Below are 62,616 nucleotides of genomic sequence, written 5' to 3' on the forward strand. Positions count from 1 at the left end.
AATTTCGAAGTGGGATTGCGCATATTGTGCATAATTTTACTAGTTCTCGCAGATTTTGTACTCACACCTAAAGTGCACACACATAAAGCCTCCTCTCAGTATTAGATTCTTGTTCGCTGCTTATTGCACTTAAACAGTCAAATACACACAAAATAATGTCAATATGCCGGTCCTGGCGAGTATTCATGTAAACACAGTCAGTTGTGTTTTAAGTGAACGTAAACAGTTGAGAAAGAAAACGCATGTGTAACATTACAATGGATCCGTGCGTCAGGTCTTAAAGTGACAGTAGCCTAATAAACCTGCTTCCAAATACGCCTTGAATGCAATGTAAGTTGCTTTAGAGAAAGTCTACCAAATGCCTAAATGTAAAAAAAAATTAAATAATAATACAATAAAATAGATTCATGGGCAATGAAATATCACTTAGTAATTGTCTACCATTGTAGGCCAAAACTGTTGTCAATTTACTGAACAAAGATCTGGCAATAAAATCTCACTCTGGGATTCTATCATTAAAGCAAGACACAGGGAAAGCAGCCCAAGGAAATAAATCTGCACTTAGTAATCAAATGGAGTGTGAGATCACATGAACTGAGGATGTAAGCATCCATTACGACTGTTAAGGGTTCCTGTGCCGTCTCTGCTCCGTTCACTCATATTCCCATGGGCCATTTTCTCCTGGTGTGTTACTTCAGAGGTCTTCTGCACGGTTTTATTTAGAGCAGCTATAATTAAACAGCGCATTTTTGTTCAACGCATGCAAACACAAGGCACTTAAACAAGAAAACATCACTGCCGAAATTGGGCTATCAACGATAGGTTATGATGCATCGTTTCTGCTTCTAAATCATATCTTCTAGATGTGCCTGATATAAAATTATATAAATAAATACAACTGCACTTCTATAACGTCATGTTATTTCATTACATGTTTGATGAAACATCATTACCGATAAAATATTATTTAAATAATATTATTCTTATAAAGTACATACGACTTCAGTAAAGAGTTTTGATGTCTCCATTTGGTATATTAAAAGTCAAAGGTTACAGCATGACAGAAAGACCTCTAAACATATACACATGCACATAATACTTTAAATTACAGTGTCATATTTTACATGTTACTGTAAAAAAATGCCAAGACCAATAACAATATGCAAACAGTTCCACAAAATTACACTGAGCATAGTTTTCTCAGTAATTTCTGTGTACATTGTAATTATCACTGTAATTTAAAGTGTGACCCAATTGACACAAACTAACAAATAAATAATACAAACAAACAAGGCTGGTTTCTAATGTGGTTCTAAATATTTCAGGCTCTTTGGATGCTTCCTCGGGGTCACTGAGAGCAGGTGAAGACGAAGTGACTCCATTAAAAAATCAAGCGAATCCAAAATAAAGGCACGAGCTCAGAAACTTCAGAAACTCTTAATATATACAGTACATTTACCAGCAGTTTTATTCCCTCTTAGTAGGGGCATCAGTTTGTGAGTTTGTAACTTCTGATCTGAAACCACAAACGCCAAAGGGATGCTTTCAGAAACGCCCTTACCTCCAGCGATTGTAGGATAGATCCGATCCAGGGTCTCACTCTCACCTATTTCTCTATTATGTTGCAATTTGAGCAAATAACCGCGTCTACCGGTAGGCAGTTGATTTGATTTTGCGTTTGCTTATTTTAACCTAAAAATGAAGTCCATCATCACCATCTCGGTCCGTTCGAAAGCTTGCCTCCGGTGTGAAATTATTCTCGCATCACCAGCATCAGCATCGCTCCCTTATGCATCTTTTACAGTGTATTTGAAGCGCCCCTACACGCCGAGGCCACGCCCCCTCGCTGCTTTCCATTACGCTGCCATTAACCAATGGGAACGTCAAGCCAGGTCGCTCCACCAATGACACACAGGGGGCGGGGCATCGGTGTATCCCATAGCAATGATGTAATGGTCGAGTTTTCGCTGTCCCTCCAGGTTGAGCTCCTGCGGCAGCGTCAGGCATGAAGGATGAAGGATGAAGAATAACCTCTGCCATCAGCGCTGAGCTCATACACTCTCGGGTTTCTGTTTAACACAAAAAGCATGATGTCAGAGATAACTCGTAAACCTTTATCCTCTCGGGACCAAGCAAACAAAAGATTTTGGCATTCGTAACAGTGTTCAATAAGAAACGTAAGGCATTTATTTTTAAGATTTATGACATCTTTGTGGAAAAATATTAATACTTTCTTTGTTTAGAAAGATAATATATATATATATATTTAGTAACCATTTTTCTTTGGGTTTTTTTTTTATAACTATAGCCTAATTGTTATTTTATAGGCTGTTATTTTTCTTTATTATTATTATTTTATTTTTTTTTAATTTTTTTCTATTCATAGTAATTTATTTATTTGGACATTTTGATTTATATTGTGCTGTTTTTTATTTAGTTTTTCTTTTCCTCATGAATTTAACCTTTATTATATATTTTGTTTATTTTATTGTGACAATCTGAAACCAAAAACAAAACAAAAAGTTTTTGACATTTTTCATGTTATGATATGTGGATATAGATTTTTTTTATACTGTTCTCTATTTTTTATCCTTTGTAGTAACATTTATTTTATTGCTTTATAATATCTTGTTATGTTTTGTTTTTTATAACTCAGAAAATAATCAGCCAATCTTTATGATAACTGTGTTCATACAGTTTCTGCCTGCAAGTTTCAAACATTGCATGTGTTTTGACTGTGACAGTTTCAGCTCTCAGTTTTATTTAGTCATAATTAAAAGTGTAGCCTTCATATGATGAAACGCTCCTCTCTAGATCTTCAGCAGCATCAAAATATGCTGTTTTTGTCACTAAGATTGTATGTATGGCAACTTTATAAGATTGTAAAATAAAAGAACCATCAACCTTTGCTCTAATGAACATTTTGAATTATGAGGACGTACTCTGAGCATTTTATTTAACTCTGGATGTTCTTCCAGCTGTTTTGGGCTCATGAAAGCAGCTTGTAATACACAACAAAAACCAAGGGTGACTAATAGCGTCACCCATGGGGCTTTGCCAGGGGAAGATAATGTTTACAGCCTCATTACATAACAATAAAAAGTCATCTTTCCTCTCTTCCTATGGAACGATTGCTTGTAAAGCATGTGATGTCATTGTTGAGTCATTATGGTTGGTCGTATCATGTTCTTACTGAAGAGGGAATTTGTCTAGTAATCGAGAAACTGTTTCAAAACAGAACGTCAAAAGAAAATCCTTTATGAACTTTCAAGCATACAAACTATGTTTTATTTCTTTCTGAAATGTAAATGCGTTCTGGATGGACCCACAGGTCAATATGTGCTCTACACCAGAACTGGTTTGAGAACAGATTAAAAAGATGTTGAACGATAATGAAACATTGGGTATTTGATTTGTATGCTTGTTATCTTGCTGAGCTGATTGGCTCCATTTTTGTATCTCTTCTCATCCACTAATGGAAAAAAATGTCGGTGACCTTCCCGCGATCATTACGGCCTTCGTTTTCTTTCTATTTTTAATCGGCATGCGTTTCACAGATCACACATAGTGTCATAGATTGTCAGTCTCTGAAAAGAAATTTCACAACACCATATGCTTCTGAAACCTTTAAATTTACATTTATGTTCTCTGCAGATGCTCTCTTACCAAAGTGACATTTGTGTTTGTACTGCCAGCTTAATAGGGAGCCAAGGATAAAAATCGAGCCCTCAGAAAAAACCTCAAAGTGCTAGGCATCAGAACACTTATTTATTCGCAGGTTTGCTGTATTTCAGCATCACAAACTTTGATGTGCAAAAGATATAAAAATACACTCTTGAAACCTCTACATCAAAGGAATGTTCCAGGTTCAATTCACGGCATGTAAGATCTATCGACAGTATATGACAAGCTGTCAATTGCCAGAGAAAATAAATCATAGTTTGAAAAATCATAGGAAAAAATAGACAATGATGATATGAAACTTGCAGCTCATATTTTTGTTAAAGCACTTTTTTCATGATAAATTCATTTTTACATGATCTCATACATTAAAGCAAAACAGACCCATATAGCAAAAAGATTTAATAAAAAAAAAATATATAATATTATATAATTATATATATATATATATATATATTTTTTTTATATATATACTTTGGCCAGAAAAATAAATAAATATATATATATATATACAAAATAAAGACCAGTTTGATTAAATAATAATAATGAAAATACATTTATGTAAATGCATAAAAATATTAAAAGAAATTATTATGCTATTATATGTATATAATATAATATATATACATCTAAAATACAAAGTTAAGTTATAATATATCATTTTTAAAAGATTTGGACCAGTTTGATAATGTAATAATAATGACAGATTGCCCTTGTCCTATATGTTTTGTTATACAGAGCAGTATTATTTAAAGTATTAAAACAAGTATTAAATAAAAACTATGCAGCCCATTTTAACTGTCATTAATGTCCTCTCAAAGAGAAACCTGTGGCTGTTTTACAGCTTTGCCACGCTCAATGAAAAACAATCACATCCTTTGAAATCTGGGATTAAGAGGGATTAAGCAGGCAAATATTAATTCCCACAGGGCCGGTCCGTGGGAGAGGCTTGTGACTTCAGATGCCCGCTGATACACACACAGCCAAGTGAGTTTCCTTTAAATACCATGATCAGAGAAAAGTCTGTCCTACATGTGCTCTTTCATGAGGCTCGAGCTGCATTTCAACCAAGTAACCTTTCAATGCTATTACTTTTCTTTATTGAACAATGCAGTGCTGTATGACTGTTTTGTGTTGTGTGTTCTTTTGGTGATGTAGTTGTGTAGTTGGAGCAGATGTAGGGCTGGAGTGCTGAATCATGAAGTGCTGTGTAAAAGGATGAGCCATGCATCTGACTCAGTGAAGGCCAATGGGGACCAGCGTGAACTCGAGAAGAAACGTAGGTGTCTGTTCTGTAATGATAGAACAAATCTGAATGTTCAAACATCTATTATTAGACTCTTTCTGTGATGTTTGTATAATTTTTTTAAGGAAAAAACAGACGTGTTACATCAAATTATGTGGATTCACAGCACAGTTTTGCACAGGCAAACATCACTCACACTTGCCCTATATGCCCTTGCAACTATACTCAGAACACTATAGCAACTGCATAGCAATGCCCTGGTAACCCCCGACAACACCCTAGCGTTGTGCCATACAGTTTTGCATTGCCAATCACCACTCAAATTTGTCTTTAATGCCCTAACAACCAGAAGAACACCATAACAACTGCATAGCAATGCATTAGACACCAATTATAACACCTTAGCAACTGCATAGCAATGCCCTGGTAACCACTGACAAACACCACAGAAATGTGCCAGTGAGTTTTGCACAGACAAACACCAGTCATATTTGTCCTTTGTGCTCTAGTAAACAGTCAGAACACTATAGTAACTGCATAGCAACATCCTGGCAACCACCCACGACACTATAGCATTGTACTGGTGAGTTTTACACCGACAAACACCACTCACATTTGTCCTTTGTGTTCTAGTATACAGTTAGAACACCATGGCAACTGCATAGCAACACACTAGAAACCACTCAAAAGACCTTGGATACTGCATAGCATCACCCTGGCAACCATCCATGACACACTATAGCATTGTGCTGCACAGACAAACATCACTCATATTTGTCCTTTGTGCTCTAGTAAACAGCCAGAACACTATGGCAACTGCATAGCAAAGCACTAGACACCACTTATAACACCTTAACAACTGCATAGCAACACCTTGGCAACCACCCATGACACACTAGCATTGTGATGGTGAGTTTTGCACAAACAAACATCACTCATATTTGTCCTTTGTGCTCTAGTAAACAGTCAGAACACTATGGCAACTGCATTGGAAAGCTCTAGACACCACTCAGAGCACCTTAGAAACTGCATAGCAACACCCTGTAACCACTGACAAACACCACAGAAATGTGCCAGTGAGATGTGCACAGACAAACACCAGTCAAATTTGTCCTTTATGCTCTAGCAACCACTAGAACCACTTAGAAACCCCCTTGGCTACTGCATAGCAATGCCCTGACAACCACCCACAACACACTATAGCATTGTGCCAGTGAGTGCTGCACGGAAAAACACCACTCACATTTTGTCTTTTATTCCCTAGAAACTAGTCAAAATGTCAGAGCAACTGCATAGCAATGCACTAGAAACCTTGACTAACATTATAAGTGAAATAAAAGTGTAAAAATTAAATCTATCGTATGCTCACAAAGCAAATAACCGCAATATTAAAGTTAACAACCCAATAAAAACCTCTGCACAATCAAACACATTACGTTTGTGTATATTGATATGATATGTCCACCGTCTCGTCTCATTCGTGCGGTAGATTGAGTGCAGTTATTTATGCGAAGATGTTTGCTGCGTTTATGAGACGTTGCTGCAGTCATGGCTTCTAATGACTGTCATAGCGCCGCAGACCGCCTGTTCTCCTCGTTAGGGCTCGACATTGACAAAATAGGTCATTGTAATTCAGTATATGCTAAAGGACACAGGAGCACTGGAGCGAGGAGAAGGGAACCCATGAGAGAGAGAAACCAGGATCACTGCAGGACGCTGGTTCACAGTGGGTTTGAAAGGAATCTGAACTCTGGCTTTGCACAATCACATGCAAGCTTCTATTCTGTGTTATTATGAATTTTTTAACAAGGTTTTCTCTCTTTTTTCTTAAAGCAGCCTCATTTTCTTCTCCACTCATTTTTGTTATACAGAGGAAAAGGTCATTGTATAAGTAGCACAGAAAAATATCACTGCAGAACTATTTTACCTCTTATGAAACCAATATTCAGACACTAATTAACCGTGCTGTCTCAGGCTTTTCAGAGACCTGCTCAAAATGACAGATTAATTATTACAGAATGAACCATTTCAAGAGATTTCAAATTGATATGGTGATTGGGTCATTTTCAAGAATTGGTGCCATTTGCGTCCCCATGACTTACTACTGATATGATTACTGGATTTAGAAATTTCCCACTTACAAAAATCAGTCCAATTATATGACAGATTTGATGCTATTTAACCTAGTGTTTAGTGCAAAATAAAATATTAGTTCGTTTTTATATCAGCAAATTTTCAGGTCCCCATTTATCACAATTACATTTAACAGATTAAATACTCATTTTAATAAGTCATATTTTTTACTTTATTGAAAATGTTCATGCATTTTCTCCCTCAGTTTCTGACCAACAAGCTGTGGCAGTCCCTTTTTTAATAATCTTTTTGACATAATGTTTAAAGTCATCATGAAATCAAAATGGACAATTCATTTTTTTAATGGAATTATCATCATGGAATGCATCATTTATTTAAAAAAGAATTGCTTAAGGGATAGTTCATCATTTATTCACCCTCAAGTTGTTCTAAACCTGTATGAACTTCTTTGTTCTGTTGAACATAAAGGAAGATATTTTGAAGAATATTGGTAACCAAACAGTTGCTGGTCTCCATTGACTTCCATAGTATGAAAAAAAAAAAAAAAAATGCTATGAAAGTCACAACCTGTCACTCACATGAGACTGACCAATGGCAAACCACAACAATTCAATGAACCAATCAATTCCTGATGCACAACATCAGGTTGTGTCCTACAAGCAACAAGGAAGAAAAGACTATCGGAACTTCCATTTCATGCATTTCACTTTAAATTAATGTGATTTAATTGATTAAATCAAAAATTGATTTTGACCACATGGTGTGGTCATATAACATATAAGCAAATGAATTCTAAAAATACTGTAATAAAGTTAAAATAGCAATTTAGGATTTGGCTTAAATCAACAAAATATCAGTAACTACTATAAAGCTATTCTTTGACTGAAAGTCATCTGGAGTTTTTAGGAAACCTGTTTGAAAACAGTCTCAATTTCGTTTAGTAGCCTACAACTAGGAGATATAACGCACAGCATCGTAAGGTGCGCTGCGTTCACGACTTCACGCCAAATCGTAATTACCTTAATTACAAAAAAAAAAAAAAAAAAATTCACATCCTCGTAAAACTCATAATTATGTAAACTCTGAACTTTCGGAGAACTTCAACTTGTACCACGTGACCGCTGCAGATTCATTCCAAGAATGTCACATGTTGTCATCTCGGTGTGAATGCAGCATCATTTCAGTACCACTATTGAAGATAAAGATGTCTACAATGGTACATCTCCTGTACTTTGGGCCTGAAGTGAGAAAATATGCTCTATTCAAAGTTAATTTTCAATGATAATAATTTCAACAGTAACCTTTTCAAATGAAATGCCCAAAAAAACAATTGTAATACACAAAAGGCTTCTAAGAACAACCCAATTAGGCCTTCATATCTACACGGATAGTGAGCTGTCAGTTCTTAAAAACTAAACATCAGCAGTTAATAAACCAAACAGAGGAGTCACGTATTCAGTCCCCTGATATGCGTTTAGACACATATTTTCATCTTCCACCCTGGAGCGTGCTCATTTAATCCACAGGATTATTGTTGCTGGAGTTGTGGATCCATGCTGAACAGACATAAACCGAGAGCACTTACAGGTGGTGGCTGGGGTAAACAGACTGTTAATTGGGAGTTAATGAGCCTTACTGACGATCTTCATCTGTGGGACCTTGGGTGAGGTGCAATTAAAGCAAACCTGCAGCGTGAAGCTATGAAGTCCATTCAGCGCAATAAAAAGCAGCGACCCGATGCTCAGGTCTCTTATGAGCATCTGCAGCTGGGCCCGAGGCACCAGGGCAATAAAACAAGGCCTTATGCTCTCAAATATCATTTATTCTACAGTCTCTGCTTTGTTATTTGAAATTTACAAAGAAGAATCATTTGATTTTGGTCCTGCACTTTTATTTGACTGTATTCATTGTTATTCCGTGTAGTGATACCCTAGTGTATAGCCTAGCCTATACTTCACATTCTAGCAAATGCAGTAGGTTTTGATGTAAAGAGAAGTAAGCTAGCCTGCTATCCTGAACACACAGCCATAGTTCATGAACTAAAAGTTCTACCTGACAAACTTTCTAAACCGTGCTTTATCTTCATGAGGTTATTCCAGGTTCGTATATGCTGCATCTCTTCATATCAACAGTTCTTCCCAGTTTCTCTGTAGCTTACGGCGCCGACATCGTCAACACGTTGAAATAAGCCTGACGCTTTCATCATTCTTTCTGTTTGCATTTCAGCACATATGAAAGTGAGTTTTTGGAGGAGTATTGTGGGGTTTGGTTAATCAGCGTTGTGTGCGGGTCCTCCTGCGCCTGAGTCTTATAGCCTGACTTTAATTAATATCTGTTCTCTGCTTCCTGAGGGCTGCTGTCCCGGAGGAGGCATGACATACAAAACAGAGTCCCTCAGGGATTTTTCTTTGGATTTTTTTTGTGTGTTAATTTTCACAGTCTCACACCAGGAAGAGGCGTGTAGTATATCATCCAATTTTTGAGGCTGAGGGAAAAAAAGAGGGATTATTTATGGATATCTTGCTCTCTTTGCTCGATCAAGTGGTTTTTTTAGGCAGTTTGTGTCTTGATAATGCTTTTTTTTTTTTTTTTTTAATCAAGCAAATGACAGTTTAAATGACCAATAATATTAAATTGTTGTTATACATAATTTAGTAATCTTTTTTTGCTATTACTCTACTTGAGGCGTGTGTGTGTGTGTGTGTATACACCTTACAATCAGTTATAGCCTATACATTTGTGAATAACTGTCTATACACATTTAAGACATTATAATTAAAAAAATGTATTCTCTTTAAAAGGTAACCACAAGTCAGTATTAAAATGTGACTATATATTCACATTCACACACACACACACACACCCACAACGATAGATACATTGATTGATAGACAGACAGATAGAACAAAAGACAGATAGATAGAATGATAGAACGATCAATAGACAGACAGATAGATAGATATATAGATAGTGACAAAATAAATATTTAACAAGGTAAAGAACAAAATAGCCTTTTATTCATTTTCATATTAGTTCCGAGTCTTTTTTTGTCTTTAGAAAACAAGATTAATATCTATCACATAAACAAACAAAGTAGAATGTGCAGATGAAAAATAGTTTTGTCTCTTTCCAGTACATATAATATAGTATTTAGACAATTCAGAAAAATAAAAGCCTCTCCGTCCCTTTATGAAATAAACTCCCAGAGAGAGATTCTCATCTGGGAAAGGGAGCTCAGGCCGCAGAGATCTGCTTCCCAACAGTCCAAGAGTCCTTCAGGACCACGTGTTCCTTCTTCACAAGTAGCATACTTTTTTTCTTTTCTCTTTTTTTTTACACAAATATATGCGGAGCGCAAGATTCCCCAACACATTATTGAATATAGAATACATGAACAGTTCCCACGTAACATTTCAAAGAGGAAACAACAAGTGAAAAGACTTATTACAGCATCTGGCAACCGCAGATGTTCAAATTCAGTAACTCGAAAAGCAAAATGAGGCAAATGTCTTAACAGTTTTGAGCCACAATCGTTTCAACTCCATCTCCAGTTTGGTGCTTGGATTTGTGACTTCATAAGCAGGTATAACAAGCATTAAACAGGTTTTCTCAATGAGAAATATTGAAATGATTGACTGTCTTACAATGGAAAATTGTACATGGTACGAAATCTGTGCTGGTATTAGGAAATAATTTAAAGACTCCTTCACAAAGGAGAAAAACCGTCCCAGCCACCATCTCTACGGTCCAATCAATTATTCAATAAATGGCTTTATGTAATGTCATTTGCATAAAGGTTTCAGTGACTAGAACATTTACACATGCTGGTTACCAACAATCATTTACATAATTTTTTTTTGCACAATTAAAACTTGCACAAATACAATTTCTGCACAATTTTGGTTCTAATGAGGAAATAGGATAGGGGAAAACACTTTTTAAATTAATATTCAATTGGAGCTTTTCTTGTTACAAGCACAATAAACCTTACTCCGCATTAAAATATTCTGGGATGACTTTAGAAAAAAAGAAGCTATTAATACCAGTAAATAGTTCGTCACTGGACGAGCACATACCCAGAAATCCCACTTTAAGGCCCATTTAATGTGGTATCAAGATCTTAAGATCCAAACAGTCTTTGTAGGTTCAGAGACATGCAGCATTAGATTCATTATCTCAAAGGGGGGCAGCGATTTCATCAACATGACAAAGGCTCGTTAATATTACAATATTAAACTGAACTAACACAATGATTTTTAAATCATTTATTTCTACATTTGTATAACAGAAATAGTTTTAGATATGGCTCGCTATTTCTGTCTTTTAAGCTTGCTAGTTTGTAAACAACCCATCTGGGGATAAATGAAGTCATCATCACTATGTAATAGTTTGATTCGGGGAAGTGTGCTGTCACTGTATTGATCGGTGCTGATCTACGGTAAAGGTAACAACAGCATCATAGCAGGGGAAAGAAGAGGAGTCTAGCTCAAAGACACTAGCTGTTAAAACGCATTCGCAGTGCATTACAGAGCATAGCTGCACAGACATTCAGAGGCACAAACAATCCCAGAAATCCAGACAAGCTCGAGAAGACGGCTGGAAGCTGTATGCAGACTCACCACACTGCATTAAAGGTCACGAATGGGGAAAGTACTACTCGCAAATCACTAAATTCGTCATCACAGTGAGTTATTTGATATTGCAGGCTTATTATTTTGCCCAATGCATGGCGTAAAATAACCACGAGTAACTCACCAATGAAAGTCAATTAGTTTTGTGTGAATCTGATCACATTTAAGCTGTGCTTAACACGCGAGGCGGCGACTCCCGAAATGCCTCCTCGAACTGAACATTCAATGTGTCGACTTCAATGTGGCGCCCGTGACATCATCTGTACGCATCATAGCCCGCCGAAAGCTGTGGTGAACAATTACTGATCTTCAAGGCCTTTCTCAAAAGCTTTATATTAACAAACAGTCATTCACTGAGATTAGAACAGTTCGCATTGGTTCCGCACGTAACAAAATCAGTCATGAGTTGCACAAAATGCAAGAGAGAACAATCTGAGGACTGAGAGGTGACACGTGTAGGCAATTGCAGCATGCTACGAGAAAATCCTCCCGAATTGATTACAATTACGCAGATATAAAACAACAAAAGCACCAAATTAAAGAGCTGAAAAACACTGACCACCCAAATGTTGTTTTTTAATTGAAAAGAAGTATGTTATGCGTGAGTTTAGAAACTCAGGTCAAATTAAACGACAGAAAAGGCTGCATGGCGTGGAGGCAGTTACTGTCCATAAACACTGACTACAGCTTTCTGTAGAACGCTATATATAACCCCCATGATTTCCCCACAGGAAACTCGAGCTTCATACACAAACTACAGGCGCTAGAAAATATGCAAATAATCGTTGGCTTTGTGTGTCAGTAGGAAAGAGTCGCAATGTATTTGCGTGCCTGCTTTGACGCGTCGAGCTCTTGACAGCTTTGAGGTAACAACCGTGAGTGTGATTTTAACACATCAGACGAACATAGCATTAGAGGCAGGCCGCACAAAACTAATAACCATATCAAAAGCAGCTGCATAAATTACTTTGACTATTTACAACGCTTATTGAGTTTCACACTTATAGCTGGCCAGTCGATGTATCGGTTATATACAGTGTCAGAACAAGAGAGCGTTTTGGTTGTGTGAAGGTTCTTATAGCCCTTTGATGTGGCAGAGTAAAAATAGAAACTCAGTGTGAGAAACAGACTGAGAAAATGTGAAACGAAAGAGAAAAAAGGATAGAGATGCAAAGATGGATTGTATATAAACAGCTGGTCTTTGGTCTCCTCTGGCATTTTCCTTAAAAAAAGCAAAAAAACTAAAAAGAAAAAAAGAAGCATGAAACTGCAACGCTTCGCCATGACACTTCTGAAACCTTTGCCTGCTTTGCCAGAGAAAGGGCTCCTTGAAAAGAAATCTTAAAAAACCAACAACAAAAATAGGAAAGTGAAAACAAAAAAAATTGATTCTGTCAAATCTTGGAATGGGTGCAACTTATATTTACAAGAAGGACATTTTGAAATAAAGGAATGATTTCATTGAAGAAAAAGATTGACACATTCCAGATCTTGATATCATTCTGAATCTCTTTTGTGTCCTTTCCTCCCTGGTTCCACCTCTTCAAATCCCGGGAATGGCCGTGACATTCCTCTGGCATTTTCAATGCCTCTTTAGCAAAATGGACTCCTTTGTCCATGGAAAAACACAAAATGTTTAAAACAACAGTGTGTCATATCCTTTTAAAAACTGATTTGTGTCTTTGTAATGGCAAAGAAAAATAATCTTGCACTTTAATCTGTCAGATTTCAAATGCATGCTTTCTATTTTCACAAAAAGAAAGAAGTTTTTAAGAAAGCAATGCTCCGTCTGTAAATGGCATTTCATGCCTCGATTCAATCAGAGGTTACCTCGTCTGGTCCATAACTCGTAATGTTACGGTGAGAAATCAAAAAATAAAGTGAGATCTCAGAGTTCCAAATTCACAATCTGAGCATTCCGGAATGCACATCACATGATGCACCGAGAAACATCAAAAATAAATAAATAACCGTTTGATGATCATATAAAAGGCAAAGGGAAAAACAAAAGAGCAAATAGTCTATGAAATACCACCATGAAGCCCAGAAGCAGGCTGCTCTGTCAACCAATCGTGAAGGACAGCTGAGAGCGCACTCCTCTTGTCGAGTCGTCACTGGAGCAGAGGCTCCGCCCAACTCGAAGCAGAACTTGTTATGGAGTGTCTCATCTTTCATTGGTCGTCCTCAGCGTCTTATTGGCTGGGGAGTGAGCCAATCACCACGGCAAGAGACAAATGAATTAAATCGCAAGTCAAGGTTTCTGTGGTCCAGGGGAGAGAACGACAGGTGTGGATAGGCCGTCCACGCTCAGTGCCGGGATCTGGATCTGATTGCTTCCGTTGGAGGGGAACTGCAAGAATAACAGCACGGTATTAATTAGGATTTAAGCTTGACTCTATTAAAAGACACTTTTTAATGTACTGCATTCATGGCTTGCTATCAATCATTTTTACTCATTTTCAGTATAAATGAATGCACGCATTTACAGTAATACATTTACATTGGAACATCTAATCACTAATTAAACTGGACAATATTAAAGAGACTATAATAAAAATGCAAAACTAGTTGATGTAGGGTTAGGTTTAATGGCCCTGTTCCTGTAAAACCTTCAAAACTCTGCACTGCTGCTATTGTCCAGCAGAGGATGCTCACATGTTTTTCTGAGGAAGAGTCCAATAAAACCAAAGCCTTCATAAAATTAAGCACACTAGATTTGACATCCACTAAAGGAATAAGCGAAAGACAACATGGTGAAATCACTACAATGCAGAGCCTTATTTAAGGTTATGTCATTTCTTTTTAAATGGGAGCAAAATTATAAAAGACAGTAATAGTAATTAGTAATAATTATATTTATTGTTATTATTAGTTATTGATAATGGTAGTAATAATAATCAATTAATTTAATGAACTAATTAAAAAAAGGGGGCAACAGAAATGTGATAAGACACCAAACTCAGTAACAATGACATTTATTATAATTAAATAGCCTAATAATAACAATAAAACTGTAATCGACAATTAAGAGTGATGAACTGTTATTATTATCATTAGTAGTAATAATAAGTTAATTAGCCTAATTGTAGGTTACTGTTTTATTGTATTTTATTGTAAACAATAATATAAACAACACATAATTCAAATAATGTGTGATCATAAGTGTGGGAATCGCTGGCTAACTTACAACAGCTTGAAACTTTTCTCATCTATTCAGAATTTACAGAACCATTTATCATCCAAAAAATCCTCCATGTAATGCAGTGGTTCTCAGAGTTTTTTGGTGACGCCCCCCTTTAGACTTTTATAAAATCGGGGGCCCAACCGCACTTCTGACTACCAAATAATTTCACTAAAAAGTATGAAAATTAAGATTTTCTTTTGTGGAAAAAACTACAATGAAAAACACCTGCAATTGTTTCAATTTGTGTCGCTGTTGAAACATTAAAAAATATAACAATAAGAGAGATTATTAGACCAGAACTAAATAAAAAATTCCAGTGATGTGGTGTTGCATGAACAATACATAATCGGCCACCTCACAAGCTCAGCTTCTCGTATGTCTTCCAGCCAGAAAACGGCAGGGGAGCGGAGAGTTCACAAAAAACAACTAGTGATGCCGTCCGCTGAAGCGGTTGCCACGGCTGTTTTTTTTCCATCTTTTTCTTCCCCCACCCCCACACACACACTTTGAGAACCACTGATGTAGTGACATTAATTTCCTTGTATTTCAGCATAAAAAATGATCACAAGAATATTTGAAAAGTTCAGATGCAAAAGCCTCTAAGCGCCATCTGAAATTTTCTTCTAGAATGCTCATTTTTATCCAGCTCGTATATTTAAGTTCAGTAATTTCACTTAAACGGCAATGAAAATTACCTATTAATTGTCATTTAAGTGAAATTACCGAACTGAACTCTTCATTTTCATCTTTTGGTTCTCTGCATTTCTCCTCTGCTCCAGCTCGTTTCCTAATCCAGCTTTCTAATGAACCTGCCATTGGATGCTATGAATATTGACAGTGCGTATGTATCTCTATTGCAAGTAGCTTTGGATAAAAGTGTCAGCTAAATGTGTAAATAAGATATCGGGTCCCATGACAATTAGAAAATTTTAGAAAATATGTCATATGTTGTGATGCATTTGATGGTTATGATGAATGGAGTGGGCAGAGAGTAAATTCTCAGCCATGCGATGAGCCGAGGGAGTGTGAGGAGACAGATGGTGTGCTGCTGCCATGCTGTGGACAGAAACTGTGTGGACAGGAAGTCTCACCTGGAAGGAGAGCTTGGCAGGGCTGCGTGGAGCGATAGGACTGAGCGTGCTCCAGAAGTGAATGGTTGATGGCAGCGGACTCGGTGTCAACAGCACTGGAGTCTAAGTGAGAGAGAGATTTGAAGAGGTTGTGTGTGTGTGTGAGTGTATGAACCATTTTCCAAGGTCATTGTGCTGTATCTCTTTTGTTCATGGTTATCTGGTAACACAAGCATTCGTATCTCTCTGGCTTTGTTAAAAATCACATAGAGACTGTGTGAGTAAGAGCTTGGTACATGTGAAGCATCCATTCATACCACGCAAATGCTATTGTTGCCTTAAAAAAAACAAAACAAGATATTGCTGATAATTATAAAAAGTATCACAAAAGCAAAGATCTAGCTCTTAAAACACAATTCCATTGAAAGACTAATATAATGCTAAAGCTCTGTGATCACTCATTTAAAAGTCATCTCTTTGTGCCTTGTATGTGGTAAAAGAGGGCATTTTGTTGAAATCAGGACTGTCAACTGCTTAAAATAACTATTTTTTATATTTTCTGAGGTGGGTTTCATCTTAACAATGCTATTGCAAGCAGCACTAATTAAATTCCATCAAATAGTGCAAATGAATTTAAATTTGTTAACTCAATTAAATGCATTAAAAAATGTACATTTACATGTAAGCACGTTTTTAAACAACCATAATAATGAACTGGATGGCTCACCAGGGAATGGGAGGTGATGACTGTGGGTGTTAAGGTGTTTGTGGCACTGCCAGAGGCCAGCAGGCTGTTCACCGCTGCATTGACCTTATCCAGTGAGAGTCCAATAGGCAGCAGTGTAGACGAGGATGGCAGCTCCAGCACACGTGGCTTCTTTGATTTAGGAGGCTGGACTTCCTGCATGCTCTCTGAGAGGGAGGCTGATGAAGTATTGGTGTCCTCTGAAACAGTTTTGAATGAAGGGCTGAAATTGGCAATTGATTTTTAAACACTGCGGTCTTTGTTGACCTATAACTATGTTGGATAACTGTAAAGCATTCCTTGAAGTTGTTCATTGTTTTTATAAAAATGCGGAATCAGCAATATGATAAAAGATATATACATCTGATAAAGAACTAATCACAATAAATTCTTCCACCAATATACCCTACTAAGAGTTTTTTTTTTAAAGGAAAAGGATGCATTGAATTGATCAAAAGTGACAGTAAAAAATGTATTATGATAAAAAAGATTTCAAACTTTAAAATCATTTTGAAAACATTTATCATGGTAACTGTTTTTAACATTGATAATAATAAGAAATCTTTCTTAAGCATCTAATTTGCATATTTAAATGATTTCTGAACGATCATGTGACACTGAGGACAGGCGTAATGATGCTGAAAATTCAGCTTCGTCATCACAGGAATAAATTACATTTTTAAATATATTAAATTAGAAAACAGTTATTTTAAATTGTCATAATATTTTACAATATTTCCGTTTTTTTTATCTATTTTTGATCAAATAAGTTAGACTTGGTGAGCACAAGAGACTTCTTTCAAAAACAGCAATTAATTAGCTTAACACTAGGCTGTTTGCAGTTGCCATGCTACTTGAAGTATTAATATAGAGTTTATTTGATGTCAATTTTATAACTGAGACTAAAACACTAAGGGATGAGCAACCAGTTACAAAAATAAATATATTCACTTTGAATTTGTAAATGTAGTATCCCTAAAAACTAGATCAGACAGCTGCTTTGAATATCACCAGCTATTCTGAGCTCAAAGTCTTTTTAACGAACCAGAATTAACCAGAACATTTAATCAACCAGAACTTTTGACTAACCAGGTAACTCAGGATTCTCTTCCACTTCCCCTTCTCCAACCGGCTGGGCCACTGGCTCCACGCAGGGTGACGGGGCATCCACAGGGATTGGGGCATCTGTATCTCCAGGGACAGGCACTGTGGACACCGACTGAGTATGGCAAATAAATAAAATAAATAAATTACTCTTGCATTTCATTCCAACCAAACACACAGAATAATTCCTAAATGACTGTGACATGTCTGTTCACCTCAACATCTGTTTTTTCATCCAGATTGACAATATCCAGTAAGTCTTCCTCATGCGAAAGATTAGACTCTTTGGGCAGCCCGACAGAAGAAGGCTTTATGACCACAAACACAGGCTGAGAGGGGTTGACAACACATTCGCCATGAGCCAGAGGAATTAGCGAGGTCAGAGAGCTTGGATCGGACAAGTAGATCTGTGGTGGGTCACCCAAACTCTGGCTCTTCTGTGCTTGAGCATTCTGTGGGATGGATGGATGGATAGATGAATTTAAAACAGTGTTTTTATGCACAGATGTCTTAATAATAACAGTATTTATCATGGGTGTTGGATTGCATGCTGATTAGCTGACATTTAGGCATTTTCCACGAATCATAATGCATAATCTTTTATAAATCTGCCTAACAATAAGTGCTTCAATGAGCAATGGATAAAAACTAGTTTGTAACACTTTTACATCCAAACTGTGACATTTTCAACTGCCACAAACTAGTTTTTTGTGTGGGACTTGATTTTATTAATTGGGAAAAGGGCTTGCATGAATGCAATGCAATTTCTGACACTATCAGAACTTCGTCAGAGGCTGAGATTCACTGTAAACATGTCACACAAGGCAATCAAAGACTGACGATTTTGCCCAAAACAAGCCATTCTTACTGTGGTTGCAGTGGCTGAGCCAGAGGGTGTCTGGGGGCTGAGAGCGGGTGTAGCACATGGCGAGGAGTGGGTCACTATCACCTGCAGACTGCTGCTCTCCACAGTCGACTGGGCCTGAACAGTTCCCTGCTGCCCTTCTGTCTGACACATTCGTATCTGCAACATACACATACATAATCATTGTGAATCAAGTGCCTCACAAGGTTTTACAACCCGTTGAGGACTCGTTTAACTAATAACTTGTGGCATTAGAACAGAGACAAAAACATGAAATCCAGAATAAAACTGACCTCATGCACTGTGTTGTCCAGAGGGGCAGGTTTTGGGCTGCCGTCAATCAAGACGTTCTCTGTTTTGATGAATTTCGAAGTGCTTTTGCAGGGTGACTGCAAGGACTGGATGGTGAAAGTAGAGTAGAGACCAGACTTCATGTAATCGTTGCGGGAGCTGCGTTGCACCGAGCTGGGGGAGGAGCGCTGAACCTGCAGGCTCTTGGAGAGACACGGGCTGGTGCTGTTAGCAGCACCTAGAGGTTTGGTCTGAATGGAAAGCTCCAATTTCTCTCCCGCAGTGGCCCTCTGTGAATCCTCAGGCCCTCTCAGACCATCAGCAGAGTTGGGGTCTGGATAGGTCACAAACTTGTAGACGAACTTCTGGCCGCTAACTTTCTTAATAATATTCTGTGGGAGTATGAAAGCAATAATAATATTAATATCTTATATTAATCCTTCCTCTTATCTTTAGTGTGTTCTAGTGTCTTTTTTTATTGTGGTCATACAATACAAAATTCCAGAAATGTATCATTTATTCATGGGAAAATAATAGTGAAAGATTGAAATATTGTCCAGGCTGATTAAATGGTTGAAATTCATGAATTTTGAGTAAATAATGTCAATTTAATGTTTAATTCCATTTATTTAATCTCATTTGCAATCATTAAATTAATATATCAAATATACAGGCTATTATACTGTCCAAAAGGGGGTCAGTAAGGTTTTTGAAAGGAGTCTCTTATGCTCATTATTTCAGCATATAATTGATCGAAAATACAGTACATACTATATATAAACAGTACTATTGTGAAATATTATTACAATTTAAAATATCTCTTTTATTTGATTATATTTTAAAATGCAATTTCTTCCTGTGATGCCAAGCTGAATTTCCAGCATCATTACTCCAGCCTTCACTGTCACATGATCCTTCAGAAATCATTCTAATATGCTGATTTACTGCTCAAGAGACATTGAGCCCTGTGAATCAGGCATTTTTGTCAAAGTTGAAAGCAGTTGTGCAGTTTAAAGCATTTATTCAGGATTCTCTGTTAAACAGAAATTTGAAAACAGTATCTATTTGAAAAAGAAATCTTTTGTAACATTTAAAATGCCTTTTATTCCACAGGGATGCTTTAAAGTGATCATAAGTTACAAACTTTTGACCACTTTAATGCATCCTTGTTGAATAAAAGTATTAATTTCTTATAAACAAAAAAAATATGTTTTTATTAGATATAAACTAAAATTATTATTAGGTCTAGGGCTGGGTGGTATGACGATATATCTCGTGGCGACGATATAAAGAGATTTATTGAACGGTCAGATGCACATAGTTATGTCAAAACGTTGTAGTATTGTAGCATGTGTGTAGTATTCACTTAAACACAGTTGGTTGTCTTAAGTGAACTTAAACATTTGGGCGAAAACCGGATATGAGTCAGGACTGTTTATTAGATCTGTGCATTAGGTCAGCTTAATAAACCTGCTACCGTGTCATTAATGTATAATGTTAATCAAACAACAAAAGACAAAGAGAAAAGCACTCACTACTCTTGACTGAATGAACTTTTGTATCTCTAGTAATAAGAATCAATTTATATTTAATTTATACAGTAAAGACTATGCAGTGTTTTATTTTTTACATTTATTCCATTTCTGTAGCATTTCTTACTACATCTTAAATAAATCTGCTTTACATAAAAACGGTTTATTTATTGTATTTGTCCTATTGTCTTTAATTTGCTTTTTTCTTATTTTTAATAACAAAGATGTCTATGGTCATACCACCCCGAATAGAGCCAAATGAAACGGACCAAATGCCTGATGCATACCTTGTCATAGTAGTAACGAAGTGCCCTGCTTAGTTTATCATAGTTCATGTTGGTTTTGTTCTTGCGAAGCCCCCAGAGTCTGGCCACCTCCTCAGCATCCAGCAGTTTGAACTCCCCGTCCCCAGATGTCCAGGAGATCAGGTGCTTCTGACTCTGATCCTCCAGCAGGTGTAGCAGGAACTGCCACAATGTAATGGACGGATCCATCGCTATAGGGCACAGAAAACACACTATGTTAGCCAGGCAGTATTAAAGTTTAAAGTTTAGGGGTGCTAAGTAGTACCATGTTAAGATTTGAAAAGGGACTACTACAAAGAACAATGCAATTAGTTCTAACTAAATGTAAAAAAACGTTTTACTGAAAGATATGCTGATATCTCACAATCAAGTCATATGTGCTGTAAAAACAAAGGCACTGGTTTTACTAGCTATGTTGTGAAAAATACTGCATCTAAAATAACTAGATTTCATTTCATGGTAAATATGTTCTGGAACTGCAGCCATGTTAGAGAAAAAAAACAGCCTTTTGGGATTTAACTAAGTACAGTAAATTAAATCCTCTTTCTTTAGGCATTTTTTATGGTTGGATTGAGTAGATGAGTGTAAATGGAGAGTGAACATTTTATCTGCAGTGACATCGAGGGAAAACAGGCATGAATTAATGGCGCTACAGTCAGCAGAGGACGTGTATCACAAGTTCAGGAAGAACATGTTGAGAATGCAAATGAACCCGATTACCATTCCCCCCCTTCATTTACGTAACTCATAAGCAACACCTTAGAAACGATCACCATGGTAAAAGCATTTAAGCAACAGTTTCTAAGGAATATAAAAGACCCCGCCACCTTTTAAGCACACTGAACCAAATAAATCGCAGGGAATTGCTGATGACAATGAAGGGAACTGTTTCCATTTGAACTCAGCACACAAAATCTCATTAACTAACACATTAATTAATTAAAATGTCATTAAAATGAGCTGTAAGTGATTGAGTGAGTGCATTTATTTACAGTAAAATGTCTTTAATAAATGGTGTCATTCTAGGCTTGTGCAACCGTACACCAAGGCAAACAGGGTTTTACAAAGCTGTACTTCAGGATTTAAATGTCATATTGTCCTGTTAGCCTATTATCTACACTTACTAATCAAATCTACATCTCATTGCAATACTGCTGAAGTTACTCATTTCCATACAGGCTGACAAAAAAGTGGAAAATAAAAAATACGTTTTTTGAAGACATTTCTATAACACTTTTTTGTTCCTGCTAGAAATATACAATAATTATGCATTGAGAACATGTAGATTGGCTTGAAAGTCTAATTAATTTGACCAATAACGGTGAAAAAGAATAGCACTCAATGTTATTCATCCATAATATTACATGAAAGATTTGTCTAAATACATATCACTTTTGTTTTAAGCAATAAATATGAATAGATCAATTAAAAATGTGTTAAATGTAGAATTACGCCAAGTACTAAACAAATACAATAAAAAAGTGCTTGTGTAACTATACTGTAAAATGAACACAAAAAAGGTGCTTTTTTTATATAGATGAACAATTTGTTCCATACCAGTTATTTGTCAAGATTATTTATCTAAATAGTATTAGTCAATATTGTATATTTTAGATTTAGATTTATTTAGCTGCTATATAATTTTAACATGAAAAGACAGCATTAAATTTAAACAAATATTTAAAAGCCTTTAAGAATCCCACCTATTTTATCAGAATTTATCATCTCCACATGTTTCATCAAATATTCAGCTCAAAATTAATAGTTACCAATATTTTATTCTGTACTTTATAATATTGTGATGTCTAAATTCACTTAATCATCACAACATTGACTTGACATTGACAAGAATGACTGGTTTTAGTTTTTAAGTTTAGACTTATAATAAAAAGTGCAAATAGTATAGATTAAAAAACAGTACAGACTTAACATATCAGACAGAATTTTAATCTAGTTACTTCCCTAAATAAACAGCCATTGAAAAAACAAATCCAGTTGTTTAAAGTGTCCCTATTCAAATTTGCATAACGCCAGTCTATGGTCTTCATTGGCTGCCCGTGAACGTCTACTTTGACACTCAAACACTGTAGTTGTAGCTGAGACTGGAAGAGTTTGGTTTGTGTTGTCGTCACGTCGAGAAGACGCTGTTTTTCAGCACTGCAAATCCACTTGCACGCACCTCCAAAAGACGAGGACTGGGTTAAAACCAACATTACTGTTCCTATCAATGTGTATCAAGGGCTGAGGAAGCCTCTGGAGATGAAATTCAGATATGGGAATATTTCATTTCCGACACTCGCTGTAAGTGGTAAACCAATCACAACAGACTGAGTCATCTGACCAATCAGAGCAGAGTAGGCTCTCGGTAAGGAGGGGTTTAGAGAGACTGAATCTTCAAACAAAACGTTTTCAGACTCTTTAATAAATGAGGTGATGCTGCAATTCATATTATGAGGAAATTAAAGTGTTTTTTGCAGGAGACCTCCAAAACAAAATAATGAACCTTTAAAATAGCATAAAAGGGGCACTTTAAAAGAATGAGAACCATCATGAGAAACACCTCTGTAATGCAGCAATATAATAAATAATGGTATAAAAATTATAAAGCACTAACAGCAGAATCTACTGAACTGTTTAGGCCAGTAAAACAAACAGCTTCGGATCTTCCCAAAAGCACAATTACACATTGAAGCTTTCATGAAAAACCTATACTGCTATGTTGATTTAACCACACATCTACACCTTCATTACTAACATCCAAATCTAATAGCAAAATTAACTATAGGGTCACTGTATTTAAGATAAAAATGTCACAGTGGTGCCAAAACCAAAGAATCAGATGCACGTTTGTCTTATTTACACTTTGATTATTCCCTAATTTTCCTTGCAGTGTTACATTCTAGCTGAAGAGCTCCAGCATGACTAATCAAGGGACTAACACTGCACAGCTTGCCTTAGTCTAATGCCTCTTAAATCAGCCTGTACATCTGAGAAAAGCAAATAAAAACCGGCACTGAACAACACAGATCCGTTTCCCCCGCCTTACTGCCTTAAGACTGTTCGGGGACCTCAATGCTTAATAGTCAATTATCTTGAGCTCTCAGGCTGCATGATGACTTTATAGCCAATGAATGAATTGCCATCAGAAAGGAGGAGATAGCCATACAGGACTGTGATGTGTGCAGAATTAATCCAGTGCTAAAAAGCAAACAAATCCCCAATAAAAATGTACTCTTGTCTTAAGTAGGGCGTCAATGCAGTTCCTGGAAGGTTCAATGTGCCCACCCTGTCTCCTTGGGTTAACATGCTGTCTGCTGGTTAATATCAAGATGGCACTGGTTTTATTTACAAAAACAAACACAGTAGAGACAAGCTGGCAATGTGCATTGCACAATCATGTTCAATGCACGTTTGGAAAGCAGCAAGTTCTTATGCATTTGCATCAAAGTTGTCAGAGTAATTAAAAAGGCCTTGTTGTACAAAAGGAATCGAATAATAGAGCTATAAGGTAATACGTTTATTTTATATATAGCACCTTTACTAATACAACAGGGCACGAGCTTGTTTGACAGCTCTGACACCCAATAATCAAAATATTTCATATACAACAACAATTGAAACAAATGCAATTCTGTTAAAATATATCCTAAATCTCTTGCTGGTTAGTACAAAAATAAACACGTCAGCCAAACATTGATATACTGCATTTGATTCAGAAAGAGCGACATGTGGAGACACTAGTGTCAGACATTTGGATTTCAAAACGTAGTGCTACTCAAACACAGTTGAAGTGCACCAGGCTTCCAACAGGTTTTGTTAACCCACCCCGACCAAAGTAAGGAGTAAATGGCACTAATGTATATATGGTCCCTTTAATACTTTTTGGACAATCACGTTGATTTGAACACAACGTTCTGGCTCACACCAGGATTAAGCACCATCCAACTCATGGACAAATTAACCGTGAATAAAACAGAGCTTGTTGTGAATATATGTCTTTATTTGACTAACAACAAGCACTTTATTAAACTCGAATGCAATTACTCCTCCATGTCCAACCTCCTTGAAGTGGAATAAAACTTACCGCTGATCAGCGGGTTGGACTCCATCTCTCCCAAATAAATGTCTCTATGGGCGGTTTTATTCTTTGGAGATTAAATCACGTCCATTACTGTGCTTGCTGGGTGTCAGAAGTCGGCGATTTAATTGCGTTTGGTTGTTATGTAACACATGCACCTCTCCCTCCATGTTAGTTGACATTAGCAGCTAAGTCGCTAGCTCTCGTTAGCTCACGCTGCCTGCGCGTGCACCGTTCCTGTCAGACGAACTGAAGACTTCTTCAAACGTCAAAATACTCCAGTAAAATCGACTAGGGCCGCGGTTTAAAAGGAGGAATGTCACGCCCTGCCTTTAAAGTAATAAAGAAACAGTAATAAGGGGTTCATTCCAGTGCGGTGGACGGTCAGGGAGGGCAAATAAAACGAGACTCCTGATCAGGTAGCCGTTGCTCCGTCCACTTCGGCGCGAAGCGCGCGATCTTCCCTCACTCAGCGGTGTCCAGGCAACGGACGGAAAGTCCTCGCGATCTAGCCAACCGCAAGCGCGGCTGCACCGTTGGTCCAAAGAGCTCAAAATAACGGGGTAGTAAAAGACAGAGCGCTCCCTTCCGAAGTTTTTTTTTTTGTAACAACAACAACAACCTCCGCTCTGCTTTCTCCCTCTTTGCTTCCTGTTTCCACGAACGCCTCGGCTACTTGTTTCTTTTTTTTTCCACCTCTCTTTAGTCCGCGAGTCCCCTGTGCGGCCGTGACGTCACTGCACAGGCATGACGTTAGTCAGCTGTAGAGCAGAGCAAAATGAGTGAAAGGACAAACTTTTATGTGTTGCTTTCTTCTTGGGAAGAGAGACTTTTTATTCAGCACCAAGGTCGAATGAAAATCTTTGCACAAAGAAAATGCGTAAATTCTCTCTCTCACACCCGTTTTTACATAAAAAAAACATCACTTAGTGTGATTTAAAAGCTGTTTTCCTCGTCATGAACAAAAATGGCCCCACAGTGTCAAAATTTTCACATTTTACTACCTACACACACACACACACACACAGGTTGCTGCTGCAGGATTGCCGGAAATGTTGCATGCCGGGGTTTTCCAGGGGGGCCGCAAGAGAGTGCTAGGGGGTCCGTGGAGAAGTTTAGAGAAAAAACATTTCATAAATACATTAACTATACATAAATAAATGTGATCAAAAATAAATAAATAATTAAAATAAAAAATAATGTACATTTGATTTGAATAAATAAATAATACATCTAACTGTACAGTACTATAGTAAGTTGAAAATAAATTAATAATGTAACAATGTAAACAAAATATTTTACAGATTTATGATAATTTTTCACAGTAGAAATTGGGTCTTTAAACAGGATAATTTATAGTTGCCAATTTAATTTTAGGATTGGGGTCCCTCACACAAATTTGATCACATTTGGGGGTCTGTGACATCTAAAAGATTGAAAACCCCTGACACAATGTATGGCCAAATCAATGCATACTGCATATGTAATAGAATAATATAGGAAGCATAAATGATCTTCAGACACTGATTCATTGGAAATCGTATGCACAATAAAGGTCTCTGTAAATCCTGAATAATATATAATCTGTAATTCCACAGACAGTGCTGATACTGTCACATTATAATGATTGTCATTGTGCCCAAATGCGGCAGTGAGTCTTTGTACAAAGAAAAATAATCTATTTCAGGAAGCAAGTCTTACAGTGCTGCCACAATTCAACATCCAGTTTCCATGGCAACTGTTACTAGTGTGACAGGGTAGCCATCATACGGATGCTGCAGAAACTTAACATTAACCACTGTCTTCGTCAATCAGAACAGCTAAAATAAAAGTTTAATTAATAATCAATTAATTTCAACGTAATTTTTGAATCCCAAATGCAGCACAGAACTGATTATATAGAGTTTATCCTCTTATTATTTGTAGATACAACCAACAAATAAATACTACTTGTATTTTAGATTCAATATTTTAGATTGATTTTGAGCTTAAGTTTTAATGTTATATATGCATATGGAATACCTGATACCAAATGATGAACCAAATGAACCAAAAATTTGAACAGATCATGACATTCTTCATTTCCAGTAAAACAATTTTAATAATAAATTGCTTGTCATACCTAAACAAGGTAAGCCTAATTTTTCTACATAAAATCTATTCATATAGATCATCTCATCTTATATGAAGGAATTTATGTGTTTTAGTGTATTGTATGTACAAACAGCGATATAAATCTAAAATGATCACGCCACAGAAAGTTGTACTGAAAATGTTACAATTTATTCAGCAAAATTTTCAAAACAACAGTATAACCTGTTAAAAGGCAACGCTCCTCTGAACTGATTGCCATAATGTTCACATTGTTTGAAACAAACATTACAGTCATATGTGCAAAAATAATACACTGTGTGTGCTGTGATTGATGAATGTACTACAACACCTCCCTCCTTCTGGTCTCTGGAAGATCCTTCAGACCTTGCAATTCCCTCAATCCCTGTGAGAACAGATTATTTTTTACTCATCACAATAAACTGGAAAAGGGACAAAAAAAAAATAATAAAGCAGAATCATTTGTACCTCCAGAACCATGCGGATGTTCGCCTTTATTTTTGCTGCATCTTTGGTAAGAACCTCGGTATACCTAAAGAATTAAAATAATGATAAACATCTTTGGGCATACATGCAAATTTCAAAATGATCAAAAGGTAAAACCAAAAGTCTTACTCGGTTAGCTGATTCGTCTTCTTTTCTATGAACTTCAAAGCCTCTGCATGGGTGAATTCGACAAAGAATCCATAACCAACTGCCACATATATTTTTGATGCATCAGGTCTAGAACAAATGAATCGTTTATGAGTTTGCTCTTTCAAAATGTTAGACAGAGGTATTGAGGCACAGTGAGCCGACATCAGACTTGCAATACTTACACATGAGCCTGCACATAGAAATGGCAGCCAAGGTCAACATCAGTTTTGAGTTCTTTGCTGTCACTTTCCTAAAGATGAATAAAATATAGCAAAACAACATGTTATAAACACATAATACAGAATGAGAGCAAGAAAACACTCATATATATGTGTGTATATATATATATATATATATATATGAAGACTTCAGATGCAAAAGCCTCTAAGTGCCATCTGAAATTTTCTTCTAGAATGATCATTTTTATCAAGCTCGTATATTTAAGTTCAATAATTTCACTTAAATGGCAATGCAAATTACCTATAAATTGTCATTTAAGTGAAATTACTGAACTTAAATATACAAGCTTTATAAAAATTATCATTCTAAAAGAAAATTTCAGATGGCACTTAGAGGCATCTGAATATATATATACAGTGAGGAAAATAAGTATTTGAACACCCTGCTATTTTGCAAGTTCTCCCACTTAGAAATCATGGAGGGGTCTGAAATTGTCATCGTAGGTGCATGTCCACTGTGAGAGACATAATCTAAAAAAATAAAATCCAGAAATCACTATGTATGATTTTTTAACTATTTATTTGTATGATACAGCTGCAAATAAGTATTTGAACACCTGAGAAAATCAATGTTAATATTTGGTACAGTAGCCTTTGTTTGCAATTACAGAGGTCAAACGTTTGCTGTAATTTTTCACCAGGTTTGCACACACTGCAGGAGGGATTTTGGCCCACTCCTCCACACAGATCTTCTCTAGATCAGTCAGGTTTCTGGGCTGTCGCTGAGAAACACAGAGTTTGAGCTCCCTCCAAAGATTCTCTATTGGGTTTAGGTCTGGAGACTGGCTAGGCCACGCCAGAACCTTGATATGCTTCTTACAGAGAAGTGTGCTTCGGGTCATTGTCATGTTGGAAGACCCAGCCTCGACCCATCTTCAATGCTCTAACTGAGGGAAGGAGGTTGTTCCCCAAAATCTCGCAATACATGGCCCCGGTCATCCTCCCCTTAATACAGTGCAGTCGCCCTGTCCCATGTGCAGAAAAACACCCCCAAAGCATGATGCTACCACCCCCATGCTTCACAGTAGGGATGGTGTTCTTGGGATGGTACTCATCATTCTTCTTCCTCCAAACACATTTAGTGGAATTATGACCAAAAAGTTCTATTTTGGTCTCATCTGACCACATGACTTTCTCCCATGACTCCTCTGGATCATCCAAATGGTCACTGGCAAACTTAAGATGGGCCTTGACATGTGCTGGTTTAAGCAGGGGAACCTTCCGTGCCATGCATGATTTCAAACCATGACGTCTTAGTGTATTACCAACAGTAACCTTGGAAACGGTGGTCCCAGCTCTTTTCAGGTCATTGACCAGCTCCTCCCGTGTAGTTCTGGGCTGATTTCTCACCTTTCTTAGGATCATTGAGACCCCACGAGGTGAGATCTTGCATGGAGCCCCAGTCCGAGGGAGATTGACAGTCATGTTTAGCTTCTTCCATTTTCTAATGATTGCTCCAACAGTGGACCTTTTTTCACCAAGCTGCTTGGCAATTTCCCCGTAGCCCTTTCCAGCCTTGTGGAGGTGTACAATTTTGTCTCTAGTGTCTTTGGACAGCTCTTTGGTCTTGGCCATGTTAGTAGTTGGATTCTTACTGATTGTATGGGGTGGACAGGTGTCTTTATGCAGCTAACAACCTCAAACAGGTGCATCTAATTTAGGATAATAAATGGAGTGGAGGTGGACATTTTAAAGGCAGACTAACAGGTCTTTGAGGGTCAGAATTCTAGCTGATAGACAGGTGTTCAAATACTTATTTGCAGCTGTATCATACAAATAAATAGTTAAAAAATCATATATTGTGATTTCTGGATTTTTTTTTTAGATTATGTCTCTCACAGTGGACATGCACCTACGATGACAATTTCAGACCCCTCCATGATTTCCAAGTGGGAGAACTTGCAAAATAGCAGGGTGTTCAAATACTTATTTTCCTCACTGTATATATATATATATATATATGGAAACGCATAAGTGCAGGACTTTAGAACAAGCTCAAAATATGGTTTAGTGGATTTAAAACTACCTGAATGCTTTGTATTGTATTCTTCAGCTGAAGGTATTGTGCTATTTTCTCATATACAGCATCTCTTTGCTCCAACACTTTCCTGTCAGAATCGAAATAGCAGTAGATAAGCTTTTAATATGTAGAATAAGATATACATATATTAAGATATACATATAATAATACTACAATAGGTTATAATAATATACATTATTGTGCACTATGAGAATTTATTTGGTACTCAGTGGTACCACAAAGAATACCATGGTATTACCATGCTACATGTAAAAATATGGTATTGCGATTGAACTCATGGGATTACCATGGTACAAACATGGTAATACTATGGCAGCCTTTGTACGTGCAATACGCAAATGTATTTCACCAAAGACATAATCAAGTGATGGTACTTACTGTAAGTCTTGTCTCAACACTTCACTGATAAATGTCTCATACTGCAATACTTTTTCATCAATATCTGGCGTCCCAGAAGTCATGATGTAACAAGAAAGATGGTTGCAGATAGACTTGAACAATAATCAACGTTTATATAATTAATCTACATCAAACATCGGGGCTGACGCAGCGATTAAAATCGTATAGATGACAGATTATTTTGTTTAAGTGTGAAAATACTCGTCTGTGCAAAGCTAACCCGTCCTTCTGTCTGTCACGTGGCTCTCCACTTGTTTACAAGACACACACGGAAACGTACTCGAAACCGGAAATGGCGTTAGCTAACTTTTTCTTTTTCTTCTTTAAAATATATAAACAATTTTTAATATGTAAGGCATATTTTACCTATCGGTTAGTGATATAAAATAACTGAATAATAGCACATAAATGCATATGTAAACACGTCATAGTTCAAAGTAGTGATGGGACAACGGTCCGATTCATTTCTGCGAATCGGTTCTTGGAAATAGTTCGTCTCAAGGAACGGGTTAAAAACGTTTTGATCTCATGATGTGATCTCTGACATTCTCGCGTGGCATATTACATACTCAAAACGTCAGTAAAGCTATATATATAAATATGTATGCATGTACACACATTACTATTTATTAAAACCAGCTCTATTATCATAGTAAAACTGTCAAGTTCAAAAGAGACTCGTTTCAATAAGGACCCGAGAAGCGAGAAGCGCACGGACCCACTCTGCACGGACCGATTCATTCCAATTCGTGAATCGTCAACATGTTCAAGATCCGACTCAATAGAACTCGTTCACGAATCGCACATCGCTACTAGTTCAAAGGTCAAACAGCAGCTGCGCAGAAGGCGCATGTAAATGCAGCAATGTGCCGTTTCTTTCGTATAAAAGTGTAATAGTTTTAACATAGTTTGAATTTTCACCGTGCTTTAATCTCAAGCATCATAATAAACTTAAAAGTGTCAGTGTTTTGAGTTCAGACAGTTGTAAAGGATAGTTTTGGAGTAGTCAGTACAGGAATGGCAGGTCCAGAGCTGCTGCTTGACTCCAGTATTCGCCTGTGGGTTGTTTTGCCCATAGTCTTCATCACTTTCTTCGTCGGAGTTCTGCGGCATTACGTCACTCAACTGATTCATAATGAGAAGAAAGTGGATCTGCAGCAGGTGTCTGATAGGTGAGATCACTGATGCAGTTATTCAGCCATAAACATGTTATCAAACTCACAACATTTACATAGAAAATAGATAGTAAAAACATTAACAATGTAATCTGTAAATATGTAAATTAGAATTTACTTAACGCTAAAAAAAAATATTTATCTCTGCAGTTAAAATAAATAAAAGCTGTGTATTCTGCATTATCAGGGAATAAACATGTATAATTAATTATGCAAAATACAGCTGAATTGAAAAGGAGACATTTCCTAAATTCAGAACTTTTCCCAAACCTGAACATCAGAACTTTTTAATTCATCCCCATTACGAAGTATGGAAATGGAAATGCAATGAATCAATTTAATTTCCTGCAAGCACATTGAATCTGAATCCTAGAGAAGTTATTTTTAAGAGTTTAATAACTTAAGTGCTGCAGGAAACATTTTGAGGGAAGTGTTTTATAATCTCATTGGCACTGTTGCAGTTTTCACACAACACATATGCATTTATCTAATAATAATCAAAATTCAAACTTTTCAAACTACTTAAAACCTTTAAAACTAATTAAAAATTCCAACTGCTTCAAACTTCATGATTTTTAAACCACTTCAAACTTTCTGGTTAGGCTTTCTCAAGACAACATAAAATTTGTCTCAACTAACATTTGAATCTAGTCTAATCTTATAACCAGAGGTGTTTAAGACTTTAATTCATTTGTTGTTTTAATCCACAGCCAGGTGTTGCTACGCAGCCGCATTTTGAGAGAAAATGGAAAATATATTCCCAAACAGGTATTAATTACTTTAATTATGAATAAGATTTCCCAGGATATTTGCATGGAGTCAACTTTTAAAACTTTCCCCTGGTTTCACAGACAAGGCTTAAAGGATTACCGGTAGTTCACCTTATTTACTCACCCTTGTGTCGTTCCAAATCGTGAGACTTGCGATCAACTTGAAGTTGAAGTTCAACTACAAATGAAGTTATTTTTAATGAAATCTGGGAGCTTTCTGTCCTTTAATGAAAGCTATGCAACTACCACTTTGATGCGTCAAAAAGTTCATAAAAAGATTGTGATACTAATCCATATGAATTGAGCGGTTTAGTCCAAATTTTCTGAAGAGACTCGATCACTTTATATGATTAACAGATTGAATTTAAGCTTTTATTTGTATATAAACATTGATCAGCGAACATAAACAGAAGCTCAACCGAACCTGCTTGACACTACATGAATGAACCTCATTGGTTCTTGCAGAAGCTCAAACGTGCTGCGTAACACGAGAATGAACCTCACTGGTTCTCACGCATCAAGCGAACATGCTTGAGCTTCTGTTTTTTTCTGTTAATCTAAGCCCTGTCTGTTAAACCAGGCCTTTATTTGTTTGATTTAATGTGTCACTGATAAACTATGCTGTCCCGTTGCAGTCATTCGCCATGCGAAAACACTATTTCAATGACCCTGAGACTGGATTCTTCAAGACGGTCAAAAGAAAAGTGATCCCCAAAAACCCCATGACCGGTAAGATGTTACTCTAACATCCTAGAGCTAGAAGAAATGACCTTCTATGCTTCATCACTATGTCTGAAAACCTGTCCCTTTTTCACTCCCAGACCCCAGCATGTTGATGGACATGATGAAAGGGAATCTGACCAATGTGCTGCCAATGATTCTGATAGGAGGATGGATCAACTGGGCCTTTTCTGGTTTTGTCACAAGTATGAGCTTTTGTTACTTGCTAGAATTAAAATGCTAAACTAGAAGAGAAGAATCGAATTATCATGTGCAAATGTGGTCTTATTCCTAAAACAATCATTTTGTAAATGTGATCGAATTCAGGGCTGTAGGAAGGATCTGAAATGTTAAGGGAGGTATTCTAAACCTTAACAGCCGGCTCATGAATTTTAATTGGGTGATGTAACGTTTGCCCAGTACATTCATAACTCATTTTCTGAAAGCCAGACGTTGGTAAGTGGGCGCTAACCATAGTAGGATTACTTCATACGTGCCTATTCAGTCCACTGCTGATGCAAGCGGTTGGCGGAGGCTTGTGTTTGTTCTTAAAGTGGTTACAGTTTGCTTTTTCTCAATGTTACCAAGCAAAACGGTTAAACTCTTAAAGTCCCACTGTAGTCAATAATTTTATACCTTAACTCATCTTTGATCACCAAAATGACACATTTCAAAGTTTTTTCCTTGAAAAAAATGTATTCGTGCCTTAAAATAGCTTGAATGTAACTCTACACCTTTGCCCCATTTGGTATAAGTCGCTTTATGAATATGTAAATGATCCCCGCCTCCACTCACTCACACCAGCTCAGAGATCCACTCGTTGACGTGATTGGTTACAAAGTTTTTGAGACTTTGGTTCTCTGCGGTTTTAAGGAGAAAATACTCAGGAATGGTGTTGACTTATGAATTTACACATAGTTTGTATTAAAGCATATTAAAAACACCACATAGACATATAAACAACACAGGGGGACTTTAAAATATAACCATTTTCTAAAAGGCAGAAGGGGACGACTTTAAAAAGGTCAAAAAGTTATAGAGAACGCTATTTTATCAAGAAACATTTTTTGTTGCTTAATATTTGTGTGTAAACTGTGACCATTCAAAGATTTTGGGGTAAGTAAAATTTGTTAAATTTAATCATTAAATTGATCAAAAGTGACAGTAAAGTCACTTACAATGTTACACAAGATTTCTATTTCACATAAAAGCTGTTCTTTTGAACTTTACATTCATCAAAGAACCCTGAAACAAATGTATCACTGTTTACTCAGAAATATTAAGCAGCACAACTGTTTTCAACATTGGTAATAATAAAATAGCATATTAGAATGATTTCTGATGGATCATGTGACACTGAAAATTCAGCTTTGCATCACAAGAATGCATTTTACAATATATTCAAATAGAAAAGTGAAAAATAGAAATAGAAAAATTGTAATATTATTTCTCATTATTGCTGTGTTTACGGTATTCTATGATCAAATAAATGCAGCCTCGATGTTGTTTTAATGTTGTGCCGCTTATTTCCTTTCAGCTAAAGTTCCGTTTCCTCTGACTCTGAGATTCAAGCCCATGTTACAGAGAGGAATTGAGCTGCTCTCTCTGGACGCCTCATGGTACAGTATTGATGTGATGTTTTTTTAATTTGTTGACAGAAGCTGAAAACTATGCATAAAATCTGAATATGTCGTTCTTAGGGTCAGTTCAGCTTCATGGTATTTTCTCAATGTGTTTGGGCTCAGAAGCATGTACACCCTCATCCTTGGACAAGACAATGGTTGGTTGTTTTTGTTTAAAATATTTAGACCTTTTTATGACATCAACTTTATTGTATTATATTAAATGTTAATATATATTATATATATATATATATATATATACATACACTTCCCAGCCAAAATAAGTCACTGTTTGGATTTAAATAGGCAAATGCTTAAGAGTGTGTAGCTTTTCATTTCTTAAACATCCATGAAGGAAGACACATCATGGCCATATTCCAGGATGATAATGTCAAGATCAAGCTCAAATTGTGAAATAATGTTGTTCCAACCCCGTAAGACTTTCGTTCATCTTCAGAACATGAATTTAGATATTTTTGATGAAATCTGAGAGCTGTCTCACTCCTTCATAGGCTTCTATGTAATCGATATTTGCCATCCCAGGAAAGTTAGTAAAGACATCGTTAAAATAGTCCAAGTGACTACAGTGTCTCAACCTTAAGTTTATCAAGCGACGAGAATACTTTTTGTGCGCAAAAAACAACAAAAATAACAACTTTATTCAACTATTCAATTTCTTCTGTGTGGGCCTCTGACGTGAGTTCACGTAATGTAACTAACTTTTCTGGGATGGCAGATATCGATTACATAGAAGCCTATGAAGGAGTGAGACAGCTCTCATATTTCATCAAAAATATCTTAATTTGTGTTCCGAAGATGAACGAAAGTCTTATGGAGTTGGAACAACATGAGGGAGAGGAATTACTGACAGAATTTTCATTTTTGAGTGAACTATCCCTTTAAGCATTTGCCTATTTAAATCCAGCTACTTTGGCCGGGCAATGTCTGTGTGTGTGTATATGTATATGTCTATATATATGTAATTATTTACATTTTAATCTTAGCTATGGCATTTGATATAAGCTTTAGATCTTAGATATTTAAACTAAAAGTTGTTAATTTTTAGCTGCAGATCAGTCAAGAATTATGCAGGATCAAATGACGGGGGCTGCGATGGCGATGCCCCCTGATCCTAACAAAGCATTTAAGGTGAGTAGAACAAAATTTGCGTCAAGTAAACCTGTTATTTTTATGTGATGTACATCTTTGCTTTTGTTATTTTATCAATATGAATTCTTTTTCCATGACAAACATGCACAAACAAAAACTTTCTAAAAAAAAAAAAAAGAAGCCAGCAGCAGTTATTTGTGGTTTGCACAAATTTAGTTAAAGTAAATTTTCTTGGGAAATCACGCCTACGCTCCCAGTGGACGGATTGATGTATGCAACAGCAGCCTCAATGTGGAAATGTGCTCACTTTAATTTCATAACCTTATCATCTTAAGATAATTGTGAAACCTTAAACTTTGCTGTTTTGAAGCTCGCATAATTACAGAACTACTGAAACCTATTTCTTGAGGAACGCAGATTGTATTAGGTGCAATAAGTCGAGGCAGTTCCATTACACGATATATATATCATACACAATAAGATCTTTTGGTCTTCATTTACTCACCCTCATGCTGATGTAAACCTGCATGGCTTTCTTTTCCATGTGGAAAACAAAAGGAGACGTGACGTTTAGCAGGATGTGCACGTGTAAAGCTCTGCAATGCTCTGAATGTCTTCTCCTTTATGGATGTTTCAGAGCGAGTGGGAAGCCCTGGAGATTGTGGAGCACAAATGGGCCCTGGAGAACGTTGAAGAGGAACTCATGTGTCAGGATCTGAACTTCAGAGGACTCTTTAGTTAAGATCTACAGTAAGAACAACCATGTTCTGACGTCTGCCTGATTGCAAACCACCTTTTGATATGAAACAGTGCTGTGCATTTTGAAACCAGCTGTTATTTCTTAATATTCAATTGTTGGTACTTGTTGACTGCAGTGATCCTGATAGTGTTGAGTTTCTTTTGGTCACCCATGTGAACGTCCTGCAAAGAATCTACAATATGTTTGGAATTAAGTTTTTTGTGAACTGTGAGCACTACACATAAACATTTAATTTGATACAGTCACAGTAAAGATCTAAATGATAGAAATTAAGCCAAAGAATTTAATACAGAATTTCTCATGTTTTATGTCTTAATAGTTTGTGTGTGAAATGGTGCCTTGGAAAAAAAAGAATAAAAAAAAAATATATATATATTTTTTTTTTTTCAGTTAAAACGTCAGTTTGGTTTTCATCTTTCATTAAATGGTTGCTATCCAGTTTTTCTCCTTTGTGGTTGGTGATCATCACACAGTTCCTTATTGACAAGCCATTGTTTCAGACACAGAGATATTATAACAGCAAGTTGAATGTAAAAACAGATTCTATTTTGGTCTCTGTGCTAGAGAGGAATGTAATAATTTAATAAACATTATATGGAGCCCTAAGGTGAGGAGGAAATCAATTAGTGCTTGTCTCTGATTGAATCATTCGAGAGGAAATTGAGCCGGAGGATGGTTTGTCTAATACTGGTGAATCATATTTAACACTTGCATGACTCCACGTTTCAAACAAACTTGTTTGAAATGATCATATTCTCATGTTGTAATTGGAGAAAACACTACATATACTCAAAATTCAAATAAGCTTTTATTTGATCACTTTTTTAATTTCTATACAGAAAATGCCTCCACAATGCAAAATCATAAATATGAAAATTTGGTGACTATATGGCGAAGTCTACTGTGAAACGGGCTTCAGAATATTGTGAAAATTTGTGTTGCATTGACAGACTAATTCTGAAATCAAACCAATTGAATCGCTCAAACAATTCAATTGTTCATACACAGCTGACCATCTCATTAATTTCACAAAAACATGAAACGACTGCAGGTCAAACAGTAGCTCTAATAAATATTTGGATTTAATATTTGAAACGCTTGAATAAAAAAATTAGGCTGTATGTGACTTTTTGAAGTTGCCTTTTCCAGAACTAGCTAATTATTTTATATTTAAATACTAGAATTAAGCCATTTAATTACTATAAAATAGTAAAGCTGAAACTATCTTTAAATAGATTGTTGCATTCAGTAAACTTTGTACAAAATGGAAGACTATAGGTGAGAAATAAATGTGCTAAATCTTTGAGGAATTATTTTGAAAATTGTCCATTTGTAAAGCAGACTACAAGAAAAATTCTCACCATTATTTGTCACAAGTTTTTAAATCTCACAAACCAAGTCAGTAACATGTCCAGGTCATTTTCAATTTACTGCAATACATTTTTTTAATTAAATATGCATAAATTAAAAGTAGTAAACAAATACTACCATAATGTATAAATGAAAAATGTATTATATAAAAATATAATTTCATATTTTTGCCTGGTTTTGATTACTTTTGTTCTGTACAGGTTTTGTGAGATTCCCGTATGATGATATATGAGATATTCGAACATCCTGAAGGTATTAAGTGCTCCTGTCACATACAGTGATATATTTATAGAGATCAGAAAAGTGAACTGTGTACATTATAATCTGAGGAATGCAATAAAGCAGTCACTTAATAGGAAGTGCAAATGAACAAGCATTTTCTATAAGATCGTTACGCGGTGGGCCAAATTGATTACAACGCTGCTGTGAAGTGTTCATATGCAGTCAGTACAAAACAAATGAACGCATTTCCCATTGCCAAAGGATCTATGCGTCCTTTCATTCAGAGCTAAAACAACGTAAATGGAAGCCAAATGTGTCCAATCTAACCTTGACTTTATAGTAATTTATTCATATCAAAAGCTGTGTATACAATTATATATTCAATCTATAATTATTAACAAAATAAAATGAAAGCGCCCCATCCCCAGCATCTGATCCAAATGATCAAAGATAATACAACATTTATTACAATACAAAAATACTGTACATAGGTGCCTTAAAAATCATCATGTAAAGAGCTCTATCCAGAAAGCACTTTGCTGAAATATTCTCATCGCTCCAAAGAGTTTATAAATTCAACACGGTTATTCAAAAATAATGTAATGTTTAAATCTTGCTGCGCATTTTCCTTTCATTTAAGATAAAAAAAAAAAGAAGCAAATTCTCGCTGGAAAACAGGCCTCCGTTTGTGTCCCGCAACAGAGGGGCTTTTCCCAGACCGTACGACAGACGGAAAAAAAGCATCACGTGAATGAAAATAAAAATGGAAGATTTTTTGAATTATAACCATCTCTATTTCTCACTCCACATCAGCATCTGGCAATTACGAAAATAAATAATCACGAGTGAGTGGACAGACTTTACTAGAAGATCTCAGAAATCATAGTGAAAAAGGATTTTTGATCACGATGTCCCTGATATGATAAACCATCCCTGCTAATAGCGCCCTCGCTGAAAGCCTGATGGAATAAACAGGAGGCCTGATTCGTGATGCTAAACGGTGCAGCTTTCCCCAAGGTTGGGCGTTTAGACATCACCATTGTGGACAGCAGCTTAGCTAGCTCAGAAAAGCAAGCTTAGGAAAAAATAAAGAACACAGTCGGTGACGATGAACAGCGCAAACCTCATTCTCCGAATTCTAATCATTGCTGAAGCGATGCAGACAAATTGGTATGCGATCTATGCATCCGCCACCACCAGCTTAACCCGTTTCCTTGAGTTCGTCATTAAGAAAAACACAAAAATCTGCATTCCCACCCCATGATGCTTGTGCACCAGCCTGAGAGAGTAGCCCCAGCCTCGCCAACTTCCTGTCGGAGTCAGAGCAGAGGCCGAGGTTCAAGTTTCTGTAGATTAAAGATTAAAGTTGGAAGTGATAAGAGTGAGAAAGAATGAAGGGGAGTAGGAAAACGGCAGAAATCAGTCCGTCTCCATGCTGACACAGGAAGAGGCTCCGTCCACGGCATCATGGGTCTGGGACGTGATGTGGTTCTCTGGGACGGGTGGAGGGACGGTGGGCTGGCGGATCTTGTCTTGGCGCTGGTAGAACAGGAGGTAGGCGGCACTGGTCTACAAGAGCAGATGGAGATCGAACGTTTCAGAGGCTGCATTTATTTGATCGAAAACGGCAATACAGTGAAATATTATGACAATTTAAAATACGTTTTCAATTTTAATGTTATTAAAAATGTAACTAAAACAGATTTTTCAGCATCATTACTCCAGTCTTCAGTGTCAATTTATCCTTCAAAAAATCATGCTGATTTGCTGCTCAAGAAACATGTATTGTCAGTGTTGAAAACAGTTTTGCTGATTAACAGGGTTCAGGGTTCTTTGATGAATGGAAAGTTCAAAAGAACAGCATTTATTTGAAACAGAAATCTTTTGTGACATTATAAATGTTTTTACTGTCATTTTTATTTATTAATTGAATGCATCTTTGCTGAATAACAGCATTAAAGTCCCCATGAAATCAAAATGGACAATTCTTATTTTAGGGAATACTGCAGTATTTATTATAAATGATTTATCTGTGCACATCTTTTTTTTTTTTTTTTATTCCTCATCATTTTTAATCAAAATAACTTTTGTAAAATAACCCCTTCCTTTTGCAGCGACATCTCTTCGCTGAGGCGGGACAACGTGTCACTCACATGACATCACAGCAATCATCCAATTAATTCCAAAATCAAGTCCCGGCCTACATTTTTGCTTGTTTGAGAAGCCGTTTCACTCGGATTATTCATCACATTAGGAAAGAAAAGACTATCACAAGTTTCGTGCCAGCTTTAATTACCTTTCTGCTTATACAATTTGGTTGGTTTGTTTTGTTTAGATTTACTTTCGTAAATCAACTTAACCCTGTGAAAGCATATAGTAAACTTACAAATTGTATTTTTAATTATATTCATTTAGGTCAACTCCCAAGATGTGGCTGGACGACATGTGATCTCAATCTGGAGGTCACCATGAGTTTATTATGTAGAATAAACCAGCTCTAGTCCACTGATATGACCATTTCAAAAGATTTTTTTTATTTTTTATAACAGATCTGTCTTTTTGGACCCGTGCGGCCAAGAGGCAGAGAAAGTTATTGTGTTTTGAGGAAAAACAAACATTTAATTTTGTCTAGGAGAGAATGCACTGATGAATCATGCACAGCAAGGCTGAGAAAATGTATTAAAAAGTAAAAAGGGTCTGTTTTGATTTCATGTTGACCACTCAATCCACAGAGAAGCATCAATCTCACCACAATCTGTTCCTCCCTTGCAAAGGTCACCTTGCTGTCGTCAAAGTAATACCACTGGCCGTTGTCCTTGTTCTGGGCATAACTAGTATCTAGATGGGATAAAAAGGGAAATATTTTTGTAATGTTATTATCACTAAACAAAAAAGCTAGGAATGCACCTATACCACTTTTTTCAGTGTGAGTCAGATACTGATACTTTCATTTTTGGCACTCGCCGATAAACAAACAAAAATAACGACTTTATTCAACATTCTCTCCTCTTCCATGTCATTCTCCGCCAGCTCATTATTGACCGACGCTGTTCAAGTGAGCACCACGACACATGCGTGTGATGCTGACGCAGGAGCTGGCCAATAATGAGCCGGCGTTCTGACGTAGAATCTGGAAGGAATGCACTGTTTATATTACGTGAATAGCATAGGAGAATGACATGGAAGAGAAGAGATTGTTGAATAAAGTCTGTTTTTTTGCACACAAAAAGTATTCTCGTCGCTTCATAACATTACATGTGAACCACTGTAGTTACATGGACAATTTTAACAATGTCTTTACTACCTTTCTGGGCCTTGAAAGTTGTAATGACGTTGCCGTCTATGGTTGGTTCAGAAACCTCTCGGATTTCATCAAAAATATCTTAATTTGTGTTCCGAAGATGAACTAAGGTCTTGAACTAAGGAGCTAACGACATGAGGGTAAGTAATGACAGAATTTAAATTTTTGGGTGAACTATCTCTTTAACTTGTTGAGCAAATAGATGTTTCCTTCAGTTATTTTCTTAACTGCTTAATTATGCCAGTTAAAATGTATAGTAAGAGCATTGTTCTGGTTTTTGGTATCGGTGCATCCCTAAAAATTGCATTCCATTTTTGGCATGACATTTTTATTTGCTGTTTAATAAAAGCTGAGAAGACTGATGCTTACAGTGTCCATCTCGGAGTCCGCCGTAGTGGTTCGACACAGAGATCAGGTCATATCTACAGGGAGGTTCAGTACTGTTCATGGTCTTCTTTAGGAGGAAACCTGAGAAGTCCAAATCCCTGCAGACAGAGAATGAGACATATGAACCAAATGGAAACAAATGCAATAGTCTAAGAATCAACCATTGAAAATAACATGAATATTAACAGGATGTGAAGGAACATTTATTACTCATTATGCATTTATTTCCACTATAACTATGAGTTATCGGCACCATTAAAACAACCAGAACTATACAAATAAACACTTCCGGTCAAAATTTTGGGGTCAGTAAGATTTTATTTTCCTTTTTTTTAAAGAAATTAATACTTTTAATCAGCAAGAATGCATTAAATTGATCGAAAGTAACAGTAAAGACATTTATAATGTCTCAAAAACTATATACATTTAAAATAAATGCTGTTCTTTTGAACTTTCTAATCTAAGAATCCTAAAAAAAATTGTATCACAGGTTCAACAAAAATATTAAGCAGCACAACTGTTTTTAACATTGATAATAAGAAATGTTTCTTGAGCAGCAAATCAGCATATTAGAACGATTTCTGAAGGATCGAGTGACTGAAGACTGGAGTAATGGCCCCACATTTTTGAATGGTAGTGTATGTATTTCTTAATCTGACAAAAAAGTACTTCATCTTACCGCAAGGGGAACTCCACAATAGTATCCAGTTTCTCTCGAGAGTACTTTGTGTAGGAGAAACGCTTTAAATGGATGATCAGAACCTCTGGCAAAGACCACAGATCCAATTTCTTAGTAGCAAGCTGATGCCTTTTACATGTCGGACAATACCTACAGACCACATAAACAAACACAAACTTACATGTGCGGAGGATTCAGTCCTGTTCTTTAAATACATCACTAGAAATTATAAATCGAATGATTCTGGCTCTAAATTCTGCAACAAACACCACAAGATGTTCCCCTTCCTTCATAAAGTTTGTAGTTCAGTCAGATATGTCAATAGCAAAGAAAGTAAAGTGTGTTGCATGTGCTTGATTGCTGATCGCTTGCTCAGCACACGCGACAGCTGGATTAAAACTAAATAGTATATGTATCTTAAGTAAAAACATGAACTGTTACATGATTTATGTATAACATGGTTCCCTATTTTATTACAGGAAACCCGTGATTACAGTGCCATTGCACAACTATGAAATGTGTACCAATGTGTACCAGTGTATGCAATGTAAGTCGTTTTAAAGGATAGACTGGAATTAAAGCCTAGAATCTGTGATAGGTCTAAGAAGAAAATTACCAGGGGTTTTCCTCTTCCAGTGTCTCTACCGTGGTAAAGAGCTCTATACATTCCTGTAGCTGCACTGTTGTTTGCAGGTGAGGGACGTCCATGCTCTGATGCTTTATGTATTTCTGCATTAACACATAAACAACATGTGTTTGCAATAGAAATGATGCAGTTTGCATAACTTCAACCACCAAGACGGAAACAAAAGATCATTAAAAACAATGGATTTTGATTTATATTTAATCAAAGAATCAATTTCATACTGCATTTAAGCAAATTAAGCATATCAAAAAGCTGTAAGACCAGTGGTTCTTGGCTGGTGAGTAAAGGTTTGATTGAAAAACCATGATAAATGCAAATAAGAAAATGTTCAATAATTTTTTAGAATTGCAAAATAACAAGGCTATTACCTAGGGGGTAAGAGACAAATTTTTATTTTATTACGTTATTACTTGTGCCTTGATGCCATTTTGGGTTGCTGCAAAACCAGTTGAAAACCACTTGACAAAGACATTGAGAAAAACTAGGTAATTCATATAACATTATGAGGTTTTCATATTTATAGCAGTGACACAATACAGATCACACATCACTGCATTAGGAGCTATACTTTAAAATGAGCATGAAACTAAACCTCGAATCGAATTGACTGTATTGAGCTTCGTATGAGAGGTTACATTCATTTCCTAGTGCAACAACAGACACAAAGCATTTCTTAAGGATCAAAGACCTCATTAGCAATCTTACCTCGGCTTCATTCTCATTGTAATACTTCTTCTTTATATCAGGGTCCCAGTCAATGGCAATGTATGGCTGAGCTAAACAGAAACAGTGAGTCACGCCATTTGGAGAAGGAACATTTACACTTTTGTATTCTCTGATTTAAAAGACACCATGATAGCCGCTCTTCAACTTTGAAAAGGTGTGAACTGAGCAGCCGGATAAATAAGACATATAATCTCACTTTGTTATGACCCTCGCTTGTGCGCACATGACCCTGAAGTTGTACAAAGGCATCAGAAGTAGAGAGGTCTGTAATAAATTGAGTTTCTCATTAGTGTACTCACAGCTGAAAGAGAAGCTGCTGCCCGCCTCTGCCATCCCTCGCTCCGTGGTGCCATTAGAGTTCACCGCCTGAATGGTGAAGAGGGCTTTTTTCCGTCTCTCGGTGTAGTGCCGTCTGCCCGGAACCCTCTTATTTGCCTGCGCGCAAGTTGCTGCCCCTTCCCCGTCTTCCTCCTCCTCCTCCTCTTCATCCTCTTCCTCCTTTCCCGCAGGTTCTACGCCAGCACTTTGGTCCCCATCATTGGCATCTTGGGAGTTGGTGTCAGTGCTGCCACACGCTGATTGGCCCTCTTCTGTACTGCTGGCCCGGTCCGGTTCACTGCTCGACTCTTCCTCCTCAGCTCGCTCCTCCCCCTCGCTGCTCGGGCTGGCTTCTAACGGGCCGTTGTTCTGCCCATCTGCCTGATTGCTCTCTTGAGTCTGTTCCTCTTTCTTGGCTGGCCCCGCCTCCTCCGAGTCTTCCTCGCCCTCATCTGTTCAGAAATTAATCATTATAAGTACCATACTGTTAACAAGTTTGGGGAAAGTACAATTTCTTTATGATTTGAAAGATGTCTCAGTAACATTTTACTTAAAGCCTTTATATATAATTCATTATAAAAGTAATTCTAATGCATTAATTATGCCTTGTAATGCACTTTATAATCCATATCATGAATAATTGTAACCACAGTTATAATACATTATAAATACTTCTCTATTCGTTGTTACACCTTTAGAAAGTATAATGCATTAAAACACGACAAACAACCAATTATTAGAAGTAACAAGGAATCTGCAAATATTATAATGCATTTTAACGTTGGTTACGTTTATTTATAAAAAGATATAATGCAACCATCTTTATTATGCATTATACATGAAGGCTTTAAGTAAAGTTACCAAAGTCTCTTATGCTCACCAAGGCTGCATTAACAGTAATATTATGTAATATTATTACAATTTAAAATAACCATTTTCTATTTGAATATATTTTCAAATTTAATTTATTCCTGTGATGGTAAAGCTGAATTTTCAGCATCATAAACTTCAGAAATCATTCTAATATGCTGATTTGCTGCTCAAGAAACATGTCTTATTATTATTATCGATGTTGAAAACAGTTGTGCTGCTTAATATTTTTGTGGATTTTGAGGAATATAAATTCCAAGAACAGCATTTATTTGAAATAGAAATCATTTGTAACATTATAAATGTCTTTACTGTCAATTTTGATCAATTTAATGCATCATTGCTGAATAAATTAATTCTTAATATTGTTACTTTCTTTAAAAATTAAATTACTGTCCCCAAAAATGTTTAACATTAAGAATATGCAGTCATACCATCACTAACTCCGTTGGTCTGTGCCGTGTACAACTCTTCATCCTCATCTTCTTCCTCTAATTCTGAGGGATCTAGGGGATGGACATAACGCCTGCGTAGGAATATAATCATGACACATATGAATGGCAACCCAACTCTGGCTAAAAAAAACTAAAACAGATCAAGACAACTTTACTTTAACTCAAAAAACAGTGATATCGAATAACACCATACGATCACAGAAGTAACAGGAAGTAGTTATTTATCAGATGCAAAGGAACTTAGATAATATGATGCATATACAGATGCAGATACAGTTTTGCAGTAAAAAAAACTAAAACATCATATAAGTACAGCACATTGAAAACTAAATGATCTCGAAAGTCTAAACTAGCTTGTGACAAACCCTGTAAGACCGGTTAGACTTACGCCAGTCTTTTCAGGAGGAGCTGGTAGAGATCTTCCCGAGTGCACTGGGCGCGTGGCACAGACATCAGCAGCGGGTGGCCGAACAGGGAGGTGCTGTAGCTGTTGCTGCCTGAGCCGTAATCTCTGTAATGTGAGCGTTCACGCATGTAGATGGCCAGAATCACCTCCTCATCAGCCTGATCCATACAGCCATTGTTCAGCTGATACCTGCAGCAACACACCAGAAAAAACACAGTCAGACACACACACACACACACCTACCTTTTCCCCTATAACAAGTTTATATACAGTTACAGTATACAATATTACCTGTAAATGAATTCTTAAACAATATTGCTATAAGTTAATTAATTACATCTGTGTGTGTTGGTGTGTTTGTATTATTAAGGCTGTTTACTCAGTCCTCTCTTACACAAATATATCGTCCCGGTCCAGTATACAGCTTAAGGACTCCTCAGCTTGGTAAATCCTATAGAAGCGATGATTGAACACGTCAGCCACAGCCATCTGTGCGAAACAGATCAATTATTAGTTTAGAACAAATAACAGGGTCATATGATTAACCAAATCTAATAATTGAATTGTCAGAACAATTCGACAATGTTTCAATAGTTCAAAGAACTTGTTTGAACCTGGCTGGGTGGGACGTCTGTTGCCTGAGAGAGGGCCGTGCACAAGTCAATCACCCGGCCAGCTTTAGGGACAATCAGACGATACTGCAGAGGCAAGTCACACACATTCATCAGTCATCAGGGTGAACAAAACTCAATGTAAAGCATCCTTACTATTTTGCCCTTCGCAAAACTGGTTCTGATGACAACATCACACACCACCAGCTGTCTTCCTGTTTACAGATGTGCAGCGCTACATCATTCACATCTGCTAAACTCATAGCATGGGCTCACTCATAATGAGCATGTCTGTCGTGGTGCACATGTGCTGCATTTCCTGCTAGAAATGACTGAGCATTACGGTATTTTGCTGGGGTTTTTTTGTGTATATAACATAATACACACCTGTGTCGGTTTGGCCATGGGATCCAGTGAGACATAGAACACCTCCATGACCCTCTCCTTACTGACTGGTAAGGGCACACTTAAGTAGCAGAAGGGGTCAAAAGTCACAGAGACCTTGTTGCACTCGGGGCACACCAATGTCGACTTAAACAACCCGTGGAATGTGTCGACAATGACCGAATCGTTCCGCCGCAGATGGTTGCGCCACGCTTCCTCAGCCACTTCCTGTAACACAAAAATAAAAATGTGATTCCCATAGTAACACTTTGTTTTGTTTGTAGAGTTCTAAACACGTTAAGAGGTCAACCAAAAGTGGTTTTACAGATATTGCTAAACTAAGCTGGAAAACTGGCCAATAACAATGTTTTTTAAAATCATTATTAGGGCTGCACGATTAATCGAAATAAAACCACACGCGATTTGGCAAAGGCTGCGATTATTTTATGCGAAGTTTGTCAGTGCAGCACGGCTGATCAGTAGTATACGCTGCTCCATCTGAACGCCAGAGGGCGCTCTCAAGCAGACACGCCAAATATGCCCCATGCAGAAGTAGATAATGCATGTCATTCCAGGAAATCCCTATGGCCATAATACTATTGCTGTAGCTGAATAAACAGAAGATTGAAACGCTTTGATTGATTTATTAAATGTTGTCTTTTGTTGGACAAGAGGTTCATAAATGCTTCTCATGTTTGGAAAGATGTTTGACAACGTGTTGCTTTTTCAAAAGCACGTTATATGCTCAAACTCGCAGTGATTTCTGATGGAGCAGCATTTACTACTGATCACAGAGCCGTACGTCACTGACAAGCTGCGCATTAAAAATATTTGCAGCCTTTGCGATTTCAAGTGTAAACAATTTATTGTTATATTTTATATATATTGTTATAAATGGCATGAGGTACACACTATGCGAGTTATTCTTCGTGTACTATAGTGTTCATGTGTAAAAAGCACCTGGTCAGGTCTTCCATCAGCATCCTTGAGTTCAATATACTCCTTCTTTTTGACCCGGTTGAGGTCTTCATGAAGACCGTCCAACAGGAAAGACAGCAGCTCCTGAGAGTCGTGTTGCTGGTAGCCCAGAAACTGTGATGCAAAGTGGCCGACCTTGGTCTGCACAGACACACAAAGGCAATGCTGGTTAATTTCTGCACTACTAATGGAGAATTAACTAAAAACAAAACTCAAACAAACATAATTACAGCCTATAAATGACTTCAATTGATCAAAAAAGACAGTAAAGACATTTAAAATGTCACAAAATATTTTTGTTTCAAATAACTGCTGTACTTTTTAAACTTTCTTTTTCTCGAATCCTGAATAAAAATGTATCACAGTTTGCACAAAAATATTCAGCAGCAGTTTTCAACATAAATGATAATAAATGTTTTTTGAGCAGCAAATCGGCATATTAGAATGATTTCTGAAGGATCATGTGACACTAAAGACTGGAGTAATGATGCTGAATAATCAGCTTTGCATCACAGGAATAAATTACACTTTAAAATACATTCAAATAGAAAACAGTTATTTTGAATGGTGATCACGTTATTGTAATGTTATTGTTTATAGTCATTTTTTGCATATTAAGATTTTTTGATTTACCTTAAATAATATGAAAGAAGGGGGAAAGCGGACTGGGAATTGTTGTAAACCAGATTCGAAATGGACAAAATGATTTCAGCTCTGCTGGTGTTCTGCACTAAAAATGCTAATGCAGAGTGATCACTACAATTACGTTACCTTAAATACCCGAGGAACCACAGAATAGTGCCTCCCTGACCACATCTGTTTGATGACATCTGCGTAGGCTTCTGCAATTTCCCCTTTCATGCCCAGAGGGTTAGTGAAGTTCAGCTCCTCCAGATACAAGTTCATCAGGAAGTACTCCGTCAGTGGCGGCGTGTTACTCAGGCACTATGGGAATAAAATGCACACTTCATTTTAAGAAGAGCCTTATAGATATTTTTGTAAAAGATGTTCATGACCTCTGACCTGTAAAGCTGAGTTCATGAAGCAGGTGTTGCCCAGGTTCGTGAGGCCACACACTCCAGGAGGCCCTCGATACGAGTCCTCGTCAGCAGAGTTCCGCCTGGAGACACAAAATTCCATATTAATTCCAAATATTCAATAAAATCACAGTTATGTTACAAAGCCCAGTGAACTGCCCATCTAAACGAGCATTTCTGGTTATGATAGCCACATACCAACTTTTGATTTGAAAGTTCTCTACGAAAATGCTAGCTAGGTTTTAATTCTTTTTGAGTTTTTTTTTAAAGCTTTCTGCAGAGAAAACCATAACTTATCTTTATATGACTATTTCCCCTCTCTCTTTGATGACTAGAATAGGCTAGGTTTGATTACCTTTAGGAATTCAATGTAAATGCCATCTGCTATACTTTTAGCTGATCTAAATTTATACTATGCATTATATTATTACTATTTTTATATATATTATATGAATGGCTCAACACACAATATATGACTATAATATAGTGTATTTCTACACTGAAATAGAGGGTAACACTTTATTTTGATAGTTCACTTGAAATATTCAACTAACTATAAGTAACTTTGCAAGTACGTCAACTTCTTTTACTAACCCTAACCTAACAGTCTACCAATACTCTAATTATATTTAGTTGGTATGTAGTTGCAAATTAATAAAAGTTAGTTGACATGTAGTTGCAAAGTATAGTAAGCAGAATGTCTAAAGTGGACTATCGAAATAAAGTGAAACCAAATACAGCATTACAATATAAGGTTGAGGCAGTGCAGATCAAGTGATTTTTGCAGCTTAGGTTCAATATTTGGGGATAACTGGGGATGAATAGCACATTAAGCTCCTTAATTCTAAAAAAATCATATAAAATTTGATTCCTCATGATATGACCTCTTTAAAACATGTCCCATATCTTTTTAAACTGATCTGTATTGGGTAAAATCTCCTTTGCAACCGACTACAGTTGTTTGTCTGTTTATAATTTAGCACCATGCCAGCAACTATGGTTATATTCATGATTAGAAACAAGTGGAAAATTGAAAAAGTAAAAAATAAATATAAAAAATCTAACCTTTATATAACCAACAAATAAAAAGACAATTTATAAAAGGTTTTTAAAAAATGTTTTATTAAGAAAAATCTAACACTAAATCTGCCCACACTTTATTAAAAATATTTCATTAGAATTAATCGAAAAGTAGAGGCCTAGAGGAGTGAAACCATTACAGTCAATCAAAATATGCTTCAGAGATATTGGACTCTGGCATAAGGGGCATATAAGAAGATCTTTGTCACTCTGGAAATAATATGATCCCAGATATTTTCAGAAAGGACATGTTTTTCCCAAACTACGAGATTGATCTTGTAAAGTTTATTTGTGCTATACTGATCCCATTTTCCTTGCCATTTTTGAAGTGTCTAACCTACAACAACTAGTTACATATTTAAATAAATGCGGCTAATGAAACCTGTATGGATGACTGTGTGTTTTGTGCTTTAGACACGTGACTTTGCATTTACCTAAACAAAAACAGAAAGGAAACTTGCGCTAGTGCACGAGAGAAGGAAGCTGGTGCCTTCATACTCACATGATCTGAGGCCTGGATGTGGGCCACGTCCCGTCCACATTCCTGATCTCCATAATCACCGTCTGTGGAGTGGGTAGAGCATGTTAAGACACAACACACCCACAAACACAAGCAGGGTGGCCCATGACAAAGCATTCTTCTTTCTTTAAGTACTAGTAGAAAAGTTAGTCTATATGACAAACCAACCGGGCGAGGTTGCCGGCAGTGCTTATTGCATAACCGTTTGGTGACATTTACAGTAATATGATAGATGATCAGAGTTAAGGAGTGTAAATGATAGGTGTGTATTTTACCATGCCGGAGCTGAGGCAGGCGTCTAGGACAGTCATGTTAAGGTTGCGTAACCTTTCTGAGCTCGTATCCGTACTCCTCATCCACAGTCGGCTCTCAGCAGTCTCTGACACAGTAAAATGCAGCCGTATCTTTTGATGTATAGTGTCTATGAAACACAGATACACACGATAGTGATTTACACACAGGAGAAAACACATTCACAGATCTGCAGCTCAGATACACCAGGCTGCCAAAGTCCTGAGGGGTTTCACACATCCGTTTACAAAACATAATTACACACCAAATATAAAATAGATCCGTGAGAATAACATTCTGTAAAACAAGTGGCAATCCAGAGCTTGAGCTAAACCTTTGATGCTTTGAAGAAGACATTTAGAAGCAGTTTATCAGGCATAATTCATTGTTTATAGCTATGAGCAGAAAAAATAAGGTATAGAGGCTACTGTCAGCTAGCTTGATAACATTACATTTAATAACATAGACTAATGTTCAAAAGTTTGAGGTTTGTAAGATTTTTAATTGAAATAAATAAATACTTTATTTAGCAAAGATGCATTAAATTAAGCAAAAATTACAGTAAAGACATTTGTAATGTTACAAATAAAATGTGGTTCTTTTGAACATTCTATTCATGGAAAAATGTTAACCCTGAAAAAAAAAAAATGTAGAACGGTTTCTACAAAAACATTCAGCAGCAGTTTTTAACACTAATAAATGTTTCTTGAGCAGCAAATCAGCATATTAGAATGATTTCTGAAAGATCATGTGACATTGAAGACTGATGCTGAAAATTCAGCTTTGCAAACGTTGTTGTAATGATATCTCAAAATATCACAGTTTTTTGATCAAGTAAATGCAACCTTGGTGAGCAGAAGAGACTTATTTCAAAAATAACAAAAAAACAACAACTTTTGAATGGTAGTGTATGAATGTCATTCAATAAAAGAAAATATAAAACCATGATGAGTTAACTTAAAGATCATAGTACAAGCAGCTTTACAAGCAGAAGATTTTACTACAAAAGATTATCTATTAAATGATAAAACAATGGATGAACACTGGATCTGTGCCACCCGCCATATGCATGTGAATGCATGAGAGAGGAAAAAAGCACATGCAAAGAAGTTTCTTTTTTAAGTGTGGTTAACTCTGTGAATTTGTCTAACAAAACATACACACACCAGTAGAACTAAACGTCACAAATTGAGCTCAATACAATGAATGAAGTGGACTGAACTCATTAGAATTATTATTATGATGTTCATTGCAGTGATTGTACATACCAAAAGCCTAGTGAGACATCTTTAAATGTCCAAATACTTTGTGAAACTAGTCTATACATTAACAGCCGTTACTCACGTATCTTGTCTGCTCGACTGAACTGTCCAGCTACGGTGCTTTCCAAGTTACTAGAGAGACAGAGGTAGACCTCCACAGGGTAGACCTCGACTTTAACAGTGCTGGGAAGATCAACAACCTGGAAAGAGAAAGATGAAGACTTTCACATCATCTTCAGTTAATGGCAAACACTGCCTAATTGGACTGACTCCAATACAAAGAAAAGTTAACACTACCTTTCGTTCCAAAGGAGGCTGATCATCCATCAAGTCATACCATGACAAGAGTTTTTGCCAGGCTTCTGATGGGACCAGGATGAAGTCCTCATTCTCTGACAGCCTCTCTTTCAGGTGGTAGGAATCCAAATCTACAAAAAGCATACAAAGTATTTCAAACATGTTCTTCACCCACTGTTATTAAAAGGCAGGGTAGGTGATTTGTTCCAGAAGCATTTTTTTGTTGTCTCTTCACATGATAGCAATCACTAAGTTAAGTGGCTTAAAAGTATTTATATGGACATATATTGCATGTGGAAGGCGTAGGACCATAAAATGTTCATCCAATCATTGCATTCGGTCTAAATGCAATGATACAATGTCCAACCTGCCTGTCAACGTGTGTATCTCCATAACTCCGGAGACATCAACGTCAGCTAATGCTGCGTTCACGCCATAACTACTGTGATTTGGAATAGATGGAAACCTGTGACGTTTTATACTCGGAGCAGTTCGTGAATCGAATTTATGCGTTTAAATGGCAACTTTGAATAGGGCTAGGACAATACACCTATCTCCCGATTCGATACTATCACGATACTTGGGAGCCGATACGATATGTATTGCGATTCTACAAGTATTGCGATTCGATATTGGAATATATTGCAATTTTTTTAACACTAGACCATCGGGAAAAGTTAAATCATACACTTATACAGACTGTACATGATGTAGCCTATATAAGATGAGTCATATTTACAAAAACAAATCATCACATCTTTCTGACTTTATTTCAGAAGCAAAGCATCATACAATACTACATTCTCTTGAATAAATGATTAAATAAATAAATTTTTTAACAGTCACTTGTCACCACTTTAGTGGCAAAACAATGTAATCGATAAATGCGTTATTTTAAGCACCAAGTTTCTATCAAAAGCTGATTTTGCTCAATATTGTAGACGTCAGTGTTCATATTTGAACTTTAAACTTTTATCCAAGTACTTCTATGATAATTTGAACTATTGTATCACAGAAATAATGATACTATGTGGTTGAAAAGACTCTCTCCAGGTCAGCGGCAGCGCCAACACAGATCTGAATGTTGCGATATGATTTTGTCAAAGTTTAATAGACAGACGAATTGAAAGATCGCATGGGTGTTTGAATCGAGATCACAGTCTTTTAAAGATGAATCGCGCAGCTCTATTGTCTTATCTCTCTCTCAGCATATGAGTAGTGCGAGGGCTTTTCAGTGCCTTCAGTCTCACTCTTCCACGCGTCCACTTGGGATATTACATCACTTAACACTCATAGATGACGACACATTTCATTCTCTGTTTTGGAACGAAAGTGGCTAACTTCTGTCAACCTCATCCACAAGCAAGGACAAAAAAAAAGCAATTGAATTTGAATATCAATTCTGGAATAAAAAAGTCGATTTTAGAATCGTAATAAAAAATAAAATCGTGATAGCTAGGTGAATCAAATTTTTCTCCAAGCCCTACTCTTTAAGTTGTTTACGCACATTATTATTGTAATGTTATGTGCTTTGAACATGAGGTAGTTTAACGCCATCTCTCGTGATGCTGTTTAATCCCTGCTGTACGTGTTCATGTGTTTTGAAGGAGGCGTGGCTTTGGAGACGCTTTGAAGGAATCTTATGTTTTTAAAGCTAGCTTACTATTGCTAGCCTCTCTGAAAATTGCCTACCCTGCCTTTAAGGGAACAGATTTACAGAGAATGAGACATTAAACATTTTCATGGGGCAACTATGGTATCGTGTTCTAAAAGTCAGAATTAACCGGAAGTTGCAATATTCTTTTTGTTTCATATTGTGACACATATACAAATGAAACAAAAAAAGTAAAAAAAAAAGTAGGACAGGACTTGATTTCGTCCATCAGGAATTGATTGGTTAATTTTAAAGGTTGTGATATGATATTGGTCGATCTCATGTGATTGACAGGTTGCCCCGCCCTAACTCCAATTGAGGGCAAAATTATTATTTTTAAATAATGATGTACACAGATAAATTATTTAAAGAAATACTGCAATACTGCATAAAAAAACAAGAATTGTCCATTTATATTTCATGGTGACTTTAACATCTCAGAATAGCAAAACTTACCTTCAAAGAGCTCAGTGTTATCAATCTTTCCGGGATAAGAGGAGGAATTTTGGTCCCCGGTGTGCACATACTCTTTCCACTGATCAAACCATCTCTTGTCCAACAAATACCTGCAATACAAGACACTTGCACCTGTCACACACCCTGCACTGCTTATTTATATCAGCCCAACATCATTTAATGAGCTTTAGGACAAATCTGTTTAATGTAAACTGCACAGGGCACCAGTGAAAGACACGGATTAAGACACCAAACACTTGTGTTAACACTTAATCTGTCTTTCAGGACGAGAATGAATTTATGGCTGATCTGCCTTTCCTTTCCTTTCCAAGGAACGAGCAGAAACCGAAAGTAACTTTCCCATAACAGACTGCCATACCTTCCAGAGATGGAAGTGAAACTTAAAGCAAGTGTGTTAATACATTTGCTCAGTGAAAATGAAATGAAATAGTTTAAAGCAGGCAGAGTTGGGAATGTGGTCAGACAACCAACATGTCAAAACGCAATGATCCTTAGGAAGCTGTTAACCAGGTTAACAGATCTATCAGGCCTGAAACCTCACCTGTATGTTAGTTTCGCTCTCTTATTTGATCTTTAAATCATTTTTAACTCTCTCAATCATCTTGGCAAGGCTACTACTGAACCTGGAAACCCTCAAACAACACAAACCCAAACATGTTATCAGGTTTATAGAGTTATGTTAGAGCTTTATCTGTGTTGTTGTGGTTTATTGAATGTTGGTTTGTTTGTTATCTAGGCTGAAGTTTCTCTTACCAGCTGTCTCCGGCCCGGAGCTGCTGCTGGTTCAGGTTGTCGATCTCCCGCCACTGGGTCTCTAGTCCCGGAGGCTCCGTAGCCGAACCGGTGCTGCAGTTCGCAGCCATAATCACTCATAAAATCCGAAAAAAAGCGTTAGAGCCGCATAGACACACCGGAATGTTTTGACGCAGGAAGTAGGAAGCGGTTAGAATGACAGCTTCCGCCTTGCGAAAGGGGGCGGAACTCCAGGGGCGAGAGGGCGTGTGTGATGGAAGAGAGAGTTTAGAGTTTGAACCAAATAAATAGATACATAAATTACCAATGCGATAAATACCTTACCATTTTCATAACATTTACACTGAACTTATGTTGTCATATTAATGTTGTCTTTTATTGAATTCTGCAATTTGTAATATGTAATATACCATCCCTAAATTGCACATAACACGGTCACTTCACATTCCTTTTCCTGTGTGTGAAACGGTTCATGGCCAAAAAGTAATTCGGCTTGCCACACCAAATTGTTATAAATTGAACAAAACCTTGCAGGTTTCATAATAATAATTCGAAATATCATCACAAAACGAATTAATAACTTGAATTAATTATCGAAATTAATAATTAATGCATTAAACAACTACAATAAAAGTATATCCAACCTTACTCAGAGATTTCTAAGTCACGTGAAAATTCAATGTGAAAATTCTGACCACTAACATATATTAGACCCCATTAAACGACAAATTAAATCCATGTCGATTGCTGGACATCGTAATGTTATTGTACATACATCTGATTTATGATTTAGCATTGTGTTAGCAAAGCCGTCCCCCCCAAAGTTTTTCCAAACCTGTATTTATTTTTCTTCTGTTGAACACAAAAGAAGATATTTAAAAAAATGCTGGTAATCAAACAGTTGAGGGTAGTCATTGACTTCCATAGTAGAAAAAAAAAAATACTATGGAAGTCAATGGCTACCATCAACTGTTTGATTACCAACATTCTTTAAAACATCTTCTTTTGTGTTCAACAAAAGAAAGAAAGCAAAATTTTCATTTTTGGGTGAACTATCCCTTTAAGTAGCAGTCACCTAGCTTTTATAAACATGCCTTAGAAAAAAGAAAAAAAAACCATTACTGATGTGCATCTTGAGACAAAACAATTGCACTGACATATTTTAAGATATATCAGTGCAAGTTGCTTTCAGTTAAAATAAAACAGGTCAAACATGCATTTTAATCTGGGACTAGGTTTAAACCTTGTATGTGAAACCGGGGGTTAAAGTTTTAGCTGTCGGACAATGCAAATGGCACAAGGTGGCAGTGTTTGTCAAAAATACACAGCCACCAGTGACTCAAGTCACAGAACTAATATAAGCAACCCAAATTCCCCTGATAGAGTTTTTTTTTTATCAATCAAGGACATTTTAATCTGATTAAAACTGTTAAACTGTTCAAATTTGCCTAGAACACTTTAAAGATTTTTTAAGAAAAGTAATTTAATAAAAACAATGTAAACTAAAATGGTCTAAAGCTGATGTTCTCGAGGCTGCAGTGCTTGCAAATTGTTTCTTTCCTTCCTGATTATGATGATTCTAAAGTGATAAGTAGGCCTAGGTCCTGTGGTCGTGTTGACAGTAAAATTGATGTGTAGACTGGATAGGTGGCTTTGAGAACACACATTCCCAGAATAAATTTATTTAATACAATGAAAGTAAAAAAAATATGTTCTTTTATTCTATTCTCTGGCACAAAAACAACTTGAACTTCTCATTACCCCTGAATCTTTAGGCCAGCAAATGTGTCATTGTCATAATTCCTGATATTTCTGACTGACGACTGATTGATTTGTGAGCAGCTGATAATTTGGTGAATGTTCACTCTGTAGAGCCTTTCAGTCTCTCTGTAGCAGTCTGTGTTTAGTCTTCTATTGCTCCATTATCAGATGTCATAATTTCTTCACCTCCAGCGCACATGTCTGTCAACTGGGTTTAGTGTTAAGGCACTCAGACTGAGTAAACTGAGCTGCAATAGCCTAATGGTTCCTCGTCAACATAGAGAAAGAGAGATCATATGTTGTAAAAGATAACAAGATCCACCATCTTGCAGGTCCATTAGGTGTTTTTTCACCTACATACTGTCGCACATGATTTGAGCACTTATGTAAATAGGGCAGAATGATTCTCTTTAAAGCACATTAATATTTATACCTAAGTAATGTGGTTTGTGCACTGCATGTGACAATGCAATATAGTAGTGCATGCAAAATGCATGAGAACTTGGACTCTTAATAGTTAGCAGCATGCATTATTATTATAAGTGATTTTTTCTCTAGTCTTAATAGAGAGAACAATACTGTTAGATGTTTATTTAAGATCTAACTTAAATCCAGCTAAAAGGCAATGTTCTCAAAGCTTTGGCTATTTTTTCTGGCAAGTGTCACGGGTGGCTGTATATAGAAGACGTAGAATGCAAGAAAATAGTCTGTAACACCTTATTTCGATATTCCACTTTACTAACTATAAGTAACTTTGCAGCTACATGTCAACTAACTGTCATTAGAGTATTAGTTGACTGTCTGCTTAATATCTGCTAACACTTTAATTTGTTGGTCCCCCAACAGACATTCTATAGTATACTACTGTATAAGTAACTTGGCAACTACAAGTCAACTTATTCTACTAACCCGAACCCTAACACCTAACCATAACCTAACAGTCTACTGACAGTCTACTACAGTCTACTAATACTCTAATGAGAGTTAGTTGACATGTAGTTGAAAAGTTACTTATAGTTAGTAGAATGTCTAAAGTGGATATCAAAATAAAGTGTAACCAAATAGTCTTTCAATTCAATAATCTACACAGGGCAGAAACATGGGGTAACACATCCACTTCACAAAGACGAGACCGGACAAAGAACTGAATGAAATAGGGAGTATACACAGACTCAATGAGGTAAATAACAAACGACAGGTTAATGGAATCATTAATCAAACACAGTCACCCCCTATACCCTTAAATAGGGAATTATTTGAGGGGACAGCCATTTGTAGCGGTGTCCGAAACCATATTGGACGTTATTGAGTGCACATTCAATCCCACAATGCACCGCAATAACGAGTGTACAACCGATGTACGCTCAACGGCTAGAGAATACCCATGATGCACTGTGACATTGCAGCGAATTAAATCCTGCGTCTGACCAGAAGATTGCCTGCAGCTGATTCATCCATCCATCCATTTTCCAAACAGCTGGTCTAATGTGGGTACAGCGATGTATGATACAGGCATAAATTAATTTGTGCTTGATAAATACATTGTTTTTTATTTATGCAAGTTTCCATGACAGAGTTCAACTTGAATCTTTTCATTACTAGAGCTGCCAGTTTGCTAAATTGCAAATTATTATTAAACAGCAAGCACAAACTATGCAAAAGCGGCAGCTCTTCCGGCGCACTAAGTGTCCGAATTCACTCCGAAGTAATGCAGGGAATACTAAATGAGGATATAGGGGATGATTTTGAACACAGCCTAGGAAACTGGGTCAAATTACAGGGCACACAGGCAAACAGGAACAGAACTAAAACACAAAGAAACTAAGCCAAAACAGAACAGAACATATGTGACCGTACGCCCCCTCCCAGAAAGAGGCGTCCTAGTGCCGTAACAGTCCAACTGAGGAGGGATGAACAGGAGAGGGAAGGACACAGTCAGGGCAAGCAAAACACTCCATGATGTAGTAGAAGGAGGGAGGAGCCATGGTGGAGAATCACGTGATGATACCATGTGATGCCTGATAGAGACAGAGGAGTCCCAGGAGGAATGGAGGAGACGGAGACCCGAGGTGAGGGCCTAGGCGGAACTGCAGGCTCACGGGACTGAGGTGGAGACGGGTGTTCAGCAGGCTGGGCGGAGCCAGAGGGAGCGAGGACCAAGGAGGGAAGGAGGAGCCCGACATGGCCAGAGGGATGGAGGGATGAGGTGCAGCCAGAGAAGTGGAAGACCGTGGTGTAGTGGGGTTGACGCCTGACCAAGGCGGGGCTGGAGGGACGAGGGAGCCAGGTGGAGTCAGAGGACTGACGAACCCCAGTGGAGCTGAGGGAACGTGGAGCCAAGGAGATGCTGAAGGGTCGTAGGGTTGAGGTGTAGTCAAGGGCTTGGAAGACTGATACAGAGCAAGGGGATCTCCTTGCCAGGACGGAACTGGTGACTGGAAGCTCAAATGCGCATTCATGCAGCGCAGCAGGGTTGATGGATAAGTAGGAGGGGATCTGCGAAGGTGGGGCAGAAGCACTGGCTGGCTTTGGTTGAGGAGATGGGAGAGGGAGGCTGGGTGGGGACTCTGGAAACTCGGAACTGGATGGAACCAACAGAGATATAGGAGAACTGGGGCTGGGTGGGACCAGAGGGAAAGGGAAACACAGGGCAGCATCCTATTTAAACTCATTCATGCCATGAATGTCCACAGAGACTGGACCCAACATTCCCTAGACTGCGGTGGTGTGTGCGGGGCTCCACTCCATGCCCTCGAACTCCACGAGCAGCCCCACGGGAACACACCTGGTCAGACTCTCTGTGAGACCTTGGCTCTGTAAGGGTGGATTTCCTGCAGGGGTTCAAGCTGCAAGACTGCCGAATGACTAAAGAAATGTTATTAGCAAGATGGTAGAAAACTGTACATTTCTTGTCTATTCCACCCACTGCTACTTACAGTATACCAACGACGGAAATAAGCACAGTTACAATAGCTTTAATATGTGGGAGAGCGTTGCTATAGAGAGTGACAATATTGTATTGCAATTTGGATACTTCAAAGTCAATACCAAATCAAATCTATTTAGCACATTATTTGTAATTGAAAAGGTTTAATGACAAAATATTGTTATGGTTACACTTAAAATAGCTACAAAATAGATGTATGAGATGATGATAACTTATGCCATTAATCTTACCCAGCATGTAAAATGTTACCTGAGAGATAGTGAGAGAGAGAGAGAGAGAGAGAGAGAGAGAGAGAGAGAGAGAGAGAGAGAGAGAGTGTGTGTGTAGAGAGTAAGAGGAAAGAGGGAGAGAGCCCCAAGAAAGAGACCCAGAGAATAAGAGAGCCAGAGCACCAAAGAGCCAGAGCAATCTTCTTTTATCCCTTCCGTGACCATGTGACTAAAACCCAAATGAGACATTCAAACTGACCAATCAGATAATTACAACTCCCCCCACCGTAGTAAAGGTGTGACAATTCATCGACCCCCAAAGTACACACATCTTGGCCTACAGGCCTAAAACACTATCAGCCCATCTGTGCCTTTAGGAACTCCAAATGGTCCTTGTGGTAGAAAAAGGGGTGGAAAACAGTAAAGCAAATGTCTTGGTTCATTTCAAATATATTGGATTATTGTCACTCGTGGCAGACTCAGGCACTCCGTCTGCGGTGGGCTCATGCGTAATCTCTGTCACGATCGTGGTTGATGGCTGGCTGGTCTCTGGGTGCGGAGTGGGGCTGGTGATGTCTTCCTCGGCCAGGCAGATGGTAAAAGCCGATCCGTTAAACGCCAGCACCCACTCCACAAACGTGGCGAAATCTTCCCTTGGACCGCTCGCTAAGGCTGGTGTAAAAGAAAGCAGAGAGCGAGCGGTCTGGATAGCGAGTCTGGCACGCCAGGTCCTCCAGTGGACGGTCCCTTTGCTCCATGCAGAGTACTTGAACGGCAGGTAAATCCATGAGGGGGAAAAAAGAAATCAAAAGGTGAGAAAGAAAACGCGGCAAAATTCACTACTGTTTTAGTCCGGTCTTTTGTGCCTGATGAAGACCTGAGGGTCGAAACGTTGTGCTATTAATAAATTAATTTGAAGCAGCTATTTTCAGTGTGCGGACTTCACGCTTCTTTTGTCGTTTATGTTACTTAGTTGTCCTGCACCTGAGCCCAATCTGGGTGTTTGGGATGTGCACACCAGTTTTGTATTTTTGGTCCGATCTTTTGTCACAATGGCAGTACATAGAGCACCCAAAGACGAGGAAGGCAATGAAATAGTCTTTTAATTCAATAATCCACAAAGGGCGGAAACACGGGGTAACACTCACTTCACAAAGACGAGACTGGACAAAGAACTGAACGAAACAGGCTAAACCCAAAATCACCCCCTATTACCTTAAACAGGGCATTATTTGAGGGGACAGCCATTTGTAGTGGTGTCCGGAACCATAGTGGACGTAATTAAGTGCATTCATTCTATCCCACAATGCACCGCAGTAACGAGTGTACGCTCAACGGCTGTCAGAATTCGCTCACTCGTTTTCATTCACTCCTTCAAGTGAACTGTATTAGTGGACTAACCTAGGGAATAGTGATTGAGGGTTTAGAGGGCAATTTCGGGTTCAGCCACACAGATTAAATTAGGTAATTAACGAACGACAGGTGAACGGAATCATTAATCAAACACACTAGGAAACTGGGTCAAATTACACAGTAAACAGGCAAACAGGAACAGAACTAAAACACAAATAATCTAAGCCAAAACAGAACATATGTGACAGCAAGTTTCTCTCAAAGTTAGGAACAATTTTCTTCCAGTAATGTTACTGTAATTGCCCAGTAATGGGCAATTACAGTAACATTACTGGAAGAAAATTGTCCAGTAATTGCTAAAACACTAAGCCCCATTCAAATCTTCAATAGCCTAAACCAAATGGTCAAATAAATCCCTCTTTTTTCAAGTTCAGGCAGTTGGACACCATTTGCAAATCTCATGCACTCTTTTTGCAAAACTCTAAACAGATTCTCACTCAATAAAACATATCGCACTGTGATGCACTTGTGTTGCAAACAGGCAGGCAAAAGTTAAACACAACAACACAGTTGTCATTGTTTACACACAACGACTCAAAACTGTTCACACTTATTTCTAATGTTGTGATCAAACCAACTTTACACAAGCCAGCTCAGAGTGCACAAGTGCACTGAATGTTGACATGAACAATGGATGGAAACAATCTGAGAGGGAGAAGAGGAAGACTGTGCAAAATGTGGTGGACGAGGAGGAAGAGGATGAGGACGAGAGAGAGCAAGATGTGGACAGTGTGGTCAAGGCTGGATCCGGCACACAAGGGTTTTTCCCTTTGCCTGGCAAGAGATGACATTGCCTGTGATGTGGACAAAGTCCTCAGGCTGGATCCAGAACAAAGACGTGACGCTGAGGCAGAATGAATCTCTCACTGACTTTGATTTTGCAGTTGCACAACTTTTGAGTGTAATGTAACACTTTCATTTTTTAACCTTTTGGGCTTTTGCAGTTGGACTACTGTATTTTTACAGTATGCAATGCTGAATGTACAGACATTCCGTAGTATTCAGTACAATACTATACTTGTAGTGCATTCAGTATACAATAAATTCTCCTTTTACTTTTCACCGTTACTTTTTTTATATAACTGCAAAATTTGTTTAATTTGTTTTTTCTGTAACTGCATGCTGTGTTCTCCATTTTTTGATGTAGTGTC

General features: G+C 37.2%; 5 protein-coding genes across 5 annotated transcripts in view; 1 reads left to right on the top strand and 4 right to left on the bottom strand.

Moving 5' to 3' along the window:
• LOC311098416 (leucine-rich repeat neuronal protein 1) overlaps nt 1-1,791 on the bottom strand; it is an 18,305-nt gene extending 16,514 nt beyond the window's left edge. Inside the window, exon 1 of the mRNA XM_084138602.1 lies at nt 1,562-1,791. The gene's annotated coding sequence lies outside the window, so the exon portion shown is untranslated. The remainder of the gene's footprint in view (nt 1-1,561) is intronic.
• An 8,225-nt stretch (nt 1,792-10,016) lies between these two features.
• On the bottom strand, nt 10,017-25,548 carry elk1 (ETS transcription factor ELK1). Its single transcript, XM_084086785.1, has 9 exons — nt 24,833-25,548; nt 20,731-20,939; nt 18,914-19,303; nt 18,624-18,779; nt 17,971-18,207; nt 17,741-17,870; nt 16,634-16,851; nt 15,928-16,029; nt 10,017-14,002 (listed from the first exon to the last, which is right to left on the bottom strand). Exons 1-9 carry the CDS (start codon nt 24,855-24,857, stop codon nt 13,904-13,906), a joined length of 1,566 nt encoding a protein of 521 aa, XP_083942911.1. The 5' UTR covers nt 24,858-25,548; the 3' UTR covers nt 10,017-13,903.
• A 1,539-nt stretch (nt 25,549-27,087) lies between these two features.
• uxt (ubiquitously-expressed, prefoldin-like chaperone) lies at nt 27,088-30,526 on the bottom strand. The gene is made up of 6 exons (XM_084087716.1): nt 30,233-30,526; nt 29,840-29,921; nt 27,757-27,824; nt 27,554-27,661; nt 27,407-27,470; nt 27,088-27,323 (listed from the first exon to the last, which is right to left on the bottom strand). Exons 1-6 carry the CDS (start codon nt 30,313-30,315, stop codon nt 27,261-27,263), a joined length of 468 nt encoding a protein of 155 aa, XP_083943842.1. The 5' UTR covers nt 30,316-30,526; the 3' UTR covers nt 27,088-27,260.
• A 528-nt stretch (nt 30,527-31,054) lies between these two features.
• LOC311066487 (ER membrane protein complex subunit 3) lies at nt 31,055-37,031 on the top strand. Its single transcript, XM_084087715.1, has 8 exons — nt 31,055-31,425; nt 32,139-32,196; nt 32,834-32,927; nt 33,020-33,124; nt 34,456-34,537; nt 34,619-34,698; nt 35,607-35,689; nt 36,288-37,031. The coding sequence occupies exons 1-8, from the start codon at nt 31,271-31,273 to the stop codon at nt 36,390-36,392; spliced, it is 762 nt and encodes a 253-aa protein (XP_083943841.1). The 5' UTR covers nt 31,055-31,270; the 3' UTR covers nt 36,393-37,031.
• A 174-nt stretch (nt 37,032-37,205) lies between these two features.
• On the bottom strand, nt 37,206-55,347 carry usp11 (ubiquitin specific peptidase 11). The gene is made up of 21 exons (XM_084087714.1): nt 55,136-55,347; nt 54,362-54,471; nt 52,252-52,382; nt 52,037-52,154; nt 50,677-50,822; nt 50,384-50,445; nt 48,788-48,884; nt 48,536-48,709; nt 47,747-47,905; nt 46,790-47,014; nt 46,406-46,489; nt 46,186-46,280; nt 45,774-45,980; nt 45,365-45,456; nt 44,042-44,512; nt 43,722-43,792; nt 42,987-43,099; nt 42,371-42,520; nt 41,674-41,789; nt 40,753-40,841; nt 37,206-39,572 (listed from the first exon to the last, which is right to left on the bottom strand). The coding sequence occupies exons 1-21, from the start codon at nt 55,243-55,245 to the stop codon at nt 39,423-39,425; spliced, it is 2,970 nt and encodes a 989-aa protein (XP_083943840.1). The 5' UTR covers nt 55,246-55,347; the 3' UTR covers nt 37,206-39,422.
• Between the last annotated feature and the right edge of the window lie 7,269 nt (nt 55,348-62,616).

This window comes from Abramis brama (genome assembly GCF_963993115.1).
Source record: "Abramis brama genome assembly, chromosome: 16".
NCBI classification, from domain to species: domain Eukaryota; kingdom Metazoa; phylum Chordata; class Actinopteri; order Cypriniformes; family Leuciscidae; genus Abramis; species Abramis brama.

What these genes read in the sequence shown, in the direction of transcription:
- uxt (XM_084087716.1), bottom strand. Translation starts at nt 30,315, where the DNA reads ATGACTTCTGGGACGCCAGATATTGATGAAAAAGTATTGCAGTATGAG. An exon ending in GTGTTGAGACAAGACTTACA is followed by an intron (nt 29,922 to 30,232) that starts GTAAGTACCATC and finishes CGATTCTGACAG; the next exon opens with GAAAGTGTTGGAGCAAAGAG. An exon ending in ACATCCGCATGGTTCTGGAG is followed by an intron (nt 27,324 to 27,406) that starts GTACAAATGATT and finishes CTGTTCTCACAG; the next exon opens with GGATTGAGGGAATTGCAAGG.
- elk1 (XM_084086785.1), bottom strand. Translation starts at nt 24,857, where the DNA reads ATGGAGTCCAACCCGCTGATCAGCG. An exon ending in GCTCAGCCACTGCAACCACA is followed by an intron (nt 18,208 to 18,623) that starts GTAAGAATGGCT and finishes TCCATCCCACAG; the next exon opens with AATGCTCAAGCACAGAAGAG. An exon ending in AGAGAATCCTGAGTTACCTG is followed by an intron (nt 16,852 to 17,740) that starts GTTAGTCAAAAG and finishes AAACTGTTTCAG; the next exon opens with AGGACACCAATACTTCATCA.
- LOC311066487 (XM_084087715.1), top strand. Translation starts at nt 31,271, where the DNA reads ATGGCAGGTCCAGAGCTGCTGCTTGACTCCAGTATTCGCCTGTGGGTT. An exon ending in CTGCAGCAGGTGTCTGATAG is followed by an intron (nt 31,426 to 32,138) that starts GTGAGATCACTG and finishes TTTAATCCACAG; the next exon opens with CCAGGTGTTGCTACGCAGCC. An exon ending in ATCCTAACAAAGCATTTAAG is followed by an intron (nt 35,690 to 36,287) that starts GTGAGTAGAACA and finishes TGGATGTTTCAG; the next exon opens with AGCGAGTGGGAAGCCCTGGA.
- usp11 (XM_084087714.1), bottom strand. Translation starts at nt 55,245, where the DNA reads ATGGCTGCGAACTGCAGCACCGGTTCGGCTACGGAGCCTCCGGGACTA. An exon ending in ACAATGAGAATGAAGCCGAG is followed by an intron (nt 43,100 to 43,721) that starts GTAAGATTGCTA and finishes GTGTTAATGCAG; the next exon opens with AAATACATAAAGCATCAGAG. An exon ending in ATTGTGGAGTTCCCCTTGCG is followed by an intron (nt 41,790 to 42,370) that starts GTAAGATGAAGT and finishes CTCTGTCTGCAG; the next exon opens with GGATTTGGACTTCTCAGGTT.